General features: G+C 43.0%; 1 pseudogene across 1 annotated transcript; it reads right to left on the bottom strand.

Moving 5' to 3' along the window:
• Window positions 1-31,902: 31,902 nt before the first annotated feature.
• On the bottom strand, window positions 31,903-65,707 carry LOC144783315 (olfactomedin-4-like; annotated as a pseudogene). The gene is made up of 6 exons (XR_013601428.1): window positions 65,582-65,707; window positions 62,423-62,575; window positions 61,913-62,119; window positions 46,271-46,418; window positions 40,752-40,757; window positions 31,903-32,734 (listed from the first exon to the last, which is right to left on the bottom strand). The product of XR_013601428.1 is annotated as an olfactomedin-4-like (transcript).
• Window positions 65,708-72,089: the final 6,382 nt, after the last annotated feature.

Raw genomic sequence — 72,089 nt, 5'->3', positions numbered from 1 at the left:
TCCCATTTCGAGAGGGCAGGGGGCCTGGAGGCCCCCCAGAGTTGCGCAATATCTCGCTTCGCAATCATATAGCCCAGGGTGGCCCATCTAGTCTGTGCCACCGAATAGTCAGTGGGCTCCCAAACATTCAAAAGACAGCGACGAGGTTCCGGACGCAAGGACATCCCTGTCACCACAGTCATCAGATCAAGCACAGCCACCCAATAAGCAGCCACCATCGGGCACTCCCAAAGAATATGCAGGAAAGTAGCACGCAAACCACATCCACGCTTACACAATCCATCGGAGGAAAAGCCCATCACCATCAGTCGCGGTCCCGTCACGTACACCCGATGAAGGATCTTCAATTGGACCAGACGGAGTCGAGCCGGGATAGCCACCTCCTTCGGGGAGGAGAGGGCCGATTGCCAATCCTCATCATCAAGTTCCAACCCATCTCCCACCCACTGTTCCCGAAGTCGGGCCAATAAGTCAGTCCGATTGTTAATCAACTTTTTATAGATCAGGGAGATAGTGCTATCAGGAAGATGTTCGTCAAGGATACGGTCTTCAAGGGGGGAAGAGTCAGGCGGAATCTCACCAGGAGCAAATACCGAAACCAAAGCGTGCCTGACCTGTAAATAACGAAAGAATTCCCGACCACTCAGGCCATAGTCAGCCTGGAGGGCCTGAAACGGGCGCACAGAACCCTTAGAGTACACATCCCCCACCTTAGAAATCCCAATCAAGTCCCAACGGTCAAAACCCTTGGAAGACCAAAGACCGCCCAGACGTTCTGAAGCATAAAGCGGCGTCGCCAACGTCAAGCGATCCTCCCAGCCCAGGCTCACATTCGCGGCACGCCACACCGTCAAAGCAGTCAATGTAGGTCCCACAAGATGGCGCCCAGCGGAGCGAGAATAGAGCACTCTGTTAAAGTCACCTCCCGGAAGCTGAAGTTTATCCATCTCAAACGCCGGATTACGACCTGGCGAGAACATAGCGTGATTGATAGCGGACAGATGGGAAGCCCAGTAGTATCTCTTAACGTCGGGGAGCGCCATGCCCCCATCATACCACGGGATGGAAAGTTTCGCGAGAGCAATGCGCGGTCGCCCATCCCAAATAAGCTGCCTCTGAAGGCTCTCAATCTCCCGAAAATAGGTTTTAGGGATAGGATCATAATAATTCTGGAGAGCGTAGAGAAACCGCGGTAGTGACATCATCTTAAACAGGGCCGCCCGACCCAGGGGAGACAAGGGAAGTTTGCGCCAACGGGCAACGTCCAAACGGAGCCTAAGCAACGGGGGAAGGAGATTACGATCAAAACGAAGGGACGGGTCCAAGGTAACAAAAACCCCCAAGTATTTGAAGCCATCCCGGGCCACCTGAAGAGGAAGTCTACTCGGCAACGGAGGCAAGATACCAGATAAAACGTATACACAGGACTTAGTCCAGTTGATGACGAGGCCTGAGTTAGCGCCAAAGGACGCAAGAACGTCAAATAAAACAGATAAAGACTTGCGAGGGGAAGTAAGATACAAGAGGATGTCGTCCGCATAAAGCGAGACGCGGTCTTCGAAGTCCGGGGCCCAACGAATCCCTTTAAGGGATGGTTCCCAACGGAGCCAGGCCGCCAACGGTTCAAGAGCGAGCGCAAACAACAGAGGGGACAAGGGGCAACCCTGACGGGTACCCCTGCCCAAGGAGAAGGGAGCCGACACTATACCGTTCACTACAACTTGCGCCAGAGGTTCCGCGTACAACAGCCTAATCCAGCTAATAAACTCGCACCCGAATCCGAATTTCTCAAGAGTCGCCCATAAATAGGGCCACTCCACAGTGTCAAAGGCCATGGAGGCATCCAGGGACGCCAAAATGGGCGTTTCAGTCAAAAGCCCCGCCCTCGCCAGCACGCCGTGGAGGCGTCGTAAATTCAGAGCAGTGTTGCGATGCGGGATAAAGCCAGACTGATCCGGATGGACCAAATCCCCGAGAACCGAAAGGAGACGGGTCGCCAAAAGTTTAGCCAACACCTTAGGTTCAACATTTAATAGAGATATGGGCCTATACGAGGAACAGAGGTCACGTGGTTTACCCTCTTTGGGGATGACGACGATTGTCGCCAGACGCTGATCATAAGGAAGTATGTTCCGCTCACGAGATTCTAGAAACATGGCGCGAAGATACGGCGCCACCTTATCGGGGCGTAACTTGTACAACTCAATAGGCAAACCGTTCGGGCCCAATGCTTTGCCCGAACGGAGCGAACGAACTGCAGTGGCTATCTCATCATTCGTAAAAGGGGAGTCCAAAGCAATACGGTCCAAGTCGGTGACACAGGGCAAAGTGATATCACGCAGAAGAAGGCGGGAGTCGGCAACATCCCTCACAGACACGGGAGCATACACCACACGGAAATATTCCGCAAAGCGATCAACAATGGCAGTCGGATCAATCACATGCTCACCACTCGCAGACTGAATCACGGGCACCACACGATTAACTCTTTCTTTCTTGTCCAACCACGCTAGGAGTTTGCCCGCCTTGTCACCCACATCGTACAATCTGCCCTGTTGCTCACGAAACATCACCTTTGCAGCGTCAGTGACCAGAGATTTATATGCAAACTGTTTTAGACCCAGGGCATGGAGTTTCGCAGGCGTGACACCAGACTCCAACTCGTCCTCCAAAGCAGAGATCTCCCCCTCAAGGTCCACAACCTCCCTCCTCCCAGCCTTCTTAGCTTCAACAATCAAGGAAAGGGCCTGTCCACGAATCACAGTTTTAAAGGCTTCCCACAGGGACACAGCCGAAGAGACCGACCCCTCGTTTTCCAGGAAATATGCATCTATGGACTTGAGCAAGAGGGTACGAGTCTCAGGGGAGGAAAGATACCAAGGGTTAATGGGAGCCACTCGGCCCACCGCCTCTACCCCAACCTCGAAACGAAGCCAGAGCGGCGAGTGATCAGAAATACCCCTTGGCAAATGTAAAATCTCACGAACCGCCGACGATTGGGCCGCGGGCATCAGGAAATAATCCAGCCGAGACAGACTGCCATGAGCCCCAGAATGGAAGGTGTATTGGAGCTGAGTAGGATGCAACAGTCGCCAGCAGTCCACAAGGCCAAAGGTATCTAGAAACCCACCCAACCACTGCTGAGCCTGCGGGGTATCTCTAGGGGGATGGCGATCGTGAAGGCCGGAAAGCACCGAATTAAAATCACCGGCCAGAAAGAGAGTACTGTCAGGGAGATCTAACAAAACACGGCCCAAATCAGTAAAAGTAGAAGCCTGCAAACCCGGGGGAACATAAACATTGAAGAGAGATAGGGTGCGGCCTTCATATCTACCCACCAAGACAGTATATCTCCCACGATCATCTTGAATGACCTCATCAATCGCCAGGGGGAGGGAGGTTCGAACAAGAATACCCACACCCCTAGATCCGGAGGTAAACCCCGAGTGCGCCACAAGGCGGTAGCCCCATCTATTCATTGCATAACAAACATTACCAATCAAATGGGTTTCTTGCATGAAAACAATGTCCGGTGACAAACGTCGTATACATGTTAAGACCACACTGCGCTTAATTCGATCTCCCAGGCCATTAACGTTCCAGGAAACAAATTTCAACCCTCTACCCCCCATCCCAGCCGCCCGAGCCAAGACCCCTCGTCCATGAGCTAGACATCAGAAACAGCAGCAAACACAGGAGCAACTCGCCTTGAAAACAACACACAGAAAAGAATAAACTTCTCAACCCTCCTCCCCCAAACTGAAGAGAAACACCCCCCACCCTGCACCCCTGCAAAAAGCTAAAGAGCCACCCCAACCTGCAGTGTGCCTGTCGCCCAAGAACCCCTATTCTACACAAAGACCCCGGAGGAGGAAAGGTCTCCGTTCCACCCTCCCCCCGACCTCAGCAAGAACAAAAATAACAAACGAAAGACAGAATAATCACAATGTAGAGGAACGCCGGCCAACACTCCCGACAATGTATTCAAAATAAGACATAAGAGCCGAACAGTTAGATCTCCACACCACCATCGGCACCACCAGGGTGAGCGGCGGAGTCAGTCTCAGGAGGACGGTCAGGCAATGAGTCCAGCCAGTCATTAACAGCATCTGGTCGATCAAAGAAAAGGGTACGCTCATTGTATTCGACCCGAAGTCTGGTGGGAAAGAGCATGGCATAACGTAGGCCCCGATCCCGAAGACGTTTCTTGGCACCACGAAACTCCATACGTTGTCTCTGAACCTGTTGGGAAAAGTCCGGGTAAAAGTTCACCGTAGCATTCTCAAAGGCCACCGGGCCCTTCACCCGCGAGGCCTGCAGGATAGCGTCCCGGTCTCTATAATGAAAAAGCTTCGCTACAATGGGTCTCGGCGGGGCTCCCGGCTTGACTTTGCCCCCTGGAACACGATGTGCGCGTTCCACCGTGAAAAATTTTGTAAGACCAGAAGGGGCAAGATGGTTCAAGACCAGATCCTCAACCAGGAGATCCACCGAGTGGGGTTCAGGGTTCTCCGGTACACCAACCAGGCGAACATTGCAGCGACGTGCCCTATTTTCAAAATCCTCCAGGCGACGGGTCATGAAGTCGTTCACCCGACGGAGATTTCCGACCTCTGTCTGGAGCTCCGAGACGTCCTTCGTAAGGCTAGACGATTTAATATCCAATGATTGTACCCTCTCGTTCGTCTTGCCGAGATCAGCACGAATCAGATTCACCTCAATAGCCACGGTGTCAAGTTTATGGGCCAAGGCCTCGTACTGTAGGCCGATGGATTCCCTCACACCCGAGATGGCGCCCATGATATCCTGTAGGGAGGGCTCCGCCGACTCTTCCAAAACTCGTTCGGACGCTGTACTGGAACCAGGCAGGGCAGCTCCGGGGGACCCCTTAGAATGGGTATAACGGTCCATGACATTTGATTGAACTGGAGCTCCGCGCAGAGGTGTTTTCGTCTTGCGCGTCTCTCTGTCCCCTCTGCCCGCCATTTTGAAGATGCGTCACAGGACAAGCCACCAGGTTCGACGGGCCCGACACCCAAAGTACAGGATCAAAAGTACACTAAAAAAAAGGGGGCACAACTCGGGTAGAGGTCGCCAAGCCAGCAAATAGGTCACATGAAAGCCCAACAGCCGATCTGCCTCCAAGTCTCAGCCGCAACACGATATCACACCCGTGACCCAAGTCGGAACAGAATCGAAACCGAAACTTAGGAAGGGGGGACCCACAAGGCCAGATCTCCTGCCGTTGTTGTTCAATTGCAGGACGGCTACAGAACCGCACCCCGTCCCGGGCGCACCTCAAGGGCGGAGCCCAAAAGTTCAGAGCACCATATCTCAGGAATACGAGATCCAAATCAATTTCCGAAAAGTGCCAGGGTAATCAGCCAAACGTCCTCCACACGAATTCTTGCAAGAAATCAGGATTCAGCCAGGATAAAATGCCGGGAGCGGCGAGGGTCCGGAGAGCGCTGTGCTCAAGCGGCCATCTCGGATGCCCGCCAAGCTCCTCCCAGGAATTTTTTTTTTGATACTTCTGCTCCGATATGGCAAGCCAAGTCGCAGACAAGACTCCAGCAACGATGGAAGAAACGATCCTAGCTATACGCTATCGGGACCGCATAACTAAAGTCCTTGGATTAGCCCGGCTAAGAGATCTGAATATGACCTGGTTTCTTTCTTTCAGACCCATCTGGCAGAATTGCATCTTACCTGTGCTTCGATGTATGCTATGCGGAGAAGAATGCGTGTTGGACGTCTGTCTTACACTACCATCAGCAGTACCATTGGATACAGATACTTTTCTAAGTCCTGTAACGGCTCATGCATCGTGTTGTCCCCAGCGGCTACCCATTCTGATGACGGCATTCGTTGAGACTTCACCACTATGATTAGGGGGTAGTGAAGTACAAGAGGAGAGCAACATCACCCAGGTACGACCTTCTGTGAGCATTGCTGATCCTGACATCGATGATAGCAATCATTCTCACGACTGCAAAGTTGCGGCATTTTCAAACTTGGTCGAACTTTCACCTGAAGTGGTAGACCACTTTTTTGAAAGTCTGTCTGAAATGATGTTCTCCCCTGAACAAAAAGAATAACTTTTAAGCGACAAGTACACAGCGTTCCCTGAACTCTGAATTCGGCCTTCGGCTTTGATAAACAAAAGCTACTGAAAATATTTGGAACTATATTTTTTTTCTCTCTCCCCTGAAAGCAAAATAATTTTTTTCCAAACTTCAAAATATTTACTTTTTTCTGGCACATGTACTCTGCTTAAAGTAGAACTATTCTTAGAGAACAGGGCTTCTATTTTTAGGAACTCTAGAGACAATATATTACCTCAGCCTCTAGCACATTTAGAGCAACTGTTTTTATATGTGATGGAATGGTCTCGACCTTCTTTTCTGTATTAAAAGCCATTTCATGTGTAAATTTCGCAAATCATTCATGTTGATATATATATATGCATCTTTTACTGAATGATTACACTGCTTGAAAAGCGTACAGTACCAATAATCCTTTTTCATGTATTTCGCATACACCATTTCAAATGCAAAAAATGTATTTTGGGGTGGGTTGGAATACACATGCACCTTCTATATGTTTACTATTGCTTAGTTTTAGTAATGATGGACATTAGATCGTGGAGTGGGTATTGTGTTTTTATCTAGGAACCTAAATCGATATTTCTATTTCATGCCCTTGTTCGGCTATAATCAATAATATCCCTATAAAGGCATAATGAATCATATCCATATTTAGTCGTAGCCCATGCAGTCACATTAAGCAAGGCTACTTCCCCGGACTCCTAGGAAGTACGACGAGTTCTCTAAACAAACCAAACCTCCAGCAACATGGGAAATCCCCCTTGCTTTTGTTTTGATTTCATCCTAGAACTCCTGTAAAGCACTGTAAGAACGGCCAGTTCTTAGTGACATCTTTATTGACGTCTTATGTCCAACCTTACGTCAAACCCGGCACCTTTCAGGTATAAATATACCAACGTTGCCTTAAGCAAACACACGGTGGTGGTTTTGGAGCAGAGCAGCTATCTACTTGCCCGAGAGCCCAGCTGATGCGAGAGCCCACGGACGCTGCCCCTCCCTTTTGATGCACTGAGAGTAACGCTGTCTTTTCTCCTGCCGAGAAATCCAGCTCCGGTATTTCCAGATACCTTTGCGGGTTACTGGGATATCGAGTCCTGAGAGAGAGATACAAGACCTCCTGCTTTCTAATATCCAGGTACGGAGCTGACTAAACCCTTAAAGAGAATTCTTGAGTCAGATTCTTGGCAAACCCAACTTAACTTAAACTGCTACTTACTTACTCCTTCCCACGTATTAGGCTTAGGTCAGGTACACCGGGGTAGGCTTATTTAGAAGTACCAGTTGAGTACGTTAGTCAATGTATATATGTATGTATATATTTTATCTATTTTAAAGTATCATATGGCTCAGAAACCATATCAATGCTTTTACAGTATTATTTTATAATCCTCCTTTTACTGTACGCACTTTACTTTACTACGAGAAGTGCAATCTTGGCAATTCATTTCTCTTGCATGAGAAAGAAGACTGCTCAATAAATAACATCTTTTATTGAAAACGCCCGTCTCTCATTTCTCTGCACTCTGGTGAAACTAAGTATGCACACTTGACTGAGTGAAATAGCTGTCTATTGTTTTCACACGACTCTAGAGATACACTCTTATTCTGGGGGAGCAAAGTTGTCATGTTTTATGGTTGTCAGAAGCTAATCCCTTCTTGTCTATCCAGGGAGGTTAAACTCCTCCTCGTTTATTCGAGAAAGTTTTTAGTGACCTCTGAGCTAGCTGGCAAACCTTAAGTTTAATATAGTCAGTAGAGACCTAGTCGACCTCAGTCCTACGTCTACACTGCTGTTTATATTATTCCAATTCGCAGAGCCTATTGGGAATATACCGCCTGATTCATCAAGCTAAATTGCACTCGCAAAGGGCAAGATTCTCAGAATCTTGCCTTTTGCGAGTGCAATTTTTGCATTTGGGATTCATCATCCCAAATGCAAAATTCGCTATTTAAGAATTCGCACATTTGCGAAGAATTGAATTTAAGGAATCTCTATTTGAGATTCCTTAAATGCAATTCATGAAGCATTTTAAAATTGCGAAAATGCAATTTTGGGCCGCTATTTACCGAGAGGTCAGACCTCTCGGTAAATAGCAAAAACTTAGAAAAATGCTTTTAAAAGCATTTTTCTAAGTTGCATGTTGCACACACACATGTCCATTGGACATGTGTGTGCGCAACACCTGTTTCAATTTGCATTTAAGGGGTGCTACAGGGTGTCCTTTGGACACCCCTGGCACCCTTTAAATCGCTATCTTATTTGCGAGTAGCCAATTTGCTAATCGCAAATAAGGAATACTCCCCATTCATACCTATGGGCCTTTTGGCCCATAGGAATGAATGGGGAGTTATTCCTTATTTGCGATTAGCAATTTGCTACTCGCAAATAAGGAATGTGTAGGAATCGCTATTTATTTAGCAATTCCTACATGAATACCGTTTTGCGAGTCCTTAATAGCGATTCGCTATGAATCGCTATTAGGGGCTCGCAAAACGGCCCGTTGATGAATAAGGCTGATAGGAACTACACTACAGTAGTGCAGAGATATTGCAAAAAATACATGGAAAATAATTTATACCATTGATTCCAAATTAGCTGAGTTAAATCCAGTTAGAAATAGGAGCCCAGAGTTTTTGACCAAATAACTTTCTTCTCCGTTCCTTTAGTTTATACATCGCTTTTTCAAGATGATAGATGTTTAATAATTTAGACTGCCAATGCTGAAAAGTTGGTGGATCAACATCTAGCCAGCGTGAGGTTATACAATAACGAAATACAGACATACATATAAACATCCGGCCTTCTTCTTCCATTGTTTTTCTACCAATTTGATCCGATTGTATTCCCAATATTACTAATTCTGCGGGTAGTTGAGTTGATGTTCCCAAAATATTGTTTAGAAAATATTGTATGTCAGTAATAAATTGAGTTAATTTGGGGCAACTAAAAAACATATGGGTAGCGTCCGCCGCAAAGAGGTTGCATCGGCTGCATTTATCTCCTCTATTAGCTTTCCATTTAGCGAGCTTTGCTGGGGTGTAATATAAATCAAAAGCGGACGTAAAATGTTGGCTTTTGAGCGAACCATTAAATAGTACCCTGCTAGCCAGTTCAATTGACCTAGATAGATCAATAATTCCAACTCCAAATTTTCTTTGCCATTTATCTGTATATACATACAAATTGTCCTGTGTTCTATTTATCATCATCTGATAAATTACACCAATTTTGCTTCTTTTCCTACAGCTTTCTAATACATCTATTTTTCCCATCGTGATAGTATTTAATACATTTTTTTACTCCAAAAAACTCCGTATTTGTAAATATTTAAAGAAATCCGTTTTTATTAAATTATATTTTTGCTGTAAGTCAGAATATGAAGCAAATTGCCCCGTTAAATATAAATCTCCCAATGAACACAGCTCACTGGTGTGCCATCTCTGAATTATAAGGCCTTTAAAAATTTCGGGTAGGACCGGATTAAGCAAAAGAGGTGTATAATAGTTTAAATCTAAGCAGCAGTTGAATCTCTTTTTAAACTGTATCCAAATTTGAAACACTGAAATCATGATTTTAAATTTTGTTTTTTTATAGTAACTGGGTTCTATTAATCTCAGCAAACATTGTCGTGCTTCAGAGCCCAGAACCATTTCGTAAATTGATGGTCTAACTGAATCATCCATAGGATAGTTTTGAAAAAGTAGAATCCCCATGTATCTTAAAGAGACTGCCCAATAGTATAGCCGAAAATTTGGGACCCCCCAGCCTCCCCTAATCCTAGGTAAAGTACACCATTTAAGAGATCTTCTGTCTCTCCGATAGCCCCAGAGAAATCTGGAGACAATTCTATCTAGTTTACTAAAAAAAATAGAAGGGAACAATAAAGGTATAGTGCGAAACAAGTAAAGAAATTTAGTGAATATCATCATTTTCAGTACGTTGGTACGACCGTACAGAGATACATGTAAATTATTCAGTCTCTCCAGGGTCCTATTCACTGTGTCTAACAAAGGGTCTGTATTAAGTCGCACAATATCTTCCACTTTGGCTGATATTATTACACCAAGATATGATGCTTCAGACGAAATCATCATACCATCCGGTCTGCCCTTAGTAGAGTGAATCACCTGGGTTTTTAAAATATTCAATTTATATCCAGACGATTCACCAAATTCTTGGGGGCTAGTTCTATAATTTTAGGTAGCGCCAAGGTGCTCTAATTCTAAATAAACATATTGGCATTCCCTATTTTACAATACTCAATTTCCTAATCTTCAGGAGGAAGAAAAGCTGAGTTGGCTCTGACGGAACTCAATTTGTGACCTGCCACTAACCATTTTGTTTTGTTTTTTCTAATTCTAAAGTGTGATGGAAACAAAGATTTTAATAGAGTCAAAACAAATCAACACACTTTACTTGGTGATACGCAAATGACAAATATTCCCTGACACACATTATCGTTTGTGTGGTATTCAGTTTTATCAGTACAATTGTATATGTGTGAAAATGTTGTTGACCTTTCAATAGAAAATGTGTCTATAAATAACAGTTGCTGCCACAACATGCTTTAGTAATATATTTATGACAGTGTACTCCTAAATGCAACACCACCTACATACTACACCCATACCATTTTCCTGCTGAATAGGTGTGGCTCATTTGCAAACACTTGTTTTTTTGTGTGATGCTTGGACTTTTCAGAATCCTCGTGAGTCCAGTGATGTAGCATTGGTAGCACCACTAGTCTGAAAATTGTTCCAGAATTGCTGCCCAATAGGGCGACAGGCGCTCTTACAGCACTGGAACCTTGCTGTTAACTCTGTCCAATTTCCTCTGCTGCAGGAGTCAGACTCCGGAAAGCAGAATCTGGAAAAGCATCTGCAGACACACTGCTAACACCACATTGCACGTGCAATGAGTATGCTACCATTTGTAAATGCAGAGAGCTCCATTCGGTCCTGGTTGCCTGACACCAGCAGTGGTCAAAGAAATAGTTATGCCCATGTCAATCACTGCGTTCAGCCTGATGGGTGGAGATTAGACATATGGCAATTAGTAAAAGAATCAGAGAAATACTTGGGAAAGAGTGCAGCAACTGGGAAAATTAGTAATTTGAGTGTTGTTTGTTTCATTTTAATTTTAAAAAAATGCACCAGTATCTTTAAACAACTTCTTGGGGTCACTAATAAAAAGTTCTTCCTTAATAAAAGTAGCAGTAGGAATATTTATCCTTCTGAGACCCAAGGAAACTGATGAGAATCTCAGAAAACAAGGTGTTTCTCCCAAGAGTGAGATACTGAGAGAGGTGGAACTCGAGTAACAGTTATGTACAGGACTTTAGAGGTGGTGGGCAAGCCAACAATTTAACAGGGAGAGCAGAGTTGAAGGCCTGTCTTGGCCCTGAGAGCCTGCCTTGGCTATAAGAGCCCAGGTACCAGCTGAGCCATGAGGAAATTTGACATAGACATCCTGCAACATATAATATGTACAAATATGATAGTGTCTTTAAAAGTCAATAAAGTATATTTTTGACGAGTGTTTCACCTTTGTACATCAGGTTATATCAATGGATTCAAAGACATTTATCAAACATTTTTGAATGTTGATGGCCGCATCCTCCACTCCACTGACAAACCCATTAGTGAACTCAACGGCAAGTCAGTGGTCATGTGCACCCTCTATTTGGGCTACATTCTTAGTATAAACAGAGTGATTTTTGAACAGCACACATCCTCACATATTTCAATGTTTTCTCATATGCAATAATGAAAAACTAGGAGGCACAATAAAACAAATTAATTGCTTAGGATCACACATTGTGGTCAAATGTCAAGCCGGAATTGTGCTCTGGTTTTCTGGTCTAACATTGTGTAATTCAGCCACTGAATTGGTACCCCTTAACAGCTCCTGTTTGACATCAAAGTTTAATGCTTTGTCTTTCATTCTTAGTGCAGGAGGTTAGAGTGTGGGTAGAGGACAGCAGCCACAAGTAAGCGTAGGCCATTTTAGGCTTGAGGGCTCAAGAGGACCTTGAGCTGATCCAGAGCTTAGCATCTAGCTTAAGCATTCAGTGGCTCACACACTTCTAAACTTTACTCTGAGTATTCTGAGCCTGAAGTAGGCTTAGATGCGACTGCCAGTGTGATACCTGTTTTGTATGAGAAGTTATCGAAGTTTGGACTGCTGGTGACCATCTTGTTCATGTGCTCCATGTGAGGGGAGCTTACACTGCCTTCAAATGCTGCACATTGCGGTTGCAATTGTGTGTTTAAGCACAGGCTTAGACCTCTGTTGCTGTACATTTTGTGCATGTGAGACAAACTTACATTTTTTCAACCAGATTGGTATGTGCTCTATGGGTGTGAGTGAAGTGTGTACTCCTGTTTGGTCCTGCAACTGTTTTGTGTGGAAATCTTGCTATACATGTCATTCAGGCTTGCGTTCATACAATCAATTGCTGTTCCCTACACTTGTTCCAAATCTGAAATGCTGCTTGTTTATTGTATTTAAAGGAGGCGTTTAACAGTGCTGTCCAGTGCCACACTTATTCTATGTATTTGAAAGAAGCTTGTAGTCGCCCTGCAGTACAAAACCTGCAGTACAAAACCTGTTCCATGCCTTTGAATAGAACTTGCAATGGCTGGTCATGCAGTACCACACTTGTTCCATATCATTGAAGCAAGCTTGCCCTGGTCGTGAGTACAACACTTTTCCCATGTCTTTGAATGAAGCTTGCACGGGCCCTGTATTACACGTAGGGTCCATGTATTTGAAGGAAGTTTGCATTGACTGGCCCTGCAGTAGCATGCTTATTCTATGACTTTGAAGGAAGCTTGCATTTGCTGGCACTGTTGTTCCATGTCTTTAAAGGAAACATCCACTGCCCTGCAGTACACCTCTTCTTCCATGTCTTTGATGGAAGATTGTGGTGCTCTTGACCAGTACTTTATGTATTTTTAGAGTGAACCAAGGAATACTTGTGCTCCTGCTCCCTGTGCTCTATCTATTTGTGTGTGTTTTTGGCCTGGCCAAAAGACTGTTCTTGCTGTCTCTCCAGTCTCATGTTTTCTCAAAAATAATACATAACCTTGCTTAGAGAAAATGGGCTTTAGGTAATCCCATTTCAGTTATTCATCAGACAGAGTGTCATTCGCTCAATATTTCAACCCTTCAAAACAGCATACATGCATTTGGGCAATGGATCAACCCACCTTAGTCACTGGCTTACATTCCAAAGTAGACTCTGCCTAGTAGACAACCGCTGGTCTTTAGGATATCAGATAGTCTGAGTAACAGTAAATTGCTTGCTTACTCTGTACTTCTCTGCACCCAGAGAAGTATGACCTCAGGAGATATTGTCTTTAGTTCATCCCTCAGCAGATCAACTGCAAATGTAGACTAGTGCTAATTGAGTGATGAGAGTAGAAGCGACCCTGCTGCTCCTGCTACCAGACTGCAACTTTCTTATGCAGAGGAACCGGCATCACTACTTTAAGCTTCAAAACTATGCCACCATCTTGAAACGGTATTCTATATATTGTATCACTGTATTACTGTTCCAGACTAGTATGAAGTTTTGGTTTAAACATTTATTTCGACACATTTGTTTATTTATTTTTTAAGTTAATAGGAAACAATGCAGGAGAAGTTATATGGCTAACTCCCTAGATTATGTTGACCTTCCAAGAGGCAGCACCCAAGACCTGAGGGGAGAAAATAACCAGTATGAGAGTATCCAGCACCCCTAAAAAAACAGAGCAAACCAACAATGTAAATATGTCTACCTCTGTGGAGACAGTATGGAAGGATAGCATTGTGTGAAGGGTACTGGGGGTGGTGGGCAGGGGTAGTTGGGTGAGATGAGAGGGACTAAATTTCACAGATAATGCGTGGGAGGGTAGATAGAGGAGATGGCTATACGTCAGTATTTTAAACTTTATTTACTTATTTTATTAAAGCACTTGCCCTCCACAGGTGTTTGGACAAAATATCATTCTAAAAATATAGGGAGACATGAATAGTGGAAATTAAATATTGTGACATACAAAGATCATGATGCACAAATGTTGTTGACAAGAATATTTTTTGAAGTAGGTAATATCATTATAAATAATATAGATGTTTTTAATATCAGTCACACAACTTTATTTTGCATCAATTAAAATGTATGAAAGTACAGACATAAAAACAAGTATCTTACAAAATATATCCCTAATCAATACAATATAATTAATGAGCTCTTAATCAATAAAATAAATACTAAAAACCAGATATCCACTGGCTCAACGCGTAAACAATATTTGAGGAATTTATTTTGACAAATGTGCAAAACATACAGACACAGTAATACCGTCCTTTATACTCCCCTGTATTAGGTCCCTTTGTATATAACAGACTAATCCATTAATTTCTAAAAAACATCTGTGCCACGTGTTTTAATCAAACAGAGCTTATTTTGTACCATTTGAATCTTAAAAAACGAACCAGAGAAATCTATTTTACATATCAATCACAGGTGCAACTGTTCCGACCCCACTCACCTGAACATACAGGTACTACAGGAGCGAGGATAGCCCTATCCACCCCTTGCCCAATGCCTTAGCCACTCGAGTGAAAAACAACAATGTTCACACAAGAGACAAACGCATCAGCGGGAAAACCGGAAAAAGGTGATGGAAAGGTGTAGGGACATTCATACGGCCATCCTCTAGACTGCAGAAATACCAATCTTCCATAGGCTGCAGTAAAACAAAAACAAAAAAACAAGAAGGAAAACAATAAATGGAAAGAAGGTTAAAGAAAACAATACTAATCTAATAACTATGCCCAACCAAGACCTTTTACCTGATATATCAAGGCATACCCAGAAAAAGGTTCTAACGTCTCCAATAAGAAAGGAATCTCAAACGGCCACCAGGGAATGTGATTATGGCTTAATGTCACTCTTCCTGGAATGTCCCATAATACATAATTCCTCCAAATAGAGTAGGAAAAAAGAACACCACAAAGGTGAACAAAAACCCACTCAAGGTATTAAAGGACAGTCAATGTTGACTTAAAACAAAGTCCTAAACAGGTAGCCTCAGTGCACTGAAAAAACAAAAAAAAAGGTATTCCTTCAATAGGAAAAAAGTATCTCCTAGAGTCCACGCTAAATATTCCTCCACTGATATTGCCTCCAGGAAGTCGCCTTGAATAGTGTAGCAAAAGATAAGAACTACCGTCTTATCTGTAAAGGCAAGTCTGCTCCAGCCGGAAACAGACAGAGTCCATCCTTATAAAAAGTTCACAATAAAGGCAAAAGTCAGCAGGAATCCAAAACAATGGCGGTGATCCAGATAAGCAAATCCAGGGATCCAAAATGAGGCAAGACAAGGGCACCAGCCAAGAAGACAGGACTCCGGGACGCCAAAGCCGAAGTGCTTCTGGGGCTGAAAACCAGAAGAGGACCCAAGCAAAGAAGGAAGGGAAGGAGGCCCTTAATATACTACCAAAAGTCCCACCCCCAACCGTGGTCACACTACCGGCAACAAATCAGGGCCAAAAGGAAGAAAATCCCGCCTGCAAAACCCCGCCTACAAATCCCGCCCGCATCTCCCACCCAATCATCCCACCCGCGATTCCGGCCTACAGACTCCCACCCGCAAAAGACCCGCCCGCATCACCTGCCCACAGAGCCCCGCCCGTATTCTGTCTGTGTGTTACCGCCCACAGAGTCCCGCCCAAAAATCCCGCCCGTATTCTGCCTGTGTGTTCCCGCCAGCTGAAACCTGCCCGCCCAAAGGAGAAAGGTAAACAAAAAGAAAAAATGCAGCAAACAGTCAGACCGCAACAGCAGTAAATAAGATGTAAGGGCATAACATACATAAGGATCTTCCAACTTCCAACTCCCACGATTTGTTTGTTAAAAAGCCCCCAGGTAGGCTAGGTCCCGTGGCAATTCTAAATTAAGGTGTGGGGGGCCCCACAGGCCCGGGGACCGCCACCTTCCTGGGGATTTAATTAAATAAAGGGGGGCTTCCTGGGCCCCCACAAGCCCTGGGGACCACCCCATCCACAGGGCTTTGTTGAAATTGGGTGGGGGGGCTCGCAGGCCCCTTTAAGCCCCGGGGACCGCCACCTCCTCGGGGTATTTAATTTTTGGGGGGCCTTGTGAGCCCCTGAAACCCAGGGACCACCACCTCCCCGGGTTACCTGAATTAAATGCAGAGGCTACGTGGTCCCCCGCAGCCTCGGGGACCGCCACCTCCCCAGGGCTAAATTCAAAATCAAAGTGTGGGGGGAATTTGAGAAGAACTGTGGTCAAAAAATTATTCCAAACTTTCTGAAGTTTTGGAGATTGCTAAACAAGTTGAACACTCCATGTCATGTATTCATGAATTGAAGAAATCTAAAGACACTTTGTTTTCAGTGAGTTTCATAGCTATGAAGGAGAACAGACAGATTGCGGAGGGAGGGAAGAGTAAATTGTTATGTTTTAAGTGTGTATCATCAAGTTACTTGGTCAATTCTAAAGACTGTCCTGCACTGCGTAATATTTGCAATTTATGTAGGAAGAAATGACATTATGCCACATTTTGTAAGTCCATTGAGAAGTCTAAAAACAAATTTAGTGAAGTGGGGCTAAGTGATGAGCCAGATTTTTTTCTTCATGTCAACTGTGTCATAAGTAGCATGTGTGAATACACCACTAACACGGTGGAAATTAATGGGATTAGTGCTCCCATGAGGAAGGCCTCTGTGGCTAAGTTGTCTTTGATTTCTGACACAGATTTCTACGGAACATTATGAAGGGAAAGTTCAATTGTGTGATACTAATGTGACATGGGGTGGGCGGAGTTGGCAGAGTGCCACTAAGTGGACTTCCACTGAGTTGCCTAAGAACTCAGTGGAATTCCACTCTGCCCTAATTACCATGCATGAAGGCAGTAGACCTGGAGGGTTCCTGACTCCCAGACTGCCACCTGCTTTACAATGCATACCTAGATCTGGCTTTCTCCGCCGTGCCTGGACTGTACTCCTCCTGTTTCCTCGTCGGTACAAAACCCCTATGCTGTACGACTTGGGAGGAATGCACATGCATTCACGTGCATGCGTGTGCCGTCTTCCCAAGACTTACAGCGTAAGGCTTTGCACCGACGTGGAGACAGCCAGGAGAAGGACAGCCCAGGCATGGCGGAGAACACTAGTTCCAGGTAAGAATCCACCTGGGACCGAGCCACTTAGGGGTGGGTGGCAGGGGCAAACTGCGCCACGCTGCAGAATCAGAGTTTTTGCCGAACCCCGCATTCCCAGCGGAGCGTGGAGTTCGCAAACTCTGCAAACTCCGCTGGTGGAGCAAAGTTCGCCACCCACCCTTAGATATGACTCCTTACAGCTATGGAGTAAAGCATATTGACTTGATAGGGTATTTTGAAGCTAACATAACATTTTGAGGAAAGGTATATGTGCCTGTGAAAAGGGGATACAGTGTTGAGTTGGCCCCATCAAAAACTGTTAGGGATTTATCTTAATTCAATCACAAACCCACGAGTCCAAATAGGAAATATGAAGGAGAATCCTGAAGTCTTATGTACTAAGGTGGGGTGCATTAAGGAATACAAGCATTTTATTCTCTTAAATGAAGGTGCTGTGCCTGTCTCTTGTAAGGTGAGGAATATCCTTTTTAGATGACAAGAGCCTGTTGAAACAGAATTGAAGAGACTATAGGAAGAAGGGATCATAGAAACTGTAGAAGCTTCTCCTTGGGTTTCTCCAGTGGTGATTACTTCTAAAAACTCTAGGCACATTAGGTTGTGTGTCGATCTGTGCCAATAAAACAAAGAGGTTATTGAAAACAGGTTCCTGTTACCTAACATAACAGAACTGAGCAGCATACTGGTGAAAGTTAAGCATTTCATAAACATTAAATAATAGTTCTGCTTACCATCAGAGGGAATTATGTGATGATTCCAAAGACCTAGCGGCATTCATAACCATTTGATGTTTATAGATTTAATAGAATGCCATTTGGTCTATGTTTGGCCTCTTCAGTATTCCAGAGACTTCTGAACAATTTGTTAGGAGAAGTTTCTGGAGTAAGATTTTTCCAATATGATGTTCTCATTTTCACAGATTCTTTGGAGGTACACAAGATAAAAGTCAGAGAGTTTTTACATTTTTTTCATTCTAAGGGAATTACTCTAAAGAGTGAAAGTGGAAATCTTGTTGTTTGAAAATAACTTATTTGAGAAAGGAAATGAGCAGAAAATGAGTCAAGCCTAAGGATGAACTATTGAATGCCATTGTGCAGCTCCTACAACCCACAAAAGAAGCAATTTTTGTGGGGTGTGCAGTTTGTTGTGCAGTAAATCTACAAACTTTTGCTGGAGATTTTGGGCAAGGAAGGCTTAGATAGTGTATCATCACTCATACATCTATGCAAGTACTACAACATTTACATATGTAAGTTGATAGTTGAATTGCAGGATTTTCAATTTGCTATGAAGTACATCCTGGGTGTGGATAATACATCTGTGGACTGTTTATCAAGTTTAAATTGTGGTGTACAAGACTCGGAGTCAGCAGAAGAAGCATGGCAGATGGAAAATTGCATCAAGGTGTGTGCTGTCACTATAGGTTGTGCTACTGAAAATGAATGGTTGAGTGAGGTTGAGAGAGCTGAGGCATTGAGGGGTGTATAGGACGGTGTGATGTCTGGGTTGGAAAGATGCTCTCAGGATAAAAAGTTCAAGGGATTTGCTAAGGTTTTTGGTGAGTTAGCTGTTGCCATTGTTGTATAAAGAGGTTGCAAGTTGATACCTCCCTCAGACTTTTGAGAGTGTCCCACGAAGGGCATCAGGGCATTTGTAAAACTAAAGAGAGACGAAGAACTGATTACTGGTGGCCTGTAATGAGATTTAAGAGTGGTAAGAATAGTCAGGAAGTGTACTGAGTGCACATTGGCAAACAAAACCCTGCATAGCAGGACACCACCTATGGTCTGCAGGGAAAGGCCTAATTATGTGTGAGAGGAAGTTGCATTAGACATAATGGGACCTACAAATTGGGGATTCACTATCAGACATTTATTAGTATTAATTGACTCTCTCTCTAGGTGTTCAGAGGGTATAATTACTGCAGAGAAAACTGCAATGTCAGTATTGAAGTTTTTGACAGAAGTGTATGCTCAGGAATGCAATCCTTAGCAAATCTTGATGGATAATGGAGTGCAATTTACTTCTAAAGCCATAAACAGAGTTTTGGAAGGCAAAAGGGACTAGGCACAAGAAATGTGCCAAGGAGGTGGATTGGATAGACATGGTGAGATGCAGGGTGAAGGAATATAGGTATATACCACTTACCACCACAGGGCTAAGTCCATTTGTACGATTTAGGTAGTTCAATCCTTGCACCAAGGTAGTTCAACATGGATGAGTGTATATCATGACTCTCACTCTCGGATGACTGAATTATTGATGGAAAGTAGAGTGAGGGTTGTTCACATTCAAGGAGAAAGAAAAGCAAAGGATGATCTTCTCAATGTAGTCAAACAAATGGATGGTGATGTGGGAGTTGTTGTGAGAGTGAAGCTGCAAGGTGCACAGGTAGTTCTGTTCTACACTTTAGTAAATCTCACAAAGTGGTCAAGGTCTTCCAGGGGGCGGTAAAACTGGATGATAGAAGGACCTGAAACCTCAATCCAGTGGTGGTGGTGTCTAAAAAAGAATCTGTACTTCACTTTTGATTCATACCATGCTTCCTGTGCTGTCATTTTGCGCGTACGTTTTTTTTTATTGTTCTAAGTGTACAAAACATTGCTTTTATAATAATTATAGGACATTTTTATGGTTGTTTCTGACCTTCTTCTAGGTCTTTTTTGTATTTACGTTGTTTGGATTAGGGAGAGGGGTGTGTGTTATCTACATTTGATATTCCCTACTGGTTTCATCCTTCTACCCTGTTTGTTCTTTGAATACTGCTCTCCAGTTCTAAAATGGTTTGAGTATGTGGGGTTGGGGCAGGTGAGGGGAACTGGAGCCATGAAGTGCTTTTACCTGTGGCTGGAGCTTCGTATTTGAAATAAACTACTTTATGTTTCAACCCTGATTCAACCCTGATTTATTGTCTGCTGTTCCTGGCGTGTGTCCTGCTTTAGAGAATTCCTCAGCTCCCTTGCAGGAAATCTGCACTACCCATGGCAAGCGTGAGAATTGCTTGGAGTCCCTAATCACTTCCTACACCCCCAAAAACAGGGCCCACCCTTACACAGGAGCACACTGTGAGTCATTGTTTTTACAGTTTATTCCCACCATTGGCACATGAAAGAAACCACTGGAAGGGTGAGTCGAAAAGTATTTGCATATAGCCAGTGTCTAACCCAGGGTGGTGTGGAGTGCAAAAAAACGATGGAGTTAGGCCCAGATCCTTGTACTGGGGTGAATGTATGACATTGTTCTACATTCTGTCCATCAACTGTGTTTTTTGCAATTTTCACCCCGAGTGGGCTGGGTATGCTCAGACGTGAGTCCCAGGCTCTCCACACCACTGGAGTCAAGATATCCAGGCTGAATGAAGGCTGATAGCCAGAAACCGGTCCTTGGATGCTTGATTCCGGTCTGGGAAAGACATGGCTTGGTAGTTCGGACTGGACTGTTCCCTTGAGGCACAGGGTCAGAGCTGATTTGCATATAGCCAGTGTCTAACCCAGGGTGGTGTGGAGTGCAAAAAAACAATGGATTTAGGCCCAGATCCTTGTACTGGGGTGAATGTATGACATTGTTCTACATTCTGTCCATCAACTGTGTTTTTTGCAATTTTCACCCCGAGTGGGCTGGGTATGCTCAGACGTGAGTCCCAGGCTCTCCACACCACTGGAGTCAAGCTATCCAGGCTGAATGAAGGCTGATAGCCAGAAACCGGTCCCTGGATGCTTGATTCCGGTCTGGGAAAGACATGGCTTGGTAGTTCGGACTGGACTGTTCCCATGAGGCACAGGGTCAGAGCTGATTTGCATATAGCCAGTGTCTAACCCAGGGTGGTGTGGAGTGCAAAAAAACGATGGATTTAGGCCCAGATCCTTGTACTGGGGTGAATGTATGACATTGTTCTACATTCTGTCCATCAACTGTGTTTTTTGCAATTTTCACCCCGAGTGGGCTGGGTATGCTCAGACGTGAGTCCCAGGCTCTCCACACCACTGGAGTCAAGCTATCCAGGCTGAATGAAGTCTGATAGCCAGAAACCAGTCCTTGGATGCTTGATTCCGGTCTGGGAAAGACATGGCTTGGTAGTTCGGACTGGACTGTTCCCATGAGGCACAGGGTCAGAGCTGATTTGCATATAGCAAGTGTCTAACCCAGGGTGGTGTGGAGTGCAAAAAAAAGATGGATTTAGGCCCAGATCCTTGTACTGGGGTGAATGTATGACATTGTTCTACATTCTGTCCGTCAACTGTGTTTTTTGCTACCTTCTGTGTGCGGCGCAGTTTCCAGAAAACCATGACCTTTTTGGAGTTCTACTTAATGTTTTAAAACATTCCCAAGGCTGGAGCTTTTGCTCTACAGCTGAGAGGGCAGTGCCCTTTAAGGGTTTGTCTTACGTATACATTTAAGGTGGCCTGAAGGTGTTTCAGGAAGGTACATGGTGAGCATGGTCCCCTTAGAGGCTGAATATATGGTTGCATTTTATGTGATTAAAAAGTGATGCCATCTGTGGGCCATGCTTATGATTGCCTTTTCATGGTTTGACAGTATATAAAAAGTACACAGAAAAATGTATATTCCTTTTAAAATGTTTAATTGACATATTACTGTTGACAGTGATTACTGATCAAAGTGCATATGCTTTATTAACATTAATAATGGAAATTAACACATGATTTGATTTAATTATTGCATTTACATACAAAATGATGGTGTTTTAACATGTGGATGGATGAACTTGAACCTTTAACCAAGTCAATGGACTTACTCGATATGGTTGTTTGACCCTTTAGGAGGTCAAGGGTTTTTACGCATGTCATCTATGGTATTTTCCATCTGCTTAATGTAAATGTTTGTAAATTAATGCGTAGATTTTCGTAGTGTGTGCAATAAATGTACTTTTCCTTTCTAAAGAGAAAGCACTGAATGGACAGTCATTTATTTAGCGTTATTATTGCATGCCAGTGATCGGTGATTACTAGCCTACACTGCCTCCTTGAGTAGTCCTTGGACTGCTCTGCTTCACTATTCTGAGAGAGTCAAGTGCTACAATGGGGTGCTTGGTTCAGAGTGAGGAGGAATTGTGGACTTATTACTTGTGCAGGCCACACAACTAATAACCCAATTTCCACAGTAGCCTAGACGTTTGCAAGGTTTTTTGAGAAGAGATGTTAACTATCGAATTTTAAGATAACTCCTTCTGTCAGAGATGAATTTATCATCTTTGTCAGATAGGGAGTGAGGAAAAGACCAATGTCTTTCACTATACATGCCAGAATGGGGGTTAGCAAAGTGATTTGATGGATGAAGGCCACCAATTGTGATCATCCAGGACATTTAAGATATGTCATTTTGCAAGTTTTGATTCCACTAGGTGAATCTGTAATTGTTGTGCCAAGTAACATCTTGATCTTTTTCATTTTGCTGGTGGGCTTTTGAGCCGTATACATTCTATATCTGATATGTTTTTTGAGAACCATTTTATAGACTTACACATCTTGTATCTTTTTAGCTGTAAGGTGGCAAGTTTCTCAGCCAACTTGATCATGAATGTGTTAAAAGATGCCGTAGAAAATGTTGGGTCCAATTCTGTTGGGATATTCTTTAGTTTCGAGGAGACCATCTTTTCTAGGTTAGGCATGTTGGTGTCTTTAAATCTGTGACCCAAGCCTTTGTTTTTGTTGTTACCTAGGATTAAGTTGTAGCACATGAGAGAAAGAAGGGAATTAGGAGGTGGTCTCATCATTCCAGTGTTACAGGACTCAGTCTGAGCTAGGCTTTTTAAAAAAAATAACAATGTCAAGTATTGAACCCTTCATGTGTAAGAAAGCTGAGCAAGATTATTCTTGGTGGCTGTCATGCAGAAAGATTGCCATTTGAAATGTGGCCATGTCCCCCTTATCTCCCAAGTGAAGACTGAAGTCAACTGGGAATGTATTGTTTGAGGCAACATTGTTGTATCCTCTTTGAATTGTATCAGTTATTCCATGAATAGGAGATTATCACCTGGAATGTGATAGATGGTGTGAAGTACTTTGCACTTTGATTCTGATGTTTTTTTATTTCAACCAAGCTATGAGAACAAAAAAAAGAGAGTTGATCAGTTTTTCAACTTTTGTATTGAATGGAGAACATGTATATGACTGCTACGCCAAACCCTAGCTTTCCTTCCCGATCCAGATGAGGGATCTCAGAGCCTGGCAGAATGAGATGCACTGGTTGGGAAGAGCTTTCCAGCAGGAATAATAGGTCTAATTATTGGAGTCTGCTTTTTTGAGACTATATTTAGTAGCTGACCCACAGTTGTGTTGCAATAATCTAAGAGAAGATTTTTCATTCTTGGAAACTGGGGCTGAGTTTTTTTGGGATCAATTGTGACATTGTTTAGTCTAGGCGCTTGATGTCTGGCCCTTGAGTTGACTGCCTTCTCTGGATAGGCTTTCGTCAGTTTTGGGAATTTTACAGTAATGTATGAAAGGGTACGTTCCTAGAGTTGAATGCACCAGCAGGTTGTGCTTAAGATGTTCTTCTTAGACATGGTTCATGGGAGTCCATGGAGTGTGGCTTAGGGAAGTAGGGGCATGGACAAGATTTAGAACAGACTTGACATGTCTTCGAATGTAGACATTGTGTGTTTCAAGTGTGAGTATTTATCTGAAAGGGATTTCAGCTCAGTGAAAAATAAGTCTAGTTTTCTACAAGCAATTTTGAGTAAAGTGTATTGTATCAAGAGTTCGAGTTGATGGGGTGATGGGTTATTGTTTTCACCCTTCTTTTTGAAACCAGCTATTGTCTGAGTATCTTGGCCCATGAGAGAAGATTGTCATAGGGAAATGTGCTGGATGGTGAGTCAGTAGAGGAAGGACTATTACTTCATGAACTTGTCCTTTGAACTTTCTGCTTTGAGGTGAGAAATTTCGCTCTCTGAGAGTAGTGATGTGAGACATTTGGTATATTAACCCTTAGAAGAAAAGTTAGAGGGACGTGTTAACAAGTTAGAGGTGGACTGGCAAAGTGAGGATGGTGAGAGATGTGAAGAGGTGATTTTGTGTGATGGGATTGTGGTGTCGGGCCTCAGGACCTCATCATGGAAATAACAGACACAGACACCAGGTGATGTAGTGCAGTAACTGGTCATAAGCATGTGCACCCGGGCCCTTTTATTGTTGGGGCCACGTCACGCCTGACACCCGTGATGGATGGGTGGAAGTAAAAGTGTGCCCAGCCCTCAAGGGAGTGGCTGAGAATCTCATATCCTGCCAAACACTGGAACATGTCCTGCAGGACATTACAGGGATGATGAGGGATAGCTAGTCGTGATGAGCTGCGAGTTCTGGGATTGCAGATGTGTCTTATAATGTCGGACGCATTGAGCAAAGTTGATGTCTTTTCAATGAATCATTACATTTCCATTGTCTATGAGTTATGTATTACATTCATTTCAGAGGGAGAATTATGTTGGTGAGTTAAAAAAGGGAAAGCCAGGCTTCTTCTCATTGGGCCTGTGCCTTGCATCTTGAAAAGAAATGGTTTCAATGCTTTATCAAGCATAGCATTTTAGTTTACTACAAACCTTTTCTTGCACTTGAGGAAATCTTGATGTTTGTGTTTTAAGACTGATATCAAAGATCCCTCTTCTCCAACTCACAAGAGGGGGGAAACGATCCCACTGTGCTCATCAACTACAAAGTGGACTACATCCTTATTGCTATTAGGTGTACAAAAACATCTTGTTGCACAATAAATTCGAATTCTGTAATAACTCAGCTGCCAATATAATCTCTGACTGATTTACGAACATTTCTTGTAACGTGTTCCATGATTTTACTCTTATCATAGTTGGTTATAGCATATTGGACTCTGATGGATTTCAAATAAATATTGGGGCATATTACCAAGCAATAGCGATAATTATCGCTATTGCTTGGTTAGAGACAAAAATGTATCGCCGACCTGCGGCGATTTTTATCGCAGATAAACCTTGGTATTACCAAGGTTTATCGCAAATGCGATAAAAATCGGCCGCAATGCATGATTATCACTGAAAAGTCAGAGATATTCAGGCATTACCGAGCTAATGCTCTTAGTCATGTTATCCACCTCCCATTGGATAACATGGCTAAGAACTGCTCAGGGCAGGTGTTAGCTTTTGGAGATAGCGATGTTAGCGACTGTTTCAAGTCGCTAACATCTTGGCACGCCCACTTTGCATGTCATTAGTGATAAATTTCTCTGACATGCAAAGTGGGACCCAAGATGGTCGCTATCTCCTACTAGCTGTCGCTAACTGGTGTTAGCGACAGCTAGGTAATAGGGAGATAATTTTATCTCCGCTTTGTTGGCTTTTAAAGCCAAAAAAGCGGAGATAAACCCCCTTGATAATATGCCCCATTGTCTTCTATGCGCTATATTACATTGGTGGTTCAGGGTGTCTCCAGCAGAATAAGCAAAATGGCTATCAACCTCAAGATTACCGAGGTGGTAATTTGCAGTAGGAGAGTTTGAAAGACAGGAAAGTGGGTTTAGATGTTTTGGAGGGGAAGCATGCAGACATCTGTGTTTACTTGGGTATCTACAATGAAGAAAGGGCAGATATGACATTCATTTAGGTCTTTATTCCAACTGGGTCAGAAGCAAATGTTAAGTACCATTACCACAGGGTGAGGTATGCACCAGTTGTGGTAAATACCTCCTTTTCCAAATTTTTCGTTTGAAATTATGGAATCAGTTTCTAATGCACATAATTCTGCATGTTTGCTTATTTTCCCGAGCCATTTTTCAGATGACTGAAATATCATATGGGAAACCTGTGGTGTTCAATCACTGTTGTACAGGTTGGAATTTCGATCCTATGCAAACCTGTGTTTGCATAGAGATCAGAGCTATCACACACACTCAAAATCAGTACGTCTTTGAACATGTAACTAAAAAAGACGTGTGGCAAACCTTCAGTTCAAGTCAAGAGAGTAATTAAAGCACGACTGATACCGGCTCTGAAATATGGAAATGTGTACTTCTCAGTGAGACTATTTAAAAGAGTGTGTATGTCACAATGCTGTACATTTAGATATGTAGGTGAACTATCTAATGCCACAGTGAAGGAACAAATCAGATTAGAATTTGGTCTTGAAAAGCAACCCAGTGCCCTTAAAGCCCATTTTCTAACAGCGAGTTTAGGAAAAGGGAACCGTTTTAAATGCTTTTCCGGGATAAATTATACCCTGCAATCGCTTCATTAACAACTCATGGGGAATCTATCTGTATAAAAGGTTCTAGTGGTTAAAAATTAATGGGAATGGCATTTAAGCAAATAAATGCTGATAAAATGAAAATAAAATAGTATGACGAGGAAAAACACGCTTGGCTCTCCATAGATACATTGGACCTGGGTAAAAAGGGAGACTTGCATGTATAAATATTTTGCCCTTACTGTAGAATTCAAATTAATGATGCTGAGATTTTGATCCATTTACTTGGGTAAATTTAGAGCAGGTGTTCCTACCCGCGTACTATATCCCTTCCCGGTTTTGGAGAGGTAATGTAGGATTTTGTGAAAGCCTGTGTTCCACAAATTTGGATTGCATTCTTTTTCACAGTACTATTCTACATTATATGATGGGCTATTTTCACTGACTGCTACGGAGATCTGTGTATTACAAGGCTCCCATAGGGAGACTTTTTTTCATAATCTCTTGTAATTGCTCATGGGAATAAGACATTTTATAGTCGAAATAATGTGGCTAATGACATCTTAATAAGCATATTTATATTTTGTTTATTTTTTCCTTTTATATTTGAAATGTGCTCCACGTGTGATTAATATTTATGGAGCTTTTATTTAAAAGGCCAGGATTAAGGCTGATGTCATTTTGTTGTAAATGTATATTACTATTTGTCATTATTTTAAGTGACATATTAAATAATGTTTACATTTCATTAATGCACTTTAAAAGGTCTCGAAAGAAGATTCAAAAACGTCCAAAATAAATATTACCTAAAGTTTTACTGACTGTGCTCTCAATATGGTGGTAGGATTAGTGTCATCAGTCGTATTGGCTTGGTATGAAGCAAGTTTTTGACTTTACACCTCTGTTTAACAGCATTTTGGAAAAAGAAAGATTATCACTGCCTATTTCTTGGCTGTGCTTTGATAACTAAGTGGCACTGTTGGCGGCATAGAAGAAAGCATCTGTAATCATATAGGTTTGGTAATTAAGATTAAGTTTATATTATGTAATTAGCTACTTTGTCCGTCACCGTATATGAAAGTCTTCCCATTTACACTGTAATTACATTTTAGAGATTAGATAATTGAATTGCCTAGAAACGTATATGATCAACCAGGTTTGAAGTCCACGCCTAATCTTCAAACGTCAACAGTTCATCATTGCAGGGAATCCCACCCCCCACTTGGAAGTCCCAAACAAAAATGCATAACTGCACGCAGAATATGAAGCTGCTGGTATCTGATTGGATAAACTAGTACCTGAAAAATGTAATGTTAAGTTCAATTTATTTTAACGTGGCTGGCATATTTTCATTTTTCTTTGAAGTTCAGGGGCCAGATTTACCACTTCCTCACGCAGCGCAGTGCAGCAGCTGCAAATGCTGCGCTGCGTGAAAAGGAGAGAGGAGGAGAGCGGCATATTTACAGAAATATGGCACTCTCCTCCCCCTTGGAACTCCCTCCCCATCCACCTCCGTCTTACCCAAGACCATCTCTCCTTCAGGAAGCAGCTCAAGACCTGGCTGTTCGTGCAGTGACGTACCCCTCCCCCCCCAGCGCCTTGAGACCCTTCCGGGTGAGTAGCGCGCTATACAAATGCCCTGATTGATTGATTGATTGATCGATTTTCCTAGTGCCCGCGCTGAAATCAGCTGTCATGCACCACAGAGACGCTTTTGTGCCATAGTACATGGGACTCTCTGTGAGTGTAGCATAGGTTTTGTACTGAAAGGTACCCTTCCAGTACAAAATGCTATGCATAGACTGACTTTTACCCTTTTTCCTCGTTGTATGTGTGCTGTAAAGTGCATAAACAAAGTTGGAAAAGGGAAAATGAAAGCCTTTCTCCTTCCCTGTGCCCATTTAAAAAGGGCGCAGTTTTCTGACTCTAAACCCTGTCTATTAGAGTCAGAAACCTTGGGTGGCTGCATGGGGATGCCCATGCTCCACCAATGGTACGCCTCCTTGGCACTAAGTAATGCAAAGCAGCGCATAGAGCTGCTTTGAGTTACTTTCATGTTATTCCCACCACTAAACACGTTTAGCACTGGAAAGTAAATCAGAAAATAAGATTTTGCACTGATTTTAATCACTTTTTTGACACAAACATGGCGTAAAATCTTTGTAAATCTCCCCCCAGGTCTGTGAATGGAATTGATCAAAGCACCCATATATGTACTTTCTGTAAAACTCAAAAGATAGTGTTTCTCAAGCTAAAAAAAAAGTTCCTAATACAGTACTCTGTTACTAACTGCATAATGTATCCCTGTAAGCATTTTACATTTGAATTTAGAAGCATAACGTGGCACCTTTATTGTGCCATTGGTTTCAGCAGTATATTAAAATAATGCCACTATTTTGTAAAATACTTACATCAGAGTGGAATATTATTATTTTATATGTATACGTTGTGTTTAGCTTTAATCAAAAGACATTAAGGATCACATGAATGACTGAATGAACCTTAGCTACAGAAGATCTAGATGGATTTGTCATTAACTTGGTATGATATGAGATGCAAAGATGTAAAAAAAAACCAGTTGAATACCTAATTTACCAATGCATATGTGCTCACAGCTCTTTAGCACAAGATGTTCCCCACACTGGCCCCTTGTCTCACTGATAGCCCCCCCTTGACGCTCCTGCGCCAATATGCCTATCAACATTCCGCGCCTCGCTCACACATTGTCTTCTTCTCATCCCTCTTACACATTCTTGCCTATCAGAGTTTTTGTGTACCCTTATGGCCCACATTTTTTCCCCTCATCCTCTCGACCTTCTGTGTGCTCACCTTCAGTCTCTGACAAGTGGGCCGTCATTATGAGTGGTCTGGAATGGTGCCATGGGGGAGATACCACTCCTGCTGATTATGAATTGTCAGTGTTCAGTGCAGGGGTGGATCCTCCCCGTGGGTGGAGGGGCGTCGCCCCACTGCTTTCTAACAGTGCGAAAAGCAGAAACATAAAATGGTATTTTAAATACCATTTTATGTTTCTGCTTCTCACACTGCGATTAGGCAGAAGGCAGGGTTTGGTTGGGGGTGTGCATTACTGCTCCAGGCAAGGGAGGATTGGCTTGCCCACTGTTGTGGACGCTGACTGTTTGGTCCAAGCACACCAGTCATGCACACTATGCATTTATGGCCACCCAATAGACGCCTGTGGGGTTGGCGTCCTAGCCATTCACAACTCTGCTGTTGCCATTGAAGTTTATTATTCTTTTTTTTTAATTATCCCCCCCTCCCCACACGACCCCCTCCCGGCGCGACCCACCCATGAGTCATGCCGGCTGCAACTGGTTCAGTGGGCACCTGAAATTACTGGATGTGGGGTACCGGAACTTGGTCCAGTTTATTAGTTTTACCAGGTGCAGTTACCGTGCCTGGTAAAACCACCTATGGGTTCTCCGACGTTATCCACCTACTCGGAGCAGGTGGAAAATGCTTTTGGGTAAGATTACGGGAATGGAAAATCCATAAAGGACCTGTTGTTCCGGGGTCCACATGTTATTCCCAGTTCCTGGCACTTTAACTCCAAATGCCGGCATCCAGGGGTGGAGATAATGGTCAGAATAGTTATTTCAAGCCCTGTACCCCCCCCCCCCCCCTGATTTCCAGGCAACCTATAACGGGACCCTTGGGGGAAGATGGTATTTTGGCTGCTCAGTGCTCCATAACATGTAAGAATCCAACATTTCAGAGCTGCTGCCCAAAGGATGATGCATGGATAATTGTTCCATGCACGTCTTCATGTCTGACTGGCTGAAAGGGAAAGAAGGCTGGGAGAGCCCAGGAAGGGTTGCTGCTTGGAAGAATGGAATAAAGGAAGAATCAGTGTATGTTTTGGCCTTATTTAATGAGGAATTACAGGCACAAAAACAGCTAAAACATACATACTTAAAAATAATCAGTGTTCAAATGTTTTGAATAAAAGTGCGGTAACACAGGGTCCTAAGGCTTGTGGCCATGAAGCCAAGAACCTTAGGAAGATATTTGTGGCAGAAGGATTATTTTCCTTTTCGGAATTTTGTTCACCACAGAGCGCATCTATCTGTATCCTTGTTTCTTCCATATATTTAGAAGCACAGATGAGTTCTGATTGGAAAAACGAGGTGTAGAAATGAGACAATAATGCCAATCCACTTCTTCAAAAAGCCATATTTGGCTTACGGAGAAAGAGGGGGTCATACATTTGATTCTATGATGTAACTTGACAGCACATACTTATAAAGAAAAGCCACATTTAAGTAAAGGACACTGCGGGGTGTAGTACACCTCCTATTAGCACTAGGGGCTGATTTGGACATCAGACAGACCTGAGTCTGTCCGACATCGATCTGGAAGTGGGACTTGACCGACCTCCTGTTGGCAGTCCCAAAAAATCAAGTAGGATATGACCGAACACTGTTCGCAATCATATTCTTTACTATTCTCATTGTAAAGAGCAGAGGTGCAATTCATCCCTGCACCCCGTGGCAGGCACCTCAAGGTGCCTGCCACGGGGTGCAGGGATAAACAGGGGGCCACCATCACCCATTGGGGCCCTGCTGGGAGCCTCCAAAGTCAGATTCGCACAGCCTTTCTGTGTCGGAAAGACCGACACAGAAAGGCTGTCAGAATCTGCCATCGTAATCCCTCAGGCGGAAAGAGCAACCCTTGGGATTACAGGCCCCTTTATGAATGGCAGATAGGTTCTCTGAATGGCAGAAGCCATTTGGAAATCCTGTTTGGGTTAATTTCTGACCAAACCCATCCAAATGGGTCGGTCGGATATGAATCCAAACAGGAGATTACATTGCCTTAGGAACGGCTCCAACCCAGGGTCGATGCGGTTTCCTATGGCATCATCATCGGGCCCATATTATGTGTGCAACTGAGGATGGATGGGTGAATTGAGAAGCATAGAATGCTGACACTAACTACTGTTATTTACCTGTATTGGATGTTCAGTGGCAGGCACAAGAAGCAGACAGAGAGAGTAGGTGTGCTTGCCTGGGGTTGCCTGGGCTTGGTAACGTTATGGGAACAGATGTAAATCTCCTTTTCCCCACATGCTATCAGGCGTTAACACCTGTTAATTGCCTTCCCTCTTATTTTGAACCATTTCCTTTGTCTCAACTGTGGTTAACGTCCTCTGCATAGAGCTTTAACGTCTTTTAATATGGCTGTATTATAAAACACTCCAACATTTTTCAGTACCGCTTCCAAGTTCAAGTAACTGAAGCAAATGTTGATGGGGTGGGGTGGGGGCGAGGGGGATCTAAGGTAGTACCAGTATATATTGCTAGAAAAATGTCAACTTAGTTTGGGATTCTGAACTACAAACCTGGTCATTTAAATACTCTACTGCACTTAGTACAACCCTTAGTGGCTGATATCTTCCTCATAGTAAGTGCCATAGTTTTCAGTGCTTGGGTGGGCCTGGCTTAAAGGTAACATCATAGTTAACCTGGTAGCCATTGTTGAACATGTAGAGCTTGTGGTCATTGGGGTTGTAGCTCAGACTCTGCACCGTTTCCACTACCTTGTCAATCATGATGCTCAGTCGCCCTTCTTGGGTTGTATTTGTGTCATACATGTAAAATATCTCTTCTCTGCGGGTGTTCACTGTCCTGGTGGCATAGAGGACCCCGCAGATCATGAATGCATTGGTCACCCCCGGCTTATACTGAGAGGTTAACCAGGTCCCCTCCACGTCCAAGGAGGTGGCGTTCAGCTTACTAATGACAATATTGCCAACATTGGCTTCTGTGGAATAAATAACCCAAAGCCCTGCTTCATCAGCAGAGAGGTCTATATCCTGCCATTGAACTCAAGCATAGGAAAAACGGTTGGTGTGGGTGGCATAAAGGAGAGTCTTGCCTTCATATGTATTAGTCCCTAAATTGAACTTACACAGTTTTCCTGTGCCAAAACAATTGTAGTACATAGTATTATTGTACAGGACCATACCGCTGCCTTGGCCCCAGTTGGCATTCGGAATAGTCTTGTCTGCTAATGGTTTGTAGATCAGTAGGGCATCAAATGTGGGATGCAGGCGAACAGATTTCATGGACCGAACATCTGTTTCAAGAGTGGCAATCCAATAGATGTCCTTGTTGTCGGTGTTGACAAAGGAGTCCTTTCCCCAACCACCACAATAATAACTGGAGCCTCTGTAGTTCAGTTGCACTACAACGGGCTTGGAGACATTAACAAAACTTCCATGATCGCAGGTACCTGAGGAAAAAGAAAAAAAAAAGAACAATAACATTTTTGTAGATGATTTATCTTTGTGTCACATAATTGACCATCAAAAAATCGGGAGTCCATTTATCATACCTATATATTGGCTCTAGGATTATCGTTCTGTGTTTACTATTATTTACTCCATCTTGAAGACTGTTCGGAGTCGATACTCTGGTCACTATATAAGCTGAGGTCGATATTTTGACAGCGATAAAGTGGTACAACACTGTTTCAAGGTTTTGACTTTACAAAGTTGAAGGCCTTTCTTTTTTTCTTTATCTAGATATAGCTTGCTCCTTTAATGTATGTGTAGTATTCTGGGATTAGTGTTTATGTTACTGCACTTCTCTGCATCTAGCTACTCAGCCAGTGTGAGTGTTCCAGGTTAGAATGTGAGTGTGATTGACATGCATGGAATGCTTGTGTGACTGGGATGAGGGTTGGCAGTTGGAGTATTTCTAACTAAGCTGCAGCTGCCCATTAAAGAGATACAAGAGCAGCTCTTTAAATAGATGCCATAGATTTTTATAATGACCTTTAACTCATTTTCCCTGTAGCTCTCAATGTTGGCCATTTTAGGAAGTCAAGACCTGGCAATGTTTTCCTAAGTTTGGATAAAAGGGGTACAAGAGTTTGACAAATTTCATGTTATCTGGAGTGGTTTTCCAATAGCCTTTTCTCTTTAACAAGTTCTGATTTAATTCTCACTCCCAGAGCGATTGTGGGTACGACAAGCTTTTCTAGTCCAAGTTTTTCTTGGCATCCTGGTACTATGGTCAGGAATTTACAAAAGGATAAAGAGAAACACAAGTACAGGGATGCAACTAAGAGGTATGGACAGGATCAGCTACTCTTTCCTGAAATATGGAAACTTGGGAGGTTTGCACTTATTCTAAATTTGATCATGATTTGGTCACCAATTGCGTTCGTTTTTAAAAAAAAATATCCTACTACCATAGTATTCCACAAACACCTCAGTAACACATGTTTCTCTTTTAAGGAATAATTATCCAGCTGCTTGCTTTTTAATAAGAGTGAGTCTTAGTTACTGTTATATTCTTTAATCGTGTATCACCACCATTATTGCTCCTGCTCCTGCTAGGAATGTAGAATGTTCGTCCAGAGAGAGTTCTCTTGGAAGCAGGAGCTTACATTTGATGGTGAATTGGCTGCTTGTCACAGGTAGTTACTGGTAACTTATTAAACGGCCTTTATTTCACTTTATCTGAGGGGAACCATTACCAAAGATCCCTATCTAGTGAGTGACACTTGTTTATAATTCTTAGAACTTCATAGAATGTCCAAAAAATACAGTTGTTAATATTGACATTTTAGTTCTCCAAAATATTCCCTCTGAGTGAAGAGAGTCAAGAGGGTAGATGGGAGGACAACGTGAGAGTTGGAGAAAAATTAACATGATAAATTAGCAGTAGTGGCAGTGCAGCAGAGGCATCTGATGGAACAAGCTCCTACATCAATCCTATACTGGCATCAGCAGAAGCGTTCCAGCAGCCACCCTGTCCCAGGCATATGGTTGCACCATGGTGACTCGCAGAGTGCGCCAGACTGCCCCTAAGAAATAAGGGAAATGTAATATACTCTGTGCACTCCTGGTGGCTCAAGGGGTGATTACCACTTCAGCCAACTCTAGGTGGTGACTGTGGGATGAAATAGCAAATGTAAGTAAAGAGGTGGGGAGCCAAGGCAGAGGAGGGACCACTTACTGAACCTCTTTCTTTCTCCATTGCTGTGTGATAGTGTAGAGTTCACAAAAATGTAATAGAAAACTCAGGCACTGAGAGAATTCTTAAACACTCTGAACTCAGTCATATGGATTGACCAGAGAATGGCTGCAATTGAAGAAGCAGTGAAAAACAAATGAATCCAGGCACCAATGGTGAATGAGGCATGTCCCTGTTCATCTATTCTGGACAAATTCCTCTAGGTACCACACATTATGCATTTAGTTCTAGACAACTGCAAGAAGGGCATATCAAGGTTGGTCAGCCAGGCATCTAATAATGCGACCACAGACCACCGCCACCCCAAAAACAAACCTTGCAATGAATATAGTACAAATAGACACAAAACCAGCAAGAAGAGAACTGGTAGCAGTAGTAACTCTACAGAAATTAGGTCAAATCTCAGACTGGGCAGGTAGCCTTTGTTCTTACTTAGGCTAAAATTCACCAAGCGAAAACAATACACGGAATATGGCAGGACAGAGGGTTCCCGGAGTGGCTGTCACAGCTTCAGTTACAACTGGGCCATCAAATATGTCAATCCAAACCAAACACTGCAGTTGCCACAACAGAAGGAAAACCACCGCCTCCATGTATGTTTTAATGTATGTTCCAACTATAAACACACAGCTCCCTTACACCAAAAACTCCTCAACGTCACCCTGGACTTTGACTTACAAAGGTCTCCCATGTGATAAACAGTGTAAGCTACACACACATATTAATAGATTGCCCACAGGCCAAAGATTGACGCAGGCTTCCAGTTCAGAGGCAGTTGAAGGAGTGACATCAACCCCCACTAGCAGTAGAATCGATGCTGCTATATACAACTGGACCCCAAGCATTGGCTCCAATTAATACAAGCATAGACTTTGTTCCACAGGAATCCAAGGAATGCCAATTTCAGTGTCAACATAATCCCAAATGGGCAGCTATGCACGGGGTCCTTGGAGGCAATCCCGCAGACCCCTGAGATGATCTCCTGCTAAAATGGCCAAGGCAGAGGCAAGACTGGCCACTACTGGTGACTGCTCCAGTAACCATAGAAACCCCCTGTGGGTAGTGTCCCAGCACAATCACACCATTATGCACAACCAACAATCAATTATAGGATGAATGTCAGCAAGGGAGCTGCGATGGCCTAAGCTAGCGGCACCAACCCCATCAACTCTGCCACTTCACTTAAACTGCAACCCACCAAATACTGATGAATTGCATCTATATCAGCAGAACCAGTATGAACTAGGAAAGGCTCTCTACAATGACCTTCCTCAAATAAATTGTACTCACATCTTGCATCAATTCCAATACTTGAAATTAGACTCAGAACACACCTGAATACCAAGGTGAATCAAATGTATCATGTCCTCTAACACCTCAGCCCATGTAGCACCTCCAAAACAAGCCCTATAATAGGACAGCCCACTATTACCTGTCAGTCGCAGCAATGCTAAGCACTCTATATAGCTCAATAAAGGACCCCTTGAAAAGGTGGCCGTGGTATTACCCCATTATACCAATCCAGGGGAAATTATGACATTCTAAACAGGGGCAACATCCTTAAGCTGGCCAATGCACTGTCAGGTCCACTCCAGATAACATTGAATGACCTGGTTAGGGTACGCTTTGTGTCACACTAGCCCCTCGGGGAAAGGGGCAAACTCTTACTCTGTGGCGCAAAACGCCATAGCGGTCAACATTCTCAAATACACTAATGTCTTCTTAAAATTGGGATATAACAGTCAACAAATCCCTTACTGAATCATATCCTTCAATGTCTAAGAGGGGGTCAAAATAAGGACCAAAGCCCATTATCTAAAACAGTGCTCTGCTATTTTCCAGCTTTAACAAGAGCCTGTTGTCCTTTTCTTCCCCCTCCTTTAAAATACAAGCTAAAACAATCTGAGTTCCCCTGTGGCAGTGAACCAAGAAATTGTTGTGGAAGGAAAGCCATTCCTGGGGAGTCAACCTATGCCTGACATGCAGCCTGTAATAAAACCTATTCCTCCAAACCCACAGCACAAGCCCAGGTGGGATATTCCGGATACTGCTGGGCAGCCAAGCATTCAATTAAAGAAAATACGGCGACTCCCCCCCTCCCTCCCTCCTGTGGCTAAATACTTTCAACTACTTAGCTGGAGCATAGCTGGACTGGGCAAAAAGATGGAAGACAGGAACTGGGCAGCCTACTTTAAGATGCAAGACATCTGCTGTCTGCAAGAAATATGGGCATTGGAAAATTATGCCCTGGAGGGTTTTCTCTCTTTCAACACCCTGGCAATCAGGCAGCCAAAAGGAAGAGCTAAGGGTGGTTTTCTCATCTGGGTAAAAGCCAGCTTCACCCACAAGCCTAAAATAATCTATTTTATCGTAAATAAGAACATTCGGGGGCATATTATCTAGTAAGTGGCGGTGAGAGGCGTTAATCGCCTTGGCTTAACACCTCTCATCACCACTTCGGAAGCGCCAGGCTGCATCATATAACCAAGGATATGGTGCAGCCTAGCGTTTTCCCCTGCGATGGTGCTATGTCTCACGGCAACGCCAACGCAGGCACCCTTGCACCAGAGTGCAAGGGTGTCTGCGAGCAGGGAGGTTTGTTTATGTACAGGAAGGTGTCCCTTCCTGTACCTAAACAAACCTAAAATGTAACTTTGTAACTTACACATGTAAGGTACAAAATTGCATTTTAAAAAAAGGTTTGTTTGTGTACAGGGAGGGACACCTTCCTGTACATAAACAAACCTTGGTGTTAGGTCCTCCGGACAGAGAATGTACGTAAAGGTTGCACGAGCACCCAGTATATAAGTATGTGGGCCGCAGCAGAAATAACCACACAGTCAGGCACATTGGTTGTGGTGTATCGATCTGACCCGGATGTCAGGTCACGGCCTCCATTTATTGCTCCTCACATTTCCCCTGGGCGATACCATTGGAACTCTGACCAGAGACTACTTAGGAGGACACCCCTCATTAACTAACCAACATATGGTGGTCCACACAACATAACACTTGGCATTTTGCTTTTTTCATGTGTGCTGCAGAAGGCAGCACACATGGAAAAAGCAAAAGCGAGGAGAAATGAAACATTTCTCGTCATTTCGCCACCTTAAGACCAGGATTTTCCTGGTCTTAAGTTCGACGCTGCCACCTATTATCGCCTCTCTTGATAATAGGTGGCAGGGTCGAAGTGAATGGGTGTTGCGGTGGAACGCCCACAGAAACACCCACTGCATGCCCCTTTCACGCTAATTTAAGCGGGAAAGGGGTCCTATTACCAAGGCAGCGTTAAGCCACTTAACGTTGCTTTTAGCCATGTTATGTGGTTTAGCGCTGCCTTAGCAATAGGGCGCTGACCCTATCGCCACCAAAACGTCACAAAAAGTGATGTTGTGGTGGCCATAGGGCTTTGGTAATATGCCCCTCAACAACTAAAGCTGAACAAGGGTCCTTCTGTAGTGAGACTGGTGCTCATGTGCAGTGCTCTGATTCCCGATTTCTCTGGTCTAGTTTGCGCTATATGAAACTAAAAAAAAAAGGGTAAAGAGGTCATATTCTCCTCAATATATATTTACCACTACTGTGTTTGAAGGAAGAAACATTGGTGTTCTTAAACTCCCTTGACTAGTTGCTCTCCATTTTTGAACAAGATAGACGTACACACATTCCGTAGCTGGACAAGAATGGCAGGGGAGCAAAGAACCTGACCAGAATCATTATGTTATGTGGGAACACGAACACCAGTCTCCACCCGATCTTGTAGGAACAAACAGTAATTGAAGTGGCTATGCAAGGGGCTTGCCACCTCCCACATTCAAGGCTATAGATCAACAAAAAAGGCAAACAATTGAGCACAATAGTCCTCGAAGGAGGCCTGAAGCCACACCTTGTCCGAAAAACTTCAGATTACCGCCCAAAACCCATCTATCGTGCAGGGAAGCAAGCATCATTGATTACATCATGGTAAATGTAGAAGCCTGGCATCTAATTGCTGACATGTGGGCTGAAGAAAGAATAGAAAGTGATCATGATCCTCTTTAGCTCATGTTTGATCTCTCAAAAGTCCCTGTTGAGACATGGTTCCAGGCAAATCCCTCACTGCACTGCAGCCTGATCCGGAATGTGAATAGGAATATTTTTTCTAGAGATGTACCCAAATTGAAAACAGTTGACTTCTCTTCCAGTCCCCAATGGAGTGAGCAATATGTTTCTCTGGGCATGGAGGACTTGGCATTAGGGCCCATGACGATTGAACACTTCAAGCAGCTGTTTAAAGTCACAAGTGTTATGGGCATATTAAGGAACCAGGGATACACAACACAATTTTCTTACCTTGAGTGGTACGACAAGGAATGCTTTAAAATGAAAAAAGTACTCATAGCAGTCCTCAAAAATAGAAGGATAGTTGCGGGGGGTGAGGCATAGCTGCTGGAAGCCAGAAGGGAATATAAAATCCTCATATGATATTAGAAAAGGAACCAGTTTACCAAGGCTTTGCAAGCCCTACAAGCTGCAATCGATCAGAAGGATTCATAGAAGTACTGGGAAATTATTCATTGGGGCTGCATAGAACTTTCCAGAAACTTGGAGGCCAATATAAGGCCCTCTGGATGGATTGAGCACTTTGCTTTGCTATATCAAACGTCTGTAGAGATTGAAGAATTCACCATGGAAATAGGCCCTTTTGGTGATCAAAAGACTATAAACATACATAAAATGACACCACCCCAGTGCAATCATGCAGAAGATGCATTTAATAAGGCAGAAGTAGTTAAAGCCATTGAATACCAAAAATCGGCAAAGGCCCAGATAAGATCCCAGTTGATGTGTTTAAAAGCACTCTTGACGCCTGGCTGGACCCATTAACCTTGGCTTTCACGCCATATTGGCAGAAGGGGCGGTCCAGGACTCCTGGAGGTCATCAATAAAAGTGGCAATTCACAAAAAATGGAGGAGAGATGACCCCCACCTATTACCGTGCTATATCTCTACTTGGTGGCGTAGGTAAGATCTCCGATAACTTGCTACTGTCTCGTTTGCAGTCTGTGGTGGATAATACTTGCATCATATCTTATCTTCAGGCCAGATTTCATAAAGGGCAGAGCACAATTGATCAAGTATTGAAACTGTACATGATCTGCCTAAAGTACATGGTCTTATGAAACTATCACCTCTTCTTGGTTTTTATAGACCTAAGGACAGCCTTCAACAGTGTCAACCAGCAGGGGTGGCTCTAGGCTCATGGCGGTCCTGGGCAGGGAGCGTGGGTAGGGGGCCCCGGAAGAGGGGGTCCAGGCGGGGCGGAGCCCCCCAGAGCTTAGGAAGGTGTTTTAAGGGGGGGGGTCAGGGTGTTTGGAAGTGGAACAGGGCCTGAGGCCGCCAAATCCCTGCCAGGGGCAGCCACGCAAATATGTATCCATCCTCAGAGTATTATTATATTAAGGATATATATTGGTGTGGCGGCCCCTGGGGTTGGCGGCCCTGTGCAGGTGCACAGCTTGCACATGCCTAAGGCCACCCCTGCAACCAGTCAAAGCTCTGGAGTACCCTGGAGCAATATGAAGTCCCCAACCACCTACTGATGCTATTAATGGGGCTGCATATAGGAATTACAGCTACAGTGAAATATAGGAGCAAGGGCAAATGTATAGATACGTATATATATATATATATATATATATATTAACGCTCAAACTCTCCCAAAATCCTTTAGGAAAGAGGCAGCACTCGCGGACCAAGAGTAAACCAAAGTTTAATTAGAGGGAACAGAAAAGCACAGACGCGTTTCGGCGTGAGCCTTCGTCAGTGTGTCATTCATCCACATCCTGCAATCCATTATATAAACAAACAATTCGTGAGCATTGTCATGGACATAGGACTATACCCCTTAAGGCCACTATGGGCGAGATCTTGGAATGGTGTTCTAACCAAATAGGGGTCTTTTATAATTTGAACATGGAGTTATCACGTTTGAAAATATATATACAGGGAGGAGTCAGGCAGGGCGTCGTTCTAGCCACAGTCCTATTCACTATCTATTTTAATGGCAAAGGGAAGTTTCATATCAACCATGGCCTTGACGTACCTAAGATGGAGAACAAGTTAATTCCAATACAAATGTTTGCATGTTCGCAGGTGATGTGGTTATTGTAGCCTTCAGAGAATTATCCTTGCAACGGCTCATGGAAGGGTTTGAATCTTTTTGTAAAAAAGGTATCTAACTATTAATACAGAGAAAACAAAATAATGATAAACATGATAATAACCAGGATCTATGGGAAACCCATTGAGCAGTTAAAAACCTATGACTGCTTGGGTGAAGTTTTCCCCTCACCAGGGCATGTACAACATCTTTTATAATGTCCCTGCTAAAAGTTACAAGTCACCCCACCCCTGGGCACGTGGGGGCGACCTTAGGGGTGGCTGATATGTAAAAATAAAATATATTACCACTTTGGAGGTACCTTTAATTCCAAAGTCGAATTTGCATATAATTATACCTAATTACCGTATGCCTTTTTCATTAGAACACAGGCCCTGGTTAGCAGAGCCCAGGGCACAGTCAGACTCAGTTACCACCAGTATAAGTAAAAGAATGGGTGTTATCAGGGCAAAAAGGATGACATTCTCACAGGAACCCTCATGTTACAATATCCATCATTGCCAGAATTAAAACTGACTTTATTTTCTGCACCTGACTGGCCACAGTGGTGAGTGTGAAGAGGGTATCGCTTGGGCATGGCAGTCCCCAGCCCAGGCGGCTAGTAGCCAACCAGTTCCTTTATCCATTATTTGTGCATATGCAGCCAACGTCTGCAACTAGCCCTGACTTGCAGCTCCTTCTTCACTGCGGGTGGAATTGGATACAAGACCGTACATGTTTCTACTAGACATAGGCTGTCTGTCCCTCTCAATCTGTTAAGAGAAGGTGGACCAAGGTAATTAAGCAATGTGCTTTCATCTCATCTTTTGAGATGCAGTTCTTCAAATACATTGTTAAAGTTGTTAAAAACCTGATATACCTAATGATAGGCATTAGGGTTTTGCAAAGCAGTGTAACTGCACAAAATGTAAAAAAGCAACAACAGTTAGTGCTATATTTCAGCTTGAAGTGCATCCTGGCATCCATTTTGGAAGTGAGGATGCTTTTATCGCTGAAAGTATAGCCAAACAAATCATGCATTGCAAAAAGCTGCCACTTTCTGATCGTTCGTGTTGTTCACCTGTTCTTGTGCTAAATTATATACACAAATTGCACTTAATTATGCAATGTGTTATGTTATGTCTATTTGTATAGCATACATCTACCCCGGAGAGCGTCCTGGTGCTGCAGCAGGAGCTGTATGGGCCAAAGCAGGGACAAGGATAGGTGAAGAGCCAGGTCTCCAGATTTATCTACATGGCATAATAGCGTAATTTGGGGAATTTCAGGTAACGTGCAAAGCGAAGTTACCGAAATTATACAAGATTAGAACAGCATAATTGTAATCTTACTTGGGTCTAAATACCTCTAGAAGAACTTCAACTTCTAAGAATAGTTGCTAAGTTATACATTTTTAAACAAAGCAGAAAATTGTTCAAGAGGCAAACCTTTGGAATTTCCTCTCAAAGTCTATTTGACATTCATGTAATCATCTAGCTTCGAAAGCAATGAAAAGCTATGTTGGTTTCTGTCTGTTACTGCAATGAATCCTTGATTGGCACACAACTGCTGTCCAAAGCATACTAGAATAAATCTACATAGCTACAACAGGCAGAAAAAGACAATTATCAGGAGATTTGAATGGAGAGACATTGTGAAAAATCATCAGAAAACGTAAGGAATATTCATAAGACTGGGGGCCTGATTACAAGTACTATGGTCCCAAGATCGCTGGATCCCCAGCAGTTTGACCGCCCGATTATGACCATGGTGGTCAGACCACCACCATTGCCAGGATCCTGAATCCTGCGGTGGCAGCGGTGGGGAAAGCTGCAGGAAATGGAGGTAGTGGTGATGCAGGCATCGCCGTGCTAATCAGGACCTGCATTTCGGCCAACCTTTTCATGGCAGGGACCGGAACATGAAAAGGTCAACGCTAAGGCTAGGAAGGGGCCTCAAAAAGGGCCACTGTGTGTTTTAGCTTTTTGGGCATTGTGGCTGGAGGCACATGTTGTGCCCCCCTAAGCCTGCACTGTTGTGCGCACACTGTGTGCCATGCACAACATGGTGTATGGCAACAGTGGCATTGCCTTCAGCCTCTCTCTGTCAGCCGAAACATGCTGCTGCCGAAGACCACCACCAGCACACCGCTAGCCGGGCAGTAAGCTTCAAATGCGGTGTTCGGGAACTTGCTCTCCATGCACTGGAGTCATGCTAGCCTTGCTGATGAGGGGTGCAAACCCAAAATCGGTCGTAGGATGCTTGTGATAGAGCTAGTTTAATCAAGATTAGGCATCGCTCTGTTTTGTGTTTCAGACAGACTGCATTTAAAATGGCACGCAGATTTTGGTGCATGTGAAAACACATGGCACATGAAACATGAAATGAGGCCTAGTCAAATGCTTTTTAAAAGTGGCACTTTTGGTGCATGCAAAGTGAAAGACATGAAATGAGGCCTGGTCAAAATGCTTTCAGTCTGAAATGCTTTCATTTAAAACCATGCTTAATTAATTTATCATGGATGTTAATGTGTTAACTCACTATAGAATGTACATTTCATTTAGAGAATGTTTTTTTAAACTTTTAAATTAGCACATAATTGTGCTGAATTAACATGCGTTTTTGCAGTGTAGAAAACTCGTGATTTCAGTGGCCTCTTTAGCTTTGAAGATAAGCATGGAATGTGTGTTCTCTCCTCCCAGCTCCTTTCCCTTGTAATCTACATTCCCTATTCCCGTCTCAAGAGACGTTGGCATTGTTGCATATTTAGACAATACATATTCAGTTCATAACACATCTTCTGTATAATATGTATTAATTAATCAACCATGCACCAACACTACATGTGGGGCAAACACATTTTGCATGAAAAGCTATCTAAAACATTAGAGCATGTTGCTATGAGTATGTATTAACTGTTTGCGCTTTGATAATTTGCACTGGTGCATGTTTATGCTATGTTGTACATTGCACATTTTGGTATGTTGTGCACAGATAATAGAAAAACTGCTTTATACTAACAGCTTTTGCTAGGTAATAACTAATACAGGGCACTAGTATGGGGGAGTTAAACATAATGGGCTTTATTTCATAAATTAATATATTTTAGTGTTGGTTTTGTTTTTGCGCCCAAAACAAAATGGATGCCTAAGAATCCAGCATGGCTGAGAATTGTTAGCAGTGTGCTGAATGAGAGACACATGCACAGAAGATTGTGCCAACTGCATGAACTACCAAGTGCCTCAAGTAAATACACATGGGTCAAGGCCACAATGAACTGTACACTCCTGTCATCGTGCCAATGTACCAGTGTTTGTGGGAAAGTGTCATCCCTGTGTGAGATGTGAAAGAGAGACAGGAAATTGAGTGATACATTTTGTTGCAAGAAATGTTCTTACTGATACATGTTATGTATATTGTTCTCAGCATTAAGCCCCTAATGTTAGATCCGGTATGGGTTGGATTTGCAATGAGAACAGGATGATGAGACCCTCATGTCATCTATGCTAACCAATCACAGTGCGAGTTTCTACTGAAACTGCAACATTATTAGTATATTCAGCCAAGAATTAGAGTATGAATAATTACCCTTAGGGGGCATGTCAGGACTAGAGGTCTTAGAGGAGAGATGAAAGGAGGGAGCAGATCTGACCAGACATCACATGGGTTAGGTACGTGAACGTCTCGGGTGAAGCCTGGGAGGAGATTGCGTCTGAGGAGAGACAGAGGAAGGAGGGGGCAGAAAGGCATAGGCTAGCCTTGCACGTCATATTTTTGGCAGGGCAGGGGCAGAGAGAGCAGCTGATGGAACAGGTTTAAATTTAGATGCCAAACTCTAAGTTTATGCTTTGACTAACTAACTAGTTTTGAAAAGATGTATTTGTCTTATGCATTTATTTCTCTTTATGGGAGATTTTTGCCAATTATTAATTATTGATTAGCCCTGCAAAACTCACTCTGATATGATATTTTCCTGAACTCTTTAAAGAATTATGACTGGCATTTGATGCCTCATTCCCTTCATTTATGAAGTTTTTTGTATGCAACCTATAATATGTTCTGTATTAATTTTATTTTTCCTATTTTCAATTCTGTAACCTAATTGATATTTGACTAATGAATAAAGGGTCAGAGAACCTAAAATTTTAACTAGAAAATAAAACCCTTTAAAATACTCACAATTTTCTTTATTGGCTTAAATATTAATTACATTTTGATTTCTCATGTTTATGTAAAGTCTCCTGGAAATGATAGACGGTGGCAAAGGTCCATCACCTTTAAAGCGGTAAACTAGAGGTAAATTATGTTTTGCATTGAGAAATTACTGTGAAATTACCGCTGGACCACTTGTTTCCAGTCCAAGTAGGACCTGACTTGGCAGTTCGGGCTGGACAATCCCATTGGAAAGGGAGTCAAGACTGATTTGCATATGCCTGGGTCTAAAGTGGAATGGCATGGAGAGCAAAAAAACAATGGGTTTAGGCCCAGATCTCTGTACTGGGGTTAGCGTATTGAATTGTTCAGCATTCTGTCCATCAATTTTTGTTTTTTGCATTTGTCAACATAAGTGGGGCGGGTATGCCCAGACGTGGGTTTGTGCTCTTCATGCCACTGGAGTCAAACTAGCCTGGCTGTGGCGGGGTGAAACCCCAGAAGCGATCCTAGGATGCTTGTTTCCACTCCAGGAATGACCTGGCTTGGCAGTTCGGGATGGACTGTTCCCATGGGGAACAGTGTCAAGACTGATTTGCACTTGGCTGGGTCTAATCTGGAATGGTACTGGGAGCAAAAAACACAATGGCTTTAGGCCCAGATCTCTGTATTGGAATGAATGTATGAGATTGTTAAGCATCAATCAACTGTTCTTTTTTGCTGCTGCCGGCTTGGAGGCATTCTCCCGACTGCTGACACTGTGGCCTGGTGGTCTGACCCTCACAGTTGTAATCAGGACTCACGATTCTAATTATGAGTTCTTGATTAATTTTTTATATGTGCCGTTACAGATATTATGACACAAATTGAAATTAAGAGTGATGCAGACATGTGGCCCACATACATGCCCAAGGGCATGTATGTGACCCACATGGCACTTTGAAAAATTCCAAAAAGTGAATTTTTCAAAGAAATCGCAAAATACCACCAACCTGAAGATGGTGGTATTTTGCGATTCCTTAAGCCAAAAGTCGCACAACTTGGGTGCTTCCTACATTGCATTTAAGGAATCGCAATTTGTGATTCCTTAAATGCAATAGCAAAATAAGGAATCGCAAAGTTTGCGATTCCTTATTTTGCATGTGGGTTTTTGTGTGCTACATAGCACACTGCCCTAACTGCGAATTTCAGCATTTGCGAGCGCAATTAGGCTTCCTACATATGGCCTAAAGTCAAGTGTTACAAATGCAAATGTGTGTCAAAAGAAGATCTGAAAAGGTGAAGGCAACTTTAGGAAAGCTCTGTGTACATGTAAAAATGCAATATTTCCTGCTAGGCCTTACTGGGATACATGACAAACAGTAATTGCAGGAAGTTACAAGAAACAGAAGAGTAGCAAAGTATCAAATATATTTTTTGCAGAAATATTTTTTCTTGTAAATCATGAATAGCCTGGTGGAAGAGAAGGATTTATGGAGATATGATACTGACCATAGTTGGGAGGCGGTATGGGTTTTGTTTGGTTCTTCTCACAGTTCTCCAGACGTTGGCGCAGGGACTCTATTTCCCGCCGCACCGCCAGCACGTTGTTTTTGTCATATTTTTCTAGCTGATTCACCATCACTGAGATATTCCGAATCTGGGATAAATGGTATGAAGATGTGGCAACAAGTAAGTAACGCAGAATAGTTTAAAATAAAATTCCCCATCAGCTAATTGTATGAAATCAGCAGGTAGTTTACATTATTCTAAAGCAATTCGGCCCATATTTGTAGATTGCTGATATTAAACTCTCTGGGTAAAACAGAAACCTGTTCCTTCAATGCTTCAAATCACTGATGAGAGCAGATTGGGAGTGTTTACCTGCCAGCTGCCTTATTACAGGACCGAATGTGCCCAGGGGCACCAGGATTCATTTTCGATTAGCGATAAAAGGAAAGTGGAGGGGGTGTGGGCTTTGTAGCACAAATCCTGCCCATCTATAGCATCTACCCATCATCTCAGACTCCCTTACAAAACAAACATGCACTGTACCCAAAGTTCCCTAAGACACCCAGGATCATTTTTGTGAAACAAAAAAAAGGGAAATCAAGCCAGTAGCCGGGTATTCTGGCACAAAATGAGTCTTTTTCTTTCCTCTACACACCATCTAAATTTCAGCTGTGAAGGTCGATGAAGGGACTCCTCTCCAATCCTGAACCCCAACAATGCAGAGACTCATGTGCTTACTAACCACACAGAGAGAAAAAGGGAAAAAACGACACAACTGTGTGGAGCGTTGTGGATCCATAGTCTGTCAATGTGTTTTGATAAGGTAGTATGCCATGAACTTTAAGATTTATGTTCACCTGGTTCCCCGAAAAACCTACCAACGCAGACATATTTAAAAATTTGAGACTGAGGGAATCCAGGAAATTGGGCTGAGTAGTCCCCACCATGTTTCCCTGTGAACAATGCTTTATTTACAAAAAGCTACACGAGCATCATGCTATGCCCAAATTACAAATTCTTTTACAATTCCCTTGGGGCTGGCTACAGCAGTTGGGCTCGGGTCAACTGGCACCCAAGAAACTCTACCACCCCTCATTTCACTGGAAACTGGAGCCCTTGATGAATCCAGGGAGGCATGGCTAGTGGGCACCTAGGGAAACCTACAAACCCAGAACATTTTAGAAAACTAGAGGTTCAGGGAAATTTAAGGACATGTGACGTGTGGCGCCCACCATTTTTCCATATCCTGGATACCTTTCAAACTTCAAACCATTTCTAAAAAAAAAACTCCTCACAATTCTAATATGGAATGGAAGTAGTATTTGATTGTAGGGCTAGCTGGCACAGTGGGAAGGAAGCCTATGAACAAAAGGCATATCCAGACGTAGATAACCAGAAGAGTCCAGTGAAGTTAGGCTTGCCAGAATCCAGTGTTCTCTCAAATAGAATGCTCTACAAAGGTAAAACTATGGCTACAAGACCACAATATCCTCATAATTTCCATGGAAGATGGATACAGGATTTTCCATAGAAGATGCTTGCAGTATTTAAGCCACACCCATGAAAAGTTCTGTGCTGCTTTGTATGAGTGTTACCACAATCTGTTTTCAAGTCTTTGAAACTTGCACATTCTCAGGCTCAGAGTCTGCTCCATTGCTGCAACAAGTACTTGGATATGTTACCATTTGAATTGCTTGTCCGCATTCAATGCCAGTTTCTTTCCCATAGTCCAACTCATTCCTCAAATCAAATTGGCCAATGCTGTCTTTTTTCCTGATTTCATGGTATACTCATTTTAAGAGCACTTTGGGGTCTAATCAAAAGCTTCTTTGTGTAGTGCATAAGAATTACTTGAATGGTACTACTCAAGTACTACAAAATGTTTTTCACAAATCTACGGGCAATCTCTTCTGTGGGGAAGATTGCCATAAAGGTGGGAGTGTTCTCTACAAACGCAGGTATAATATTTAGTAGCAAATGTGAGAGAGACCAGATGGTGGTTGGAAAATAGGGAATAACTTCTACTAAATGGGAGGAGTTTACGGAAATTTAAGGTGCAATATAGAGAGGGACATGCTAATCCAAAACAACACACTCAAATAGAGTAAGGGGGTGATTATGAGTTTGGCGGTCCATAGAACCGCCTAACCCGTGATGGAGCAATGGCTACTAATGCACCAGCGATTTGACTGCCCTATTTTGAGTTTGGCGGTCGGACAAATGCAGGCCTGCTGCAACCACCGGGGAAATGCCGTTCACCAGCGGTGTTGCAGCAGTGTGAGGCAGTAACATGCTGACAGTGCCGTTGCGGCACTGTAAAGCATATTACAAGCTTTCTCACTGCCACCCATTTCATGACGATGAGCCCGCCATGAAAAGGCTGGTGATGAGGGATTCAAGGGGGCCCTATAAGGCCCCCTTGTGCATCCGACCATGGGAATGCATGCACTGGGTCATATGTTGTTCCCCCCTGTGTGCATACACCCCCTTTCCTGCACGGCATGGACTGCAGACTCCATGCCGTGCAGGAACGGGCTTTTAGCTCTCCTATTGCGGTGTCTTTTTCAAAGGCCCTGCCATGGGACCACCAAAGGACGACCTGCCAGACAACGAGAAAACTCGTAATCTGGTGGGCAGCCGGCAAAAAACTTTTTGCGGTGTGGGAGTGGGGTGGCTGCGTGGCGGCCCCTCTCCCACACCGCCAAAGTCATAATCAGGCCCTTGGAACCTTGCTATTCACAAACTACACTTCTAAGGTTACTACAGCCCTAAAGGTATCAAAACAGGTTATTCCAGCTGAATCTTGGAGTAATTTGAGTACTGCACATGGTCACTCATAGATACTACTACGGACTCCCATAAAAAATAATGGAGGCAGGGAAATAAATACCCCAGAGGAATTAATGTTAAATAAATTACATTTATAAATAAAAATTATTTATACATTTAAATTGATAAATTATAGTATATAAATATATGTGTGTGTGTGACTATATATATATATACATATATATATATAAAAAACGAGATTGACGCAGGCCCAAAACGCGCATCTCTGTGCTTCCCAGGCTGTGACATTTAACATGAAATAAAGAAGCTTTAAGTCCATAGGGCTTTTTCTCTGTCAGCCTCTTCACAAATCCCGCAGGACCTGACACATTGATTGACTGGCTGCAACATGAAGAGAAATGTTGCTGGTGCCATTACAGGACATTGTGGAGGGGGTCCCTGAGGGACCCAAGGGTCCAAATTAACAAGCACAGTTTTTTTGAGTTGCCACAATCCTTTGGGATTCTTGAGGGAGCCTGCTCGGCCCCACTTACTCTGGCGAAAGTCCTGCAGGATTGAAAATCAAAACAAGTGTGGTTGGTGTCCTCTGGGGCAGGCCAGGCCCTGTGCCAACCCAATCTTGCGCAATGGTGGAGGGCTGGGTGGCCACTTGAGGTAGAATTCAGGGCCTGCCTGACCTTTGTCTGTGTGTGGCGGGTGCAGGCCTCCCGTCGGGGTGAAGAGAGGAAATGGTAATCACATTATTTACATTTAGAAATCCTACAATTTCACTTGTATGTGACATTATTGTTAGGTATGGTACAAATATCCTCATAAATTCACTGAAGAAAACAAAGGGTAAAGTATCATTATGGTTAGGAGAAAATGTCAGTTAAAACATAACATTTTAGACTAAACATTTTTTAATTCACCAGTATTAGATACAAAAAGTAATTATAACTTGTGGTCTTGCCATGCACTGCTCATAAACTCACATATAATCTCACATATTGCATCACTCATGAGATGTTCTATGATATCATTGATGACATCTGAAATGACATAATTAGTGACATTATTCTGCATTGTGCATGAGCAAGTCATAATTACTAACCCCGGGAGTAGTAGGTGTCGTGGTGCTACGCGGAGCGCCACGGAGTTTAAAACAAACTCTGCACACTCCGCGTAGCTCCACTACGTGCCACCCGCCTCCCATATGCCCTATTAACAACTATTTTACTTTTTTTAATGATTTTATTGCCACAGAAAAAAAAATAATGACATCAAAATTTTGGGATAATAATAAATCGGTAGTCATTTGCAGAGCACAGAGGAGCGTTGTAAAAAAGAAACAGAAGAATCAAAACAAGGATAACCACATAGTAGTATAACTGCTTACACACAGTGGCATAGGCAGATCAAAAGAAAGCTATTAGTTATATAAAAAAGTACAAAAATACATTCAATCTTTAATCCCATTGAAGACAGGACCATACCCTGGGGAATTTTAGCAGAGTATCGGGGGCCTCTAGCTTTAGCTAATGCCGTCTGCATTTCAAATCAAAGATCTCCTTCAACAAAGACCAGAATTCATTAATGCTAGGAGATGCAGTATGAATCCAAAAGCGGGCAATACATAAACGGACACAGGCTGCGATAATAGAGGCTAGAGATTTTGTAAGACCTCCGACTCTGAAAATAGTTCCAACAACAACTCTTTCCCCGAAACCGGGTTGTCAGAGCCGACCCAGGTTGCAGGAGGAAGAGTGATATTAGACCAAAAATCCTTCAGCCTAGGGCAGGAAAAGACATATGGTCTAGGTCGGCAGCAAATTCTTGACATTTCGGGCAGTGTGTTTTAGCAATGGTTAGGCTATTAGCCATTTAGAAATTAGCTCAGGGATATAATAAAGCATGAAGATAATTCTATGCTGTTGTAGTTTTAAATTGACAGATGTTACAGCTAGGTCAATAGTTTGAAGGGATTATTGGATTTCCTCCTTTGTTACATCACAGCACAAAATCCGACTTAACTGTGCCGCAATTTGTACGCCATCATCGCTCACCAACTCAATAAATTATTGATATATTTTGCCTGTAGTTCCTCGCCCTCTAATACCAACAAGTGTAGACAAAATCTCGGAAGGATTAGACAGCTCTAACAGTCCCCTACCACGAGTAAAACAGTCCCTAACTTGTAGGTACTTAAAGAAGTGACTTTGTGAAAGTTCAAATTCTTCTTTTAAAGATAAAAAAGTTAAAAAACCCTGTTCTTCATATAACTGACCCACCCACAAAACACCCTTGAACTGCCATTCCTTCCCATTCTGGTTGTGGAATATATTAGGAAATAAGGGATTTCCCCATAATACAGTGTAGCAATGTAAGTCGTGTATTGCGTATGACTTGCAGATTTCACACCATATATTGGTAATGTCCCTGACTACCTTAAAACGGACCAGCTTAAAATAATTAGGATCAGATGTTTTATACAATAGAAACTCAGGACTAGGTCCACAGGCCAACTTGTATAAAAGTCAACTGGGATTTGTGTAATTTCCTCCAAGTCTCTGTATCCACCCAAAAAATGCTGCCCAAAAGTACAGCTTAAAACCCGGGAGTTTAAATCTGCCCTGCATATATGACAATTTTAGATATTGAAGAGCTCTTCTAGCCCATCGGTATACCCCAAATAAAACTGCCCAGGACACTGTCTAAACGTTTAAAAAAAGATGATGGCACTTTTGATGTAATTGTACAAAAAAAATATAAGAACTTTGGTAAGACATTCATTTTAACCACATTGCATCTCCCATATATACTGAGAGGAAGCCGGTGCCAACTTCGCAGCTTTGCCACTACTTTCTTCAGAAATCATTCGTAGTTTAATGAAATAATGTAATTGACTTGGCTGCTGAGACATACTCCCAGATAGATAGCCGTACTTGTGACCCCAAGAGTAACTGGGGGAGTGTCTAGTTAAAAGTTTATTATTGTCTGTTTTTTATGCACATTTAATTTATAGCTGGAAAAGGAACTGAATCGCTGTGCTTCATACGTTATTGAAGCCATGGCTTTAACTGGATTAACCGAAAAGATAGCCATGTCGTCTGCATACGCGGTTAATTTTAAGTTTGTCCCATTTAGAATAACTGGGATAATATCCCCATTGAGCATTAAATGCTTTATGAAGGGCTCGACATAAATAGCAAACCATAAGGGTGATAAAGGACAACCCTGCCGGGTACCCCTTTGAACTGAAAAAGAAAAAGAGGAGAGACAATTAAGTTTGATTGTGGCTGTTGGATGGTTATACAGCTTCTGTACTGCTGAGATAAGCCTTTGACCGAAACCCATTTGAGACGTAGATACCCATAATGCTCCCCACATCACCCGGTCAAAGGCCTTCTCGGCATCTAACATCAGCATCCCCATCTGCTGGCCTATTTGACCAGAAACATCAAATGCGGCAATTGCTGTGTTAATGTGAGCGGCAGTGTCTCTTGTGGGGACAAAGTTGTGTTGCTGCTCTGAGACTACTGTATGAATTACCGGGGCCAGTCAAACAGCAAGAAATTTAGAAAAAAGCTTAACGTCAGCGTTAATCAATGCTATTGGTCGATACAAGCTCATATCATCAATGGGCTTCCCCTTTTTGGGGAAACCATAATGTTTGACGCATTCCAAGAAGAAGGAACTTCTTCTCCTTGCATAGTAGAATTACACAGCTTAAGGAAGATAGGAATCAGTGTGTCTTTAAAGGTTTTAAAAAATTCCACTGGGATCTTATCCTCGCCAACTGCTTTACCAGCTGGCAATGCATTTATAGCTTCCTCAACTTCGCTTGCTTCAATGTCTTTTTTCTATTGGCTTGGATAACATCGGGCTCAAAATTGACATCTCACAGTCCTGCGTGTAATTTAAAACAGTCTGATGGTCAGAACTGCCTGGACTACTATATAAATTAGCATAGAACAGCCTAAATTGTTTGACTATGTCAGAAGACCTTGTGTAAATCAAGCCATCCACCCCTTTGATGATTTTTACATGGGTTTTGGCCCTTTGATCCGCTATTTGATTAACCAATAACCGGCCAACTCTTTTGCCGTATTCGTATTCGAGACTTTATCCCTGAGTCGTCTTTTTAGCTTAGCCCGTGCTTCTACGACCTGTGGATATATCAAATGTTAAGCCACATTCTTTGTAGCAATAACCGTAGCGTGCTGACGCTCTAAATCAAGGCAGAGGTTTTGCTCCTGCTCTCACTGGCGAAGGCCCTGCTGATTTTGCTTAATGATGTATTGTAAGGTGACTCCTCTGACATAGGCCTTTAGACAGTCCCAGACAGTTGTAATTAACGCCAATGCCAGATTAGAATCAATATACTCCCCGAGTGCCATGCACATCAACTCCACATATTCCAAATTACTAAAAAACTGTCTCGGGAAAGTAAAGTCCCAAATTGGTTCCTGTATACTTGACTGTATCTGCGCTATTAACATGACTGGGTTGGGATCGGAGGTAATTTTTGGGCATACTACCACAAGCGCATTTTCCAAAACTGAATATTTAGCAAATATCATATCGATTCTGGAATAGTGTTTATATGGTGTAGAAAAAAAAGTGTCATCTAGTACATTTGGGAATAACCTCCTCCAAGAGTATTCCAACTGATGCAGGTGGAGAAGCTCGCAGATAGCAGTTCTAGGTTTGCACATTCTGGCACGAGCGGAGATGTTGGTGGTATCAATCTTCCTATCAAGTATGCAATTAAAATCGCCCATCACTATCATTTTGCCCGGACCACTCCAACAATTAGAAACTCAGGTGATAAATAACATCTGGGCAGTCAGTATTCGGACAATAAACTATGCATATTGTGACCTTCCGCACACAGATCAGAATTTGAAAAATTGCCCACCTCCCCTTAGAATCAGCAAGTATGTGAAGAACAGTAGCCTGACACAGCCTAGATTTTAACAGAGCCATCCCACGGATAGAGACAGTTTGTGATGTACACACCATAAGATCATATCCCAAGTACTTTAATAATGCTCTGTCTTTGTAAGCGATATGTGTTTCTGCAAGCCTAATATATGAGGCTTAAAGACACGTAGCTCTTCCGTAACTAACCGTTGCTTCCCAGCCTGATTAAGTCCTGCTACATTCCAACACATACACTTGAGTTCCGATATTGAATAATATTTGGAAACCGGATCAGATTAACAGTACCCAGAATAACATACTTCTCCAACTGCTGCTTTGCACAAATGAAAATGTTTAAAACTATCTAAATTGTGGCGTCTCCCCCCCCCTTCCCAGAGCAACCATCCCTTCCAGGCCCTTCTCCCATCCCCATCCCAGTTACTTGAAAAAGAAATCTCCCCCTTCCCTGCTGTCCCATGATGACAGCATGACGATGACGCCCTCTCAATACCCCCCTCATCTTCAGTGACCTCCACTATTTCCGACACCATACGCCGATCACTCCACATAACTTTTGTGCATGTGAAAAACAAACGTGGTTATCAATGGAACAGAATAAAGAGAGGAAGTCCCTTAGAAGTGTCAATTATAGTCTCAATAATGGGGTTTCTTTTCGCGGAGACAACCTCTCTTATAATTGATCTTATAGATGCTGTCTAAAGATTAAGACTGTAGATCTTTGCTTGCCGACTGTCTGCCATTTTGACAAAGCTTGTTTAGCGTCCTGTTCGTTGAAGATTTTTTTTATCTACCCTCCTTTATGACTTTAAGAGTGCCGGCTCTTGTAAAAACACCTGTGAAAAAACAGTTTTAAAGGGGTCCATAAGTTGGCGGAGTCTATAGTTATTTTGCATAAATCAGAGCCCGCAAAGATAGACATTGGGTCTACCTTAACTGGAGCTGTAGGACGCGCCTTGAAGTATATTGCTTGATGTAATAGAAAATTACCCAGAAACATGAGAATCGGTCAGGCAAAATTGGTTTTAGATTGATTACCCTGAGAAGCTGATAGTGACAATAGTAGTCTGAGTGCTCTTTGAACTTGAGTTTCCAGTCTGCGAGGTCTGGAAAGGCTTTTTGGAAAAGACTGACAATGAAAGCACGCGGGTCGCTGCCTTCCCTGCCCTCTGGAACGCCAAAAATACGTAAATTCTGGCATCTCTGGCGGTTTTCCTAATCTTCAATCCTGGATTGCATTAACGACATTTGAGTCCTGTGTTTTGACAAGATTAACTCTAAACGTATTGGCTTCTTCAACAGCCACCACTCGCTGTTGTAAGTCGATAACTTCAGTGGAAAGTTGGCCTACTTTAGATGTGACCTCCGCCAGAGCTTGCTTGATTTCAGAGCTATCAATTTTAGCCTGTTGGTAATATTCTTGGGATTCTGCTCTCTGAGTGCTCAGTGCCCACAAGATGCTATAGAAGGGAGCATCTTCTCCTGTTAGATTCTGGTTCTAAATACCCACTTCTGACAGACTCGGAGGTAACACCACAGGGCTAGGAGCAGGGGAAAAAACTGAAGATGTGGATGAGGTACTGATAGGTGAAGAAACAGACTTCTCCAGGAGAACCACTGATGCTTGCCTCCCACTACCCCTTCTGCTCCCAGCTTCTACTCAATCTCCTTCTGATATTTTTATCGGGGAGGCAGCGGAATTGTTGATGTTTGCAAGCCTTGAGATAATAGTTTTTATCTCCCCTGTAGATGACACCCACTTATGTAGAGGGCTAATCCTGGTCCCAGCCGTGGTAGCCTTAGTAGTATTAGCAGATACCTCCTTTAGTCGCCCCATTACCTCAGTCACTTGTTGCTTTGCTCCCTGTCCACGCCCTTTGCCACCTTTCAATATTTGACAGTATTAAGATTTTAATTTTTCAGAACCTTCTCCCCATTAGGGGTATTGCATACATTGTTCAAGAAGCCGCATACCAAATCATGTTGCCCCATATCTAGCTCCATTGGGGTCTGGACCATTGGGCTTTGGGTTGTAACTGAGATATTGCCGATTGATTCACTAGTGGCCTCTAGGTGATTGATGAGATCCTCTGCCTCTGGCTGACAAAGCCAACATGCCCTGCAGCTATTACTGTAGTAGCTATTGTGTTTTCAACACAGTCATTCTCAGACAGATCTCCCCATTTAGTACCATTATCCAAACCAATCACTGCTATTCTGACTGTCTGACCGGTTGAAAGACAGTTTGAAACATCAATTGTGTGAGAGGATAGAACATTTGTAGCAGATGAGTTACTAGGGTCGTTACTAATGCTATCAGAAGTAGATGTTTCCATTACACTACTCCTTCCCCCCTGCACTGCAGCATTCAGCACCTCAGCCATTACAAACCCTGGGATGAAGCTTTTGGAACCGCATATGCAAAGGATTTCAGTTGCCCGCCAAGAGTGCAGCAGATTCAAGATGGGTTTCCCAAGTTGTGACCCAGACCCAGGCCGGTCCTCCATTTTATGCCCACTAGTACTATCGCTGACAGTCCTTTAAGTATACACAATTAAATGTAGCTCACCTGATGAAGAGGCGGTGGTACTACTTGCCCCATTATTCCCAGTAGGCTTCTCCTTATCTTTATCCACAGCACGGAGTGTATCACTTGCATTTGCCAGCAAGGAGATTTCATTACGCCGAGTTTTAGCGTTGCGTGGCGGGCCCATTTCAAGACCTGATGCTTTCTCCAGACACGTGGCAGCATTAGCAGCGTCGGGCCGGGTCCTGTCTAAAAAATGTGCAGGTAGTGTTGAAGGAAGTTGCAACATCTGAAGGAACTAAAGCGGGTCCGACCGAGAAAACTACTGTGCAAGGCGGCTTTCAAAGACCCTTCGGCTTGCTGTTGAAATGCGGCACATCTGTTAGGTTGCAATGCAAAGGAAGGCATCAGATGAAAATATGCCGGAGCAGAGCCTCAGCCCAACGAGGATGGAGCCGGAACAGAGCCTCAGCCCCGCGAAGCATTTCTTCAGACAGCAGCTGAATTGTAATGCGGAAGGCAGGCATCCAGGTTGAGCTATGCCGATACACCGATACACCAATACAAAGCCTCGGATTGGCGAGGTCGAAGCCGAAGCAGAGTCTCAGCCCCGCGGAAAAAGCGTTACTCTGTACAGCAGGCAGGCAAAAGCTATCCGGAGGCAGCTAGACCGTTAGTGGAGGGTCACCACGGCACTGACGGAGGTGGCACGGAGAGCGTCCTCAGGCGTGCGTCTTCAGACTGCCATCTTCTAACAACAATTTTACAAGCTTAAAAAACACGATAGAAAATAGTACAACACCTTACCTGAGCTGCGGCGTCCCCGGACTACCCTCTTCCTCCATTTTGACTTCTTGATAACAACTGCACATGCGCGGGAGCTCGCTCATGCGCATTTCTATATTATATATATTTTTCTATATATATTGATATTACCTGCTGGCGGTTGCCAGTAGGTAGTTATAGTTAGGACCTAATTTCCATAGAAAAGGCGTTTTTTGATTTGCCAATATCTTTGGTGCCGGTTGACGAATCATTGCAAACTTTTTAAAACTAATGGGGAGGTCAGGCCAGCTGCTGTGTTGAAAGTTTCAGGGTGATTCGTCAAACGGGGGCCTGGAAAAGGGGGATCCCAAAACGTGTTTTCTCCATGTTAATTTCCATAGGAAACTTTAGACATGGCTACAGCCCCATCTGCTGACTGGAATTAAACCAAATTTGGCAAAAAGGTATCTCTTGCTTCAGAAAGCACTCTTTTTTGTTAAATGGTGTAAATCCGTTCAGTAGTTTCTGAGAAATGTAAACATTTCCCAGCTATCTATACATCGAAGCGAAGGATCCGCAAACCCTTCGAATCTCGAGCCTGTGAATTGATTGGCTGCCATAAGGTCCAACCAACCAGGAAGTGTTGGCAGCCATCTTGTGACTCGGTTAAGGCGAGTCACAAGGAAAAAGGTTCAAAAACATTCAGCATAAAGAAAAGGGGGCAGGGTAGAAACACCCTGACCCCCTAGGCCTGCTGAAGAGGTCCCTGAGGCCATAAAATCATTAACAATTTTTTTTTCGGTGGGAGTCGCTTCTGGTTTGCGAATCCTGTGGAATTTTTATTTTAAATGAAGCAAGGTCTCCCACACTTCATTTCCTTGAAGCGCCCGGGAGGGCCAGGTACCGGGGGCAATGATCAAAAAACATGCAGGGGCCCTCGCAGGCCCCGCAACCCCGGTGACTGCCACCTCCTTGGGGATATGATCATTAAATGCGGGGGTCACATGGGCCCCCCACATCCCTGGGGACCGCCACCATCCCAGGGCATTACTTTTTGAATAAGGCATAGGGGGCTCCTGCCCCCGACGCAGCCCCAGGGACTGCCACCTCCACAGGGCTCATTTTGTTAAATACGGGGGCCACACAGCCGCCCCACAGACCTAGGGACTGCCACCTCTGCGGGGCTAAATTGAAAAGATGGGTGGGGGATCCACCCCCCCTCCACAGAGCCCCAGGGACTGCCCCCTCCCCAGGGCTATATTAAATAATAAAGAGTGGTGGGGCATGAGCCTTGCAGTCCCCCTCGTTGAGCTGTAATTGGCCCTGGGGGCCACCACCCCCCAGGGCCGGCTAAAGCAAGGTCCACCCCAGGAATTACAGTTTGCTAAGCTCCTGCCAAGCCATAGCAACCTCTGCTTCGCTTCATGGAAGTGAGAGCAGAAAAGATGCTCCCGCTTCCATGAAGCGAAGCAGAATTGTTTTTGGCCAGAGGGAGCTGCATGTTAGCAGCTCCCTCTTCCCAAAAGCAATGCTGGCTCCCGCAGGAGGGGGGGAGCCGTCAGGGACCTCGGGAACCTTGAGGCTCCTTTGCGGTCCCCAACGTCATAGCCATGCCCTAGGGATTGTGTCCCCAAGGCAGTATCTGTCCGGGAAGGGGGTGGCACAGGCCCCCCTACCCATTTAAAAAAAAAAAAAAAAAAAGGATAAGACCACGCCCCGAGGGATGGGGTCCCCGGAGCTATATCCGCCTTAGGAGGTAAACGGCGTGGACCCCCTTCCAAATAAAAAAATAGATGGCAGACCCAGGGGAGGGGATCCCTGGGGCCCAAACTGCGGGGCCCCCTTCCTTAAAACAAATAAATAAATACATTTTAGAAAGGCCGGGCCCTGGGGGATGGGGTCCCTGGGGCTAAAATTGTCCTGGGGAGGGGGCCGCACAGCCCCCCTACCGTTATATCACTGAATTATTGTTTTTAATTGGTCAGGCCCCGGGGGATGGGGTCCCTGAGGCCCAAATGGGTAAAGGAAAGGGGAAAATCAATCAATATCGATGAGAACTAGCTATGGTAGAAGCTAATTGTTTATGTCTGAGAGAAGAAAAAAAACCATTGGTTTTTTATGAAGACCCTCACCCACCAACCTAGTTGGTGGCATGCTTCATCATCGGGTCCCACCCAAGGCGTTGAGTGCACCTCGGCTGTTCTTCAAGGCCTGGTTACAGCGGAGCGGGTTATGTGCAGTGAGTGTGTAGTGAAGTGAAATGAGTGTAAGTTAAAAAACTGTCCTGAGGGTCCCAAGGATTGGAGAAATTTAATACTGGGCCCTTGGCAGTATTAGAAAACAGAAGGACGGATATTTGTGGAGGTAAGTTATGTCTCTTAAATATCCTGTGTGGTCTACATGTTTCAGCCAGATTCCTGAATTAAACTGGCTTTCGTCAGGACCTATGTGAGTGAAAAGGATAGTGGTAGTCAAAATACTGTGATATTCAGACTAATATGTGTTGCACGTGCTAAGGTGCATTATTTGTAAGAGGGGGTAATCCTCTAATTGCTCATTTCTCTGAAATTCTCAGAATGAGCCCCATGAATCCCGAAGAGAGACCTAACTTGTACTCACACATTCGTCAAGGTCACAGGCCCTCTGTCCATACCTACTGCGGCTACTACCGGGATTCTGATGATGGTCACACCGCCCCCCTTCCTAAAATACAAAAAAACTCTGAAGCCGGCAAATCTACGATTCCCCGCTCCCTTTCTTCACTTCTCTGCAAACGCGCCTCCTGGTTGGAGGATGAAGTGCCCTTCGTTGCTGAGGGTCCTTAGGGGCCAAGTAGCCCACCTATAACCTCCAGTAAACCCCACACAGCTGGATTGCTGAGAGGTCATTGTAGGCCACGCCTCTTTTTCCACCACTCAGCAAACACGCCCCGATGTTCAACATGTTTCTGCCTCTATTTAGACTCAAACTGAGTTCTCTAGGCATTCACCAGGACCAAAAATCATTCAAGTCACTCTGTAACAATAGGTAAAATAAAAAAATAATCAGATGGCAATACTGGCCATGTTCAATTGTAATCATGGAGATGATGGGTAAGTAATACTCCATCTTATAGAGGAATTATATTGTACCTCACTATAGCCACGAGGTACCCCCAGCCAAATTTGGCTACCAGTATGCAGTAGTCGTACTAGACATCTGCCTAGACGGGGGTCCTGGCAAGAGGACCCCCGTCTACCGGGACTACGAGGGTGTATATTTGTTCTGAACCCCCAGTCTTCTTTTTATTTAAACCTACCCAAGGGTACCACCGAATAAAGTTATTCGGCCCCTGAGATAGTTTTAACTATTCACTTTTTTGGATTTTTGCATTCTGTACCTCACTCACATTTGTGCTCATTGGCACTCCCTACCTAAATCACCTCAGCTCCTCTCTACTCACGTTTTTCTGGTTGGGAGTCGTAGCCCACATCGGGGACCTTGCGGCCCCGATGTGAGGAGGGAACCCAATGATGAAGCATGTCAACCTCAGGTGAGTGAGGGTTCTCGTCCTAATAAAGGATCACTCTCTCTCCAGCTGTCTTCTCTTTACACATGAACCTTGTTACTAAAGGAGATGTATCTTTTGTGCGTTTCCATCAAATGAAGGAAGCCAGGCTGAGTCTAATAGGAGTTCCACAAGATTGTAAACACTTTTAAATTTGTTTTTCAAATTGCGGCTCACCAAGGGCTATGGGTCAGGCATCCGACTCTGCATTTCTTTTTCAGTACTTGGGGTCCGAGGACCTGAGTCCTGTAATGGTGGCCACAACATTTTTTTCCACTGCTGCCAGCTAATCACATTGTTCAGTTCCTAAATGACCAGCCAATTAGATTTCTTCTTTTGCCCACGCATTCCTGTGGGATTCCCACCGCAAAAGGTATCTGTAAATTCTGAACCTTAATTTCTCAAAAATGCATCAATGGAATTTCATCAAATCACCACAAGCACAATTATTTCTGGATAAAGATCTAGCTTTCTGCCAAATCTGGTGTAATTCTATTCTACTGTTTTGTCTGCATTGGTGTCTAATTTTCCCTATGAAAATTGCATGGGGGAAAAAGCATTGCAGGACCACTGTTTTTCTCGACCCTTGCTCATAGGATCATCCTGAAAAATCCCAGGAAGGAGCTAAGGTAGATGATGTTTTTTTGGGAAAGTTTCGTGAACATTTGTCAAATGGCACCAAAGTTATCAGTGAAACAAAAAAACATTCTTCCTGTGAAAGCTCTGACATAACTATATCTACATGGTGGGGACCTCCGCTGTGTAATATCTACCTATCTACCTATCTATCTATCTATCTATCTATCTATCTATCTGGGGGGAAAGTAACTAATCACTTCTGATATACTGTAAGTTTAATGCAGAAAACACCAATTCTGTATTTTCCTTCATATTAGTCCCCATTTATGTCAGGAATAAATGGTGTATGGGGTATTTACCCCACCGGTACATTCCTCAACAGATGGGAATGGTATTGGCAGCATATATGATACATTCTTCACCCCATTCTTGCCCACTCTTACAGGAACCAAATATACACCTGTGTTCTCATTCACAAATGTTAACAAGAGCAGAAGGTGCCTGGATTTACCTCTTCATAAAGTATCTCCACAATTACATTGGTTCCATCCAATGACTCCTTCAACTCCAGGATGAGGGTCTCCATCTCCTTGATCTCCAGTTTCAGCAGCTGAAAGTCCAGCTCTGTGTATGATGCTCCTTCCATGGCATCCAACCGGATGGTCAGATTTGTAATCTTCTGAAAGTAGATGTTCAGGGTTTGCTGGTAGCTGTGGATCTAGTGGAGATACAAGTGTTTCGAAGAAGGTTAACAGTTCCAAAAGGACTAAACCTACGTAAAGTACTAACGTTTCTGGTTAGTATGCAAATGGGTTATGTTAGAAATCTTCAAGAATCCTAGCACTCCAACTTCACAACCTTAAAACACCTAAATAAATTGTACAGTGACATTTATCTGAGAATCTACTCACTGGTCACTGGTTTGCACTGGTCAAGCCTTTTCTCTGGACCCAGTTTGACCAGTGCAAGATCTGATACCGGAGTGTCCAGGATACATACTTTAAGTGAGAGTTTTTGTTACCTTGGGGATTTCCTGTTGGACGCTGATTGTCAAGTTGTGAGTAGTGATTTCTAGGGACTCCATCCTGTCTGCGGGAAAGGTGCTATCTGGTAGGATAACAGTGCAAAGGCACTGCCCATTTTCATTCACTGATCCGGTGACATTGTGAATATTCTGAGAAAAGGAGAAAAGGATTAAGTGCTGAGGGTTAAAGCAGTCTTGAAAATCCTTGAACCAGTTAGTGAGTACTGTGCCTGGAAAGACAATCAAATCGAGTACCCTGATTATAAGTAAATAGGATCATTCCGACCGTTCCACAAACCGCTCTTTTTCACATATAGCAGAATTATAAATTGTTTTTAGATTACCACACCTTGTAATTACCCAAAAATTTATTTCAGGAGAACAAACATGCAGCTAAAAAGCCTGGGGAGGCCCTTTGCGCCACCGGAAGGTCACCTTTTGTGACGTTCCCTGGCCCAGGACCCTACTCCATATTTACAAGGGAGCACTAAACCACTTTTTTTGGCTTAATGCTGCCTCGCAAAATATCTTTCCCTTTAACACAGTTTGCTGTGTTAAAGGGACGTGCAATGGGTGTTGTTGGGGGCGTTCCCAGCAACATCCATGGCTTTTTGGCAATGCCCCAGATTTACGAGAAATCGTAACTTTCATGTAGCGCCAAAAACTTACGCCTCCTAGGGGAGGCAGAAGGGAGGCATGATCAGGAGAAATATCTTTATTTCTCCTTAATTTTTCTTTTTCTATTCTGCAGCACACAAAGAAAGAGGAAAATGCCTCTAGTGATTGTTTTTGAGTAGGAAGGTTTTCCTTCCTGCACAAAAAGAATCCTACCTGCAATGCAGGCACCCTTGCACCATGGTGCAAAGGGGCCTGCATTGGTGCACGGCACCCCATTGTGCACCGATGAAGGGGAAAAGGACAGGAATGCGCGGTATCTGATAGTATGGCACATTCCTGCCCTTTTCTTTTGCCGTAGGGCAGGAAGGCCTCGGGCACTGTCCTATGGCAAACCCTCATAAATGAGGCCCCTGGTACATACCAGAGAATTTGCATATTGTAGTTGAAAGCACCATATCCCATGTTATTCCCCATTTTGAAAGACAAAACTCAGCTAATTCTTGCACCCAATGAATTCTAAAACTAAAGTGTGTCAGACTTAACCAGGAGCTATAATTATCTATCCCCTTTGTGGCACGTGCAATGAGGGCCTAAGCCTTTTAAAGGCTCAGTTGAAAGAAAGGGGTCATGGTTTCTTCCCTAATGTGGATATGGTTTCCTTAGTCTGCAATGGGCTTAGGGAGTTGGAGCTATTGTTTGAGCAGCATATGGGGACCACTGCTTTTTCTTCAATTTGGCTTGAATTTGTGAAGAATGTTTTGTATGCTTTTAGACCTCTTGTAGGGATGAATTCCTGCAATTACATGCCAAGTTATTTGTGTGCATTGCTAAAAACTCCTGTCAGACGTGGATTCGATGTGCACATGTCAAGAACAATTGGAGAACAGTAGGACTGATGTTAGTCTGTTACCCTAAAACTCTACCTTGATCCCACCACATTTAGTACAGGGCAATTTTTGACTTCTCCATTTCTTCTCTAAAATATGTATAGTCACATCAGTCCACGTACCTCTATTCTCTATTTCATATGAAGAGCCCTTCTTCGAGAACACCTTTTTGTTTACTAAGGGCCTAATTAGGTGTCTGGCTGTCCTCGGATCGCCAGAATCATGTTTGGGAGGTGCCAGTGGTCTTTCAACCGCCACATTATGACCTTGGCGGTTGTGCCGCCCTTGGACCGCTGACTCTGCCAGGGAACCACCATTCCCCGATGGTGGCTAGACAGACTTGAGGCAGTAATAAGATTGTCAGGAACGCCGCGGTTCAGCCAAGCATATTACAATTTTACTTGCCGCCACTGATTTCATGGAGGTATTTCCTCCATGAAAACAGTGGCCGTGAGGAAAGGAAGGGGGCTCTGTACCTCACTCCATGTGGATGCACACAGGGAGGCAAAACATGTGCCCCCTTGTGTGTATGCACCCCCAGTTTGAGCACGGCATGGACTTTACAGTCGATGATATGCTGGAACTTCCTTTGATGTTCCCATAGTGGTGCCTATTTTATAGGCACTGCTGTAGGAACACCAAAGAAACCACCTGCCAGTGACTAAATAAGTCATATTACAGCAGGCTGTCCTCACGTGTTTTGGCGGTGCAGCGGCAGGGTGGTAATCAGGCCCTAAGTGTGTTTCATATGTGGCCACCTCGATTCCATTAAACTATTTCAGGGCACACTGCAAAAATATAGTCGCATAAATACATTGCTTGTCCTCTAGTTTTGTTGAAATAAGTGGTCCATTTGGGTTTTAAAGGAAATTAATTTTATATAATTTTACTGATTTTAAATGTTTATATCGTCATTGATGATTTGAGACTAGTGTATTGCTGAGCTTGATTTGCACTGATAGTTTGCTTATGTATATTTGTCAATGAGTTTAAACAAAAATCCATCTTACAATAAAACAGAACTGAGTTGCATAAATATAAATAACAGTGGGATTCTGAAGGAATAACCACTCTCCACACACACAGGTCGCTACTCAAAAAGGCATTTTGGAGTGCATAAAGCAGTACTCCTGTGGTACTACTTAACATATTCTTACACGCCTTTGTAAATTGCCCCCAAACCATCTAAAATGGAAATTTCTGGAACTGTTCATATACAATAAGTACTAATACGATTGTAAGAGTACATTAAAGAGTACTCCTATAGTACACTTCATGTATTCATTAATGCTTTTGTGAATCAGCCCCATTGTGTGCCCTTTGCACCCACAGTGTAACTATGGCTGTGAGTAAGTACACGAGTCATAGTGCGTAGATCCATAGAACACTGTCACAAAAATATTGTTAAGCTCATTAGGTTAACCCAATACTCTACCTAGAAACTCCAGACTTAACGTCACTGTCACAATACCTATCTCTCTTGGGGATTTGTAGACTGGCATTTCTTGGCCACCAACCACTTTTGAGCTGTCCACATTTTCCATGTTGTTTTTAGTTTTTTTTCCTCGCAAATGAAAGGAAAATCAGGAGTAGGCTGTGTTGCCCTGTGCCTGCTTCATGTTTTCAGAATACTCCCAGATTTATAACATACATTCTGGTACTGCCGTAGATGTTCAAATGTTTCTGTAACGAAAAGGCCACCTTTCTTGCGAATGGAAACAGACACACCTCTGCTCCATGTCCATTTCTCAAACCTCCCCCCCCCTTCATCCGACATAGCAGATGCGGAGGTCGCTCTTTCTCCTAGCTAACTAGCAGCTACCCTTTCATCTACGGACCTCCCCATCTATTTCAGAGTTCCAAAAGGCAGGAAGCAAAAAAAGTCGATTAATAGATGATAGCCCTCTGAGAAGATGGATAGAGGCTAAAGGTGGAGTTAAGAATATGGCCCTAAGACTTTCGGGGGCCAGTCCCGATGAGCTGAACGGTCAGTTTAGTAAAATTCAGGAGGGCAATTTAAGTAATGCTATAAGCTTACATTTGAACAAGCCCATGGACCCATTAACTGATTCCAGTTCAAGCGCACTTTCCTCGAACCAAGAGGTACCTAGTAATATGGCTACAGCTGCTGCAGAAGTGAATGGTGACTCAAGCACTGGGATTTACCCGGGAGTTCCTAGAATTTCTTCTATCTGTATTTCAGATACCTCTTTGTTTCACACCACACTAAATGATGTTGTGAAAGCCAGTGAGGAACAAGATCTTGAACTTTCAACTCTTAACACTGATCAGATAAATGAAGCCAATGAAACCATAGTATCCAGCTTGAGGAAAATTCAAACACAATTAGATCATAACTCTGATGCTAATTCAGGAGAAACTTTGGAACATGATTCTTTGGAGGTTGTGTCGGACGATTCAAATCTCAATTCTCAAAAATCAGCACCCGATTTGTTTCCCGCACTAGCTCGAAAACCCTCTCAATCGAATGTATCTGACACTCCAAATCCTACATCTTCAAAAAATATATCAATGGAGGCAATTATGCAGACTCTCATAGAACAGAGAGCGGAGATACAACAGCAATACCTTCAACTAAGAGAGGATAATACTAAGATACAAGGAACTATGAGAGATATTTGCCAAAACTTGGGCGGAGTAACAAAAGAGATAGAAGACATTAAATCACTAATAGTGGAGGTGGAAGAAGATGTAAGTCAAGCTACATCCACTGTCAAACAAAATACTTCAAGAGTGTCCCTGCTGGAAGCTAAAGTGGAGGACTTGGAAAACCGGGCCCGAAGACAAAACCTTAGACTATTCGGTATACCTGAAGGTATTGAGGGGTCGGACCCGAGAGCCTTTATGGTTAAACTCTTCCAAAGGGCCTTTTTGGACCTCGCGGATTGGGATTGGGACTCCCAGCTCCAGAGAGTACATAGACTTCCTTTAGTCCAAAGAAATACAAATAGTAAATTTCCGAGACCTTTTTTGATTTACTTTGGTAACTTTCTTTTGCGACAAGCAGTAGCACTAAAAGCTAAACCTAACAATCCTGTCACTGTAGATAATTTCACTTTCTTTGTAAAGTCAGATTTAACTAAGGCTACAATGGATAAGCGGTGGGAACTTCGGAAGTTGATTGATGCCTTTAAAAATTTAGGCTGCCTGGCCTATCTTCAAGAACCTGCTCGCCTTAAGGTCATTCGTGATGGGCAAGTGGTCTTTTTCACTGATCCTTTACCTGCGGAACAATGTTTGGAAAAATTTTCCCGCGATAATGAAAAAAGAAACCAAAAAGAAAAAGAAAATTAGTGCTATACTCTCTTTTTAGGGTATAAAGGGCAGGTTTATATATATATATTTTTTGTACATTTTTTTTTCTTTTTTTTGTTTGTTTTGTGTGTCTTTCTGAGTCAGAGCTAAATATAGATATAATAAGGCATGAATTAAAACATGGTTTGAGCAGCCACTCATGCATGCTTCTTCACTACGCTGCCACTTCAGCGGCAGCAAATGCTAGAGGGGAGCTCCCCCCCAAGGAAAGGGCCGCAGCAAGGGAGGGGGTGGGGTTGTCACAGGGGTAAGGGTGACAACTGGTGTCAAGGGCGGTGGGTGGTAATAAAAGTGAGAAAAGCGATTGCAAGATGTGACTTTTTTTTTTCTAAGAGAAGTAGGAATGAAAATGTAACGAAGGGGAAACGCATGGAGGAGGAGGGGAACAATATGTATAAGATTAATAGTATATCAATTAAATGCTTAAGTTAAGAATTTTATGTTGGAATGTAGATGGCCTAAACAGTAAAATTAAAAGAAATTTAGTACAAGAAGAGATTAAAATGTACAACCCTAATATAGTGCTGCTCTCAGAAACTCATATAAAATATCAAGACAGAAAGTTGTTAACCCAACTAGGCTACGAATTGGTTGCTTGTACCTCTTTAAATGAGACTATAAGGGGGGTTGCTATTTTAAAACAAAGAACACTCCCATTAGAGATAATTAAAACTGCCTCAGATACTAGAGGAAGGTGGGCAATAGCACAGATGCAAGGGGCTAAGGTTAAACTGGTATTTTGTGTGGTATATGGTCCAAATATTGATAAACCCAAAGTTTTTGAAGATTTAAGCTTAGAACTACTTGAATGGGAAGGGGAAACTATCATTGCTGAGGACTTCAATTGTGTTATGAACTATAAAATAGACTCTACGGGGCCAATGAACTTCAAAAGAATGCACAAAGTAAGAGCTGCAATTTTAGAACTTGCAAGATTAAACAACATTAGAGCTCTATGGCGGTCTAAGCATCCTAGGTTGGCAGGCTTTACTTACTACTCTGCTCCACATAGATCCTGCTCTAGGATAGATATGGCATGGGCTTCTGAACAAATTTTAGAAAATTGTGTGATTGAAATCTGCCCCAAAGTTACATCGGATCATAACCCTCTGCTTTTGGAAGTTAATATTGAAAATCAAAATGAAAAACCACGAAAGTTCACTTTTCCCAGACACCTATTAGTTGATTTAACATTCATTTCATTAATTAAAAAACACATACAGGAATTTATATTATTAAATGTTAACTCAGCTAGTATTAATACGGTATGGGATACTTGTAAGTGTAGTATTAGAGGGTTTGTCCAGCAGTATGTATATAGGCTCAATGCAGAAAACCGTTATAAGAATAAAAATATGACATCTAAATTATCAGATCTGGAAGCGCAACTGGCTGAAGCAACATTGCACTCAAAAAATAATATTGAGTTGTTTAGAGCACAATTGGCGGAATTACAAGCCGGACTTAAAAAAACGTTGAGAGAAAGGTATGTAGTAAAACTACAAAAATACAAATTAGATCAATACGAAGGCGGCGATTGTATTGGGAAAATATTGGCCTTTAAAACTGCGGATAGAAAAGCGAAAACCAAAATTAAGGAAATAATTGGATCAGATTCAGTGATATATGGGCAAGAGGATCAAATACTAAATCAATTTGTCAAATTTTATCAACATCTATACACTCCAGAGGAGCCACCAAATAAAATAGAGATTGTAAAATATCTTGATCGATATCTAGGACCACTGCGAGTGTTAAATCTTGAAGTAATCCAACAATTAAACGCTAATATTACTACTGAGGAGATAAAACTTGCTATTGACCATCTACCAGTAGGTAAGGCGGTCGGTGAAGATTGTATACCAGGTGAACTTTATAAACTTTGTTATCAAGAGCTGGCACCATTACTACAAAAAGTAATTAATTTAATTATTGTTTCTAAACAAGCACCTTCCTCATGGAAAATAGCCAAAATTATATTTTTTCTGAAAAAGGGAAAACCGGAAAAAGAGTGTGGCTCATATCGGCCCATATCTTTACTTAACTCTGACGTTAAAATCTTTGCTAAAATTTTAGCTAATCGGTTAGCTCCCTATATGCCTGACATTGTCAATCCTCAACAGCATGGCTTTGTAGTTGGTAGAGATACCACTTTGCATGTCAATACCTCAATAACAGCTTTTGATGTAGCAGAAACCACAGACACCCCACTCGGTATGATAATGTTAGATGCTGAAAAAGCGTTTGACCGAGTGGGGTGGGAATATCTGTGGACAGTATTAAGCAAAATGGGTATAAATGGCCCCTACTTAGATTGGGTTAGGTCAATCTATGATGAACCACGGGCCGTGATTAGCTATGGAGGCATAGATTCTGATAATTTTATGATTGCAAGAGGTACAAGACAGGGATGCCCCCTTTCCCCACTATTGTTCGCCCTATCTTTAGAACCTTTTTTAAATGCTTTAAACGACCAAATCAATATAATTCCAGCTCACCATGGGGATACAACTCTCAAATTAACCGCCTTCGCGGATGATATAGCAATATATACATCAGATGTCTGTAAAGCTATGCCAGCAATTGTAGAAGAAGCACAAAAGTATGGGAAAATCTCTGGGTATAAATTAAATGTCAATAAAACCCAAATTATACTCAATTATACTCCGGCTATACGTACCTACGAAACCTGCAAAGAAGCCGTATACTTAGGTATTAAACTGACTGCTAAAGTGGGGAAAATTGTGGAAATAAACTATGGGTCATTCCTTAAAGAAACCGCTGCGAGTTTTAAAAAATGGCATAAGATTCCCCTGAGTCTGATAGGGAGACTCAATCTGATCAAGATGAAAATGTTACCCAAGCTGCTTTATTTGTGTAGAGCCATACCGTTACAACCAAATAAGCTTTTTTTTAGAAAGTTGGATGGTATTTGTAGTAGCTTTATCTGGGGGTATAAAAAGGCACGAAGGGCGGTTAAATTTCTGACACTACCAATTTCCAAAGGGGGACTTACTTTTCCGGACTTTAATTTTTACTTTCTAGCTACTTTTCTTTTACGCATTAGGAGCTTATTAAAAAATACTCCTTCTTTATTTTTCCATCAGTATATGTTGGGGGCTGATGCCAATCAATTTCTATTACGGGTCCACGATCCAAACTACTTTAAAAGAGTAAAATTCAAGACTGCTAAGCATGCTATAAGAATTTGGGACAAAATTCTGCATATTAGTAACAGTTCATTTTACAACGCTGAACTTAGACTATGGAATAATCCTGGCCTTCCGGGTATATTTTCGGATGGTTTGGGTAATCGGTGGATAAGACAGGATATAAACACACTAGGAGACCTTTACGGTACTAATGGTTTGATTGATTTTGAGAACTTAAAAATTACAAACGGGCTTACGGATGATATGCACTTTAAGTATAGACAACTGAGAGATTTTTTCTGCAATAAATTGAGAATAACGGAAGTCAAACAATCTGATATTCTTGAGGGTATTTACTCTGATAAAACTAAATCATTAATTAAATTGGGATATCAATGGCTCATCAAGGATAAGGGAGAAAACACAACTCAAATCGCAGCCAAATGGTCCCGTAGATTAAATCAAAATATAAATTCAGTACAGATCGGAAGTGCCCTAACCCATCTAAGTGATATAGTTCACTCTTCTAATCTCAAAATGCAACTTTATAGGACAATCACTGAATTGTACTATACGCCACAAAAAATATCGAGCTGGGCGCAAGGTAACTCGATATCAGATAAATCTATGTGTGTTAAATGTAATACTGCTGCAGCTGGAATTGAACATATGCTATTCTCTTGTCCAGCACTCTCCGATTTTTGGAATCGAATATCTTATTATCTTCGATTTAATCAGATAAATTCACCGGATCTTACAGTACAAATGGTTTTATTAGATATCCAAGATAGGAACTGCCCCAATAAGGATCTTTTAACGATTTTGTTAGCATGTGCTAGATTAACAGTAGCTAGGGTTTGGATATCTAAAGAACCCCCTAAGGTTGCGGATTGGCTATCACTGGTTTACGAAATTAGAACTATGGAGCTTTCTTTAGCTAAACTTAGAGGTCCAAAAGCTCTTCTGAGAAAAGCAAGGATATGGAAGCATTTCTTTGAAGGTCAAGAAATGTGATTAGGCCTATACTTATTCTGGTCTTTCTGCTTTAGCAGTCCTTTACGTTAACGGTAGAGCAAACATGAAGTTTTGTTTACAGCTTATTTTGTATTGTTTCCACTCATCTATTTACTGTCTGTATCAATTGTATATGTATGTTTAGTACGGAATTGAAATGTAATGAATTTTGTCACTTCTTGCAACAATAAAAAGGTTTAAAAAAAAAAAAAAAAGTTCCAAAAGTCCCAGAAGACCTGGCTATTCGGCTAATCACTTGGATCCTGCCTGCAAATGGATACCTCACAGGTGACAAGAAGCGCTCTACAAACCTACTGATTGATTGGCATATGGCCAATAGACGCACTGTTCTGTGCACACAAAAATAAGATGATGCTGTATAAGGTGTGGGCCCCTGAAAGACCAGTAGAGCAGGGGAAGGTACAGTCATGTCTTGGACTTCCTGACATGTCTACCTAACTTACAACAGGTTCCGTCCCTCCTCTCCTTACTTCCAGAGATAAGAGTATCCCCGGAATTGGAACCCTTTGGCAAGTTAAGAGCCCGATCAGGACTAGCTTTAGCTGTCTAGGGGACCAGATGTTTCCAATAGAGTACATAATGCTATGATTACGTATGGTAATCCCCATTACTCTTAGTCCTACTCGTCCTCGATCC

The sequence above is a fragment of the Lissotriton helveticus genome, chromosome 9, assembly GCF_964261635.1.
Source record: "Lissotriton helveticus chromosome 9, aLisHel1.1, whole genome shotgun sequence".
Taxonomy (NCBI): domain Eukaryota; kingdom Metazoa; phylum Chordata; class Amphibia; order Caudata; family Salamandridae; genus Lissotriton; species Lissotriton helveticus.
Note: the sequence above shows the minus strand (reverse complement) of the source record. Positions and strands in the feature narration are given on the sequence as shown.